The sequence below is a fragment of the Pinus tabuliformis genome, chromosome Q (assembly GCF_031772625.1).
Source record: "Pinus tabuliformis cultivar Carrire ecotype Pingquan chromosome Q, CPIR1, whole genome shotgun sequence".
Classification (NCBI taxonomy): Eukaryota; Viridiplantae; Streptophyta; class Pinopsida; order Pinales; family Pinaceae; genus Pinus; species Pinus tabuliformis.
The window spans coordinates 955,931,379-956,003,467 of NC_142296.1; the positions used below are offsets into that span (position 1 = coordinate 955,931,379).

General features: G+C 40.4%; 1 protein-coding gene across 1 annotated transcript; it reads right to left on the reverse strand.

Annotated features, from left to right (window-relative positions):
• Positions 1-8,188: 8,188 nt before the first annotated feature.
• Positions 8,189-41,105, reverse strand: LOC149222655 (uncharacterized). Its single transcript, XM_089385542.1, has 4 exons — positions 40,615-41,105; positions 9,181-9,270; positions 8,948-9,044; positions 8,189-8,694 (listed from the first exon to the last, which is right to left on the reverse strand). The coding sequence occupies exons 1-4, from the start codon at positions 40,964-40,966 to the stop codon at positions 8,556-8,558; spliced, it is 678 nt and encodes a 225-aa protein (XP_089241668.1). The 5' UTR covers positions 40,967-41,105; the 3' UTR covers positions 8,189-8,555.
• Between the last annotated feature and the right edge of the window lie 30,984 nt (positions 41,106-72,089).

Sequence of the window (72,089 nt, forward strand, 5' to 3'; positions counted from 1 at the left end):
CAGTGGAGGCAGGCAAAGCAGTGGGGGAGATTTGAGCTGTGATTGATCAGATCTGAGTTAGTTTTGTGTGTAACAGGTGGAGATAGTACTGAGTACTTGGGAGGAGTATTGTATTGTGTATTGTTACATGTTCTCTATCATTATAATATACAGATAGTGTGGGGTTTTCAGTTGTATGCTTTCCCCAGGATACATATTGTGTTAATGTGTGCATGCGATTGATGTTTCATTGTTTTTAATGCTGCTAAATTAATGATCAACGTAGAGGAGATTATGTATTGTGCATGTATTCCGCAATAGTGTATAATCGAGATAATCTCTAAGAATAAGTGTCATATTATTCAAAATTTCTACAAAGAGGTGCAGCTGAGGGGCAATGAATACAGAAGCAAAGAAGCAAAGAGGGTAACGGGAGAATCAGCGTAGAAGCCGAGAGAGATGAATGCAAAGCTAGCCCGGGCTCAAGCAAAGGCAGCCAGGAGCTGCGCAGTGCCTCAAAGAGCTAACGTGGGTGACACAGAGGCTCTAAGGGCTGACGCAGTGCCTCCAGAGGCTAACGCAGGGCGAGCTAGGGTGACGTTGGTCAGACGCTAAGCCAAAAAGGACTGACGCAGTCCCTAGAGGTTGACGGTGGGGTTTTTCGTGGGGCAGATTGGAGCTGTCAGAGTGTTTATCCGGGCTTTCAGCCAGAATATCTACTTTCGAGTAGAGAGGTACTACTACCGAGATTATTCTTTGTTGGGTGAGCCAGTTTTGGCACCCAAATTGTATTCAAAAACTGCATAATAATAAAACCCTGAGATAACTGCACCGTTTTTCCCACATTGGGTTTTTCTAGGGACATTGGTCCAAAAACAATGGTGTCACTTGTCTACTTGTTTTGTTTCCTTCAGTTGATGATGTGTAATGTGTTGAGCATGTACTTATATTTATTTTCAGTATTTACATGGTAAATAACTTGTTAATTAATCAGAACAAGTAGGCAGAAATAAATCAGAAAAGTACATGAAGGGTTTCTAATAGTTAGACTTAGAAATTCCAACAGCAACGAGATGATCATGATTGTAGTAACGAGGTGACCCATGTTTAAAATGTCCTAGTGAGTGTTAACGAGGCTATGTGCGAGTCTTGGGTGATCTTGATGGCATAGATATGCTCCTCATAAAGAAGCAACTTAGCCAAAGAAATTCTATACTGTTTCTGAAAAACGATGTGTCTGAAAATAAACCCTACCCTCGTTGCATAAATTTGGGGGAAAAAGAGTAGTAGACATAATTGGGATATGAAAATAAATACATGCAAAATATTTCCTAAAACATGAACATCAATTTTCCCTCTTGAACAACACAACTTTCTTCTCTCCAAAACGCACAAATAATGAGTATAAAGAGTGACCTTTTTCAGGATTTATTGATGAGTTTTTGCACCCTATGATATTTTTTGAATGAATCACAATTTTTCCCAAACTCATTTTGTCATTATCTCAGCTAAAATTCACAAAATTGGCAATAAATCACCATTGATTTTTAGAGCAGAGATATATCTATTTTGGACCTTTGATAACACCTAGAATCCTTAGCTTTCCTAGTTTTTAAGTCCCAATGGATAATCCTGAAAGCTTAAAGTAAACTTTCTTAATCGATCACTAGCAAAGAGAAGTTATTTTTGCTATGGTATTTGGGTTATAGATATCATGTTGTGCCACAATGAACAACTACCATAAATGTAGGTTTTAACCCCGTACAGAAATTACCTGCATACGAATTCTAAAACACAGAAAATAAAAAATCCGAGAGCATACCACATAAAACACATATACACAGAGATTTCCCCTGGATCCCAAAACCGAGACTACCAGCTTGATTTTTCATTATATTCCTTTCAATGTTACAATACATATTTATACACGCTGATTTCTGCATATGCTTCGGCATCTACAACATGTAATCTCTGTTATTATCTTTATAATAGAAATTACGAACTCTATTTCTTCGGAAAAAAAAACATATTTATACACGCTGAAGCATCCAATACCATGGACCGAAAACCATTGCGTCCAAAACCATGGACCGAAAACCGTCACGTCCGAAACCATGTGTGAAAATCATGCACAAAACCATAGGCATGTCCGCCGAACCTAACATAGGGTCCAAAACGAAAAAAAAAAATTGGGGCGCTGTCCCGAACCCCATAGAGTGGGGTTACATGCACCCTTCAAACCCCCTGTGACCCCCCTTGCTACACAATTGGGGCAACAAAGGGGGGGCTTCGCCCCCCTCTTTAACCCCCCGGTTAACTACGTGGGCTAGTCGTGGAAAGAATATAACACAACCCAACATTCTCCCACTTGTTGTTTTCTTTCCACAAGGGGCCACAAGAGAGCTTAGTCATTTATCCAGCCCTGCAACGCCCATTGTTTCTCTACACCAAGAGAACTTCTCAGAGCTCACAAATTTTGTCAATGCATCTACAGTATTCTTCAAAGTGTCCACCTTTACCAGCAACACCTTTTTGTCTTCTATCATATCCCTCACAAAGTGATACTGGACATCAATGTGCTTTGTCTTGTAATGATATGCAGGGTTCTTTGCCAAGAAAATTGCACTTTGGCTGTCACAGTCTATCCTTATAGCTCCCTGTACTAACCCCATACTTGAACACAATCTCTGCAACCAAACTACTTCCTTGCTTGCATGAGTGGTTGCCATGTATTTTGTCTCTGTAGTTGATAATGCCACTACAGATTGTTTCTTACTCATCCAACTGACTGCACCTCCAAATAGGTTAAACACATACCCACTTGTAGATCTTCTCTAATCCAGATCTCCAGCCCAGTCCACATCAACAAAGCCACAAATATCCAACACTCTGTCCAATCTTGGTCTTCCTTGGTAGCACAAACCATAATCACTAGTGCCACACAAATACCTGAAAACCGGCTTCACTGTTGTCCATTGCTCTTTCCCTGGTTTTGACATAAACCTGTTCAATACTCCCACTGCATGTGCAATGTCTGGTCTAGTACAGACCATCGCATACATTAGGCTACCGACTGCACTTGCATATGGAACACGAGACATATCCTCTTCCTCTTCTTGTGTTTTGGGACACTATTCAACAGCCTACAGGAATAGGAACCTTCACCGGTTTACTGTCCTGCATATTAAACCTCTGTAATATTGTCTCGACATACTTCCTCTAGTTTAACCAAAGCTTCCTCTTTGCCTGATCTCTTTTAATTTCCATGCCCAAAATATAGTTTGCAGCGCCAAGATCTTTCATGTCGAATTTGGAGGACAACTGGGTCTTCAAGTCCTGGATAATTTCTTTGTCATTTCCAACCAGCAACATATCATCCACATACAAGACTAGATAAATAACACGGTCACCAATTAATTTAAAATACACACAATGATCTGCTTTGCTTCTGGTGAAGCCAAGTCCCCGTATAAATGTATCAAATTTCTGATACCACATCCTTGGTGACTGTTTTAACCCATACAAAGACTTCTTCAACTTGCATACCAGTTCTTTCTTACCCTTCACTGCAAAGCCTTCAAGTTGTTTCATGTAGATCTCCTCTTCTAGATCCCCGTGAAGAAATGTTGTCTTCACATCCATCTGTTCTACCTCAAAATCAAAAGTAGCAACAACAGATAAAAGTAATCTAATAGAAGTTACCTTGGCAACAGGAGAAAAAATATTACCAAAATCAATTCCCGACACTTGGGAATAACCTTTTGCTACCAACCGAGCTTTGTATTTCTCCACCTTTCCTTCTGCATTTGTCTTCTTCTTGAACACCCATTTACTGCCAATGGGTTTCCTTCCAGCCGGCAACTCCACTATATCCCAAGCCTCATTTTTGTGCAAAGATGTCATTTCATCAACCATGGCCTCTTTCCAGAGTTTTCCATCCTCTGAATCTACTACTTCCTTTACAGTTTGGGATCATCATCAGTAATAGATAAAGCAAAATTTGAACAGAAAGCAGATGGACTATACCTTTCTGGCTACCTTCTTTCTCGAACTGATCTTCTCACACCCGGAGTTTGTGGCTCTTCATCTTTTGATTCCTCCTCTACTGTAGAGTCTGATTCTTCCTCCGTTAGCTCAAAATCTATCTTCTCAGGTTCCTTTGGTTGAAATTCATGTTTAATAACATCTTTCACCTCTCTAAACACCAGATCTCGGCTGTACACAACCTTCCTTGTTACTGGGTTCCAAAGCTTATAACCCTTTAAACCATCTTTATACCCAATAAAGATGCACTTTTCAGCTTTACTATCCAACTTGGTTCATTTCTCCTTTGGAACATGTACATATGCATCACATCCAAATACCCTCAGATGTGAAAGAGAGGGTTTCTTACTGGTCCATACCTCTTGTGGAGTCTTATCCTCCAACACTGATGAAGGTGATCTGTTCACCAGGTAACATGTTGTCTCCACCGCCTCTGCCCAGAATTCTTGTCCTAACCCGGCACCACTGAGCATGCTTCTTGCCCTTTCCATAATGTCTTGTTCATTCTTTCTGCAACTCCATTTTGTTGAAGTGTATATGGAGTAGTCTTTTATCGTGCTATACCACACTTCTTACAGAATTCTTCAAATTCCTTACTACAAAACTCTCCACCATTATCTGTCCTCAGCACCTTTATCTTATTCTCTGTCTAGTTTTCCACCAGAGCCTTAAATTCTTTAAACCTGTCAAAGACTTCAGATTTCTTCTTAAGGAAATATATCCATGTATTCTTTCAGAAGTCATCTATAAATGATACATAGTACACAGACTTACCCAGTGATGGAACCTTCACAGGTCCAAACACATCACTGTGCACAAGCTCTAATATTTGTTTCGCTCTCTTACCATCAAAGGGGAAACTCACACGATTTTGCTTCCCATGTACACAATTTTCACAGAAATCAAAATCCAGAGAGCTATTATTCATACCTTCTACCATACCTTTACCATGAAGTATTCGAAGGCCCTTCTCTCCAATATGTCCAAGCCTTTGATGCCACAACATGGTCTTCTCTCCATAGACCACTAGATTTTCTGCTCCACTTTCAGGAACCACAGAATTGTTGCACCTATCAACAACAGTGCTACCTTGCAGCTTGTACAGAGTTCCAATTCGAACTCCCCGCATCAATACCAGTGCCCCCCCAACCATCTTGCAGGTATCCTTCTCGAACACTGTTTTTACACCTGCATCATCCATCTTGCTTACAAAAATCAGATTTCTAGCTAATGCAGGAATATGCAGAACATCTGGAAGTGTTTTGACCCTTCCACCTTGCAACTTCAACTTTACTTTTCCACAACCAACGATTCTAGCCTTCTTGTCATCCCCTAAGAAGACATCACCACCATCATATTTCTCATACTCGCAGAACCACTCTCTATGGGGAGTGAAGTGAAAGGATGCACCTGAGTCAATCAACCATGCCTCATGATCTACATGTGTACTTGAAGAAGCCAAGTACACATTCCCACATTCATCTGAAGTGGTTTTCACCTCTACAGAAGGAGCATCATCAGATCCCTTTCCTTTGTTAGGAGCGTTAGATTTACAGTCCCTTTTGTAGTGCCCTTCCTTTCCGCATTTTTAGCAAACCACCTTTATAGGTTTTCCTGGAGATTTAGATCTCCCTCTAGATTTAGATCTCCCACTTGATGACTTATTTTTGTTTTTGTTCTGGGACCGTCCTCATACAGACAAGGCATCACCATTCTGGCTCTCCATATTTTTCCGTCTCATCTCCTCCGTTAGCAAGGATAAGACTATTTCATCAAACTGCAAGGCAGTTGCATTGCTACCTATTGCAATAATGAGACTATCCCACGAATCTGGTAGAGAACACAACAAACTAATGCACTTCATCTGAAATTTTGATATCAACAGACGATAACTGACTTACCACAGTATTAAACGCATTTAGATGCTCTGTCACCGAGTCTCCATCTTTCATCCGCAGGTTATACAGCTTTTTCCATAGGAACAGTTTATTCACCAGAGACTTAGATTGGTACAAAGACCCTAACTTGTCCCACAAAGCCTTCGTCGTAGCTTCCCCTGATACATTCAGCAATACTGAATCTGAGACACACAATCGTATTGTGCTCTTTGCCTTCCAATCCAACTTCTTCCATTCTTCATCAGACACTCCCATTGGTTTAGTACCCAGATTTACCGCGATCCACTGATCTTGATCCACCAACAGATCCTCCATCTTGAGTTTCCACAACTCAAAACTCTGACCATTAAATTTCTCAATCTCTATCTTTCCATTGGTCGCCATCTTCTTTCACCACCAGAATCGATCCCGCAGATCTACCACAGGCCCGAGCAAAACCCCTCAGCAACAAAGGCGTCCCTTTGAAGCCAAAACAACTCTGATACCAAATGTAGGTTTTAACCCCATACAGAAATTACCTGCACACGAATTCTAAAACACAGAAAATAAACAATGCGAGAACATAACACATAAAACACATATACACAGATTTTCCCCTGGATCCCAAAACCGGGACTACCAGCGAGATTTTTCATTATATTCCTTTCAATGTTACAATACATATTTATACACGCTGAAGCATCCAATACCATGGACCAAAAACCATCGCGTCCAAAACCATGTGTGAAAATCATGCACAAAACCATAGGTATGTTCGCCGAACCTAACATAGGGTCCAAAACGAAAAAAATTCGGGGCACTGCCCCGAACCCCATAGAGAGGGGTTGCCTACACCCCTCAAACCCCTTGTGACCCTCCACTACGCAATCGGCGCAACGAAGAGGGGGCTCCGCCCCCCTCTAACCCCCCAGTTAACTACGTGGGCTAGTCGTGGAAAGAATATAACACAACCCAACAATAATTGCCCGTGATACAAACCACTCCATTTTCTATGAAGGCCTTATGCCCCAATCAATATCTATCTCATTGAATTGAAAATAGAATGCATTGGGAGATGAAAATTATCTTTATCATCCCCTTTTCATTAAGAAGATTATCAATCCTATTACATTACATGCCATCACCCTTATTAAAAACTGACCCTCTATAAAATCATATATTCCATTAAGCATCACTGCCATTGAATTGGACTGATTTCTCAGGCTTGCACTCTGATCATGTTTTCCAAGGATGAAATAGACAATTGTCAGTTGATTTTCCTTAACCTGAATCTAATCAATTTGTAAGATTCCGTTAATTACTGCATAACACATCATAGTAGTCTTATCTACTTCTTAATACCTATCACATACTAGCTCTTATACCTTACTCTTTGTCTGATGCACTGCTCTATGTCTAATATTTTAGATATTTCTGTTAACTCTTCTATACGTCCCTGATTTAAAAACATAATTTCTGAAATATTGTACCGCTAGAATGGTCTCTTTACAACGATTTCCTATCAAGAGTCCTCAGTTGTCTCTAGACATTAATATTGATGCTCAATTTCTTGTACAGCATGCAACATGTATCCATGCCTCAGAGGTTACATAGCAATATCTGCAATGTACATAACTTTGGCCAGTTGAACAAGTTATGAAAAAAACACTAAACTCAGTTTAAATAAGCTTCCAAAAAAAAACATTAAACTCAGATCATTGCTTCGTAAACATCCTAAATACTGTATTATGATTTCCCCAAACTCTCTATTTATTGGATGGATAAGATAATAACTAATCTTGAATGGATGCTTCTTTTCACATCCACGTCATCAGAAAAGTATGTTCAGCTGATGACAAAATAATTGGATCATTAAGGTATCTTCTCGAAATCTTGAAAAGTGATGAGTTTCCAAATGCTCTGGGCCATCTCTGTATCATTAAGGACTGCTTCCAAGCTCTTATATGCATTAAACTGAATCTCCAGAGGTTACTTGTTTTAGATTGACTTAATTTGCTGCATCCAGAAAGTCGACTGAAAAATCACTTCCCATTTTCCTGTAAGACAAATAGTTTAGACTATACCTAGCCCATCTCCTAGAGGGCAAGTTTTAACTTCAATAAACAATCATTTCACAAGGTACACTGTTAGAACTAAGTTATATTATCCAGACACTGACTCCTAGACTAAAATACATTTTCAAATCATTATAAGCAGTGGATATCTATGACTACATAAAATTTTCTAGGACGAACACCAAATATCCCAAAAATTTCCCAGTGCCCAACTGAGTGTGAATAGTACCCAAGTGAATCACATAACCGAACTGAAGAGTAGGGAGAATTATCCACAAACATTCTCAATGCCTACCATCACTATCTGCCATCATAAGCACTGGAAAATTACATATTTCGATCATCTTTAAACAAGGGGAGTTTATGTGATCTTTGATATCCACACATCATCAGACTTCTAAGGAATTCCACTTGATGCAATTTTACTGGCACTGTTAATTTCACAGCCCATGAAAAGAACTGAACAATCAATCAAGAAAGGTTGTGGCGTGAAAATAGAATAATAATTAGCTGTACTTAAATTTTACTCCCCCCAAAGATGCAAGAGAACGTTTTAAGAACATTGCAAGAGAACCAAATACTAGTTAGGAGCCCTTTTCTTCCTCAGCATTTCCATAAAGGCCTCTCTTTCATCTCTTGACATCCCTATTGTTGAACAGTCACCAACACCCCATTCAGCACCTCGCTCGCAGTACTTGTCCTGAATTTCTTGCTTGTTCCTGGAAAAGAGTTCTCATTATCTACATATGTGACACATTGCCAACTCATGAACGAAAATGCATGAGGTAAGTTTTTACACATTTTTAATGTCATTAGTTCTAACAATACCCCAGTGAGTGTGAAGCAGACAGTGCAGGCTAGAATAGGCATTTATAATAAGAGACTGATATAAAACAAAAACGAAATGATTCCTGAAATTAATTACACGCTTTGAACTAAGCACATTCCTTCGCTGGAAATAAGTTTATTCACCTTTCAGAATTAGCCTTGGAACGTTTTAGTAGCTCTTGAAGCAAGGGAGAGGACTTGAATTTTCCGTCATAAGCCTCATTTTTCTTTTTATTTTCTTCTGCATAACAAAAATCATTGAAAACAAATATGCATAAGAGATTCATAGTCTCCCTCAATTATCAGATTTATAAAAGGGCTTGGAGAAGAAAATTCTGAAGCAATCTTATTGATAGCAAGAGAATGCATAAACCAACCTTGCATCCGTTTGAGGAAATCAAATCCTTGAAATTTGGGAAGAGGAACAGCTTCCAATCCTGAGCTTCCTGATAGCACTCCAGCCTGAACTGCAGAACATAAACATTAGGAAAACTGGCATGTCAAATTTGGCTGAGTAAGACCTGGCACAGGAAATAGAATATAATATTATAAATCTGCAGCCCAGATGTCATCGAGTCCTATATGCCAAGATATCAAATTTACAATAAAAACAAACTACGCAATTTGCTATGCTTGGATTCAAATCCCTGTAACTAAATCCCTGTGGACATAAATCCCTGTAACTAATAGCATATCAAAACAGGTCAATAGCGCAGAAGTTAGAACTTAGAACAAAGTAAAACAATAATTTGATGTAGCCCATATGACTAATGTCTTCACTAGAAGGCTCAAGTCTTTCAAATTTTTCATCTTTTCAGAAAATGCTTCAATACTTTCCAGGCATCTTGCATCATTCATATCCATAGTCCACTACCTGAAAAAGTGAGCATATAATATACATTCACTGAGTACTAGTTAAAATTCTATGTGAAATTCAGAATGCTTTGAGTGATCTGACTCATAGAATCTGATCATATGCCCCGCTGGAAACTAAATTGTCTCTTGATGCAAGAAGGTAAGCACCACAGCTTTTATCACTAGACTACAACCCTTATAGGATTCCATTCAAAAACAGCTACCACCATACACTCATAAACTATGTTACCGGAAACAAGAGACAATGGGTATAGCAGGAGATACTAGAGATTCTCAAGTTTTGCACAAGTAATGGTTTTTAGGGATTTTTTAGTTTTTTGAAATATTAATGATATGTGCACAACACCTGCAAATGAAGAGGAAGACAAAAGAAAAGCAAGTGAGAACAAGTATGCAATTATGGGAGGAGATAGTTGGAACTCTACACATATCTATAGTATATATACTTATTTGTATTAAGAAATATATATAGAGTACAAAACTGTGTGACAGTGATCAAGTTTGACCGTGTTTCCAATAAAATCAAATAAATTAACTGATCAATTCAGACTAAGTCGCCCAAAAGAGAGAGAAAGTACAAATATAACACAAGTTCATTAAACTAAGACTCATCATATATACATAAATAATTAAATTTTAGAAATGATGTCCACTCATGGTGCTTGGTCCAACCAGTTCATTGGTCAGCAGGCTCCAACATTATTCATCGGTTGTTCAATTCCACATATAGAGTGCAGTCCCATGTTGTTCATTAGTCCATAATTCAACGGTTTGTTGGTAGTGTTGCCTCAAAATATAGCAGGTCCCCTCACAAGGCAAGAGCTAGACCAAGTGACAACACTATGAGGTGTTGCCCACTGTCACCACAGCCACTACCTCCTGCTCTTTAGTGGATATTCAAAACAAGGGAGGCTTCCCTATGTCAGGTCACCTAATGGATATGTCAAGTCTAAGGCTTGAAGGTGACAAGGATAGGCTTAGGATAGGTACTCAACTTAACGACAAGGCTCAAACTAGCTTAAAGGAAGCAAAGCGTACCCTTCAAATGCCTAACTAAGGCCCAATGTCACCTGGGGTTTGTGAATAGGCAAGGTTAACAAGCTTTACCTAGGTACACAAGGCCAAGAAAAAGGCTTGAGTAGATGAATACAATCAATTTCAAGAGCAACATGCCTTGAATAAGCCCCAAGTTGAAACCTAGGGCTAGATTAGGGTTTGCCAAGGGCAAAAATTTCCTAGGGTTCATGATGTTGGCCCTAGAATGGAAGAATCAGCAACGGGAAAAGGATGATTCTGAGGCAATGTCTTACCAACCACGTGTTGAATTCTTCCACAAGCCAATGCATGCATCCTAGTTGAATTTTAGCCCTAACCCCAGCCTAGTGGCTTTCCTTAAGAGGTCGAAAATCAGAAAGAGAAAGAAATTTAATTTATGGAATGATTAATGGTGTGATCAACGATGTGGAAAAAGCTAGTGCTTGACCTTCAATGATGAATTCTAGAGGGAGAGTTACTTAGGAGAAGACTAAACCCTAGAATGGAGTAAGGGAATATGAAAAACTCTAGTTTCATACCCTAGCTATCATTTTATGAGGGAGCAAAGTCATTGAAGAGAGTTTAACATGAAGGATCACTCAAGGGATTGTCACACAAAATCTTAAAAGAATAATACATACAATACCATTGCCAAGGTTTCATAGAAAAATTATCAATAAAAACTAACACACTGAAACCCTAACAATATCCATTCCATGCAATAGCCATAAAGATATTCAAATTCATAGGATACTTACAAGAAAAATGTATGAACCAATCCCTTATTGTTCCAAAATGACATCTCCAAAGAAAAAGAATAGCTGCATAAGCAAAAACTCCACAAAAGATCACATCTCCACAAGATATAAGACAAATTTCAGCTAGGCCAAAATCTCTAAGAAGGCCAAATTGATCCACAAGTGATGATTCAAATGAAAATGAGGTGACCTCTATTTATATCAGGTCTACCTCAATTAATTTTAGGTCTACAACAAGTTTGACATAAGATAAACTTGGGTTACATGCCAACCCACTAGCTAAATGACAAAATAACCAGTAAATGCCCACACTGTGAGTTGTAGCCTCTAATAATGCTAACGTCATGCCCTTTTACAACTCCAAATGCCATGCCAAGGTGTGTTGAGGTGTCAAAAGGTGTCAAAGATCCTAGATCATCCAAAACATGAGGGAAGGCCTTAAATCCTCCTCTGGGGTCCCAAGAACAACTAGGATGCCATCATGTGGTCTCCATGGATCTCCAACTATCAAGTAAAGGCTCCTCTCTCTAGCGTTAAAGCTTCTCCCAGTGAAACAAGCCTTCCCTAGTCTCTTAATGGGAGACCATCCTCATATGAGCTCTGAATCAGGTCCTACCCATTAGGTTGTGTCAAGGCCAGCCTAGGGACACACTGGGTCTAGTGGTGTCATCATGAAGAATCCTCTGTGCTAGGTCAAAGTAGACCAATGTCTTGGATCCCGAGGGTGCTCTAGGTCATGTAACATCTACTCATGTTTTCAAGAGGCTCAACACTCTCAACGCTACATTTGCTAAGCCATATATCTCTCTGAAAGGCCTGGGTACCTATGGAGTGGGTGCCCTTAAGGCCTGGGCTGTTGTGGACCACCTAACAAAAACAACATGTACTCAAGTGAAAGCAACCATCCATCAGAGACTAAGATCATGCATGTGTCCAAGTGGACCAAAACTTGAATGCTAAGGGCATGTTAATACTTCAAACAATGATCAACTTCCAATATCTAACTAGACAAAGTTCCATAAAGGTGTTCCCTACCTTGATAGAGGTGGCTAATGGTCAATCTTATCAGGTGCTTCCAACCCTCAAGGGGAAATGACAATTCCAAGGTCAACCCCTCAATCAATAGGTGTTAAATATGTGATAATGGAGGTGAAAGGCTTCATGGCCAAATGCCATGGTCAAAGGGGCTAGTTGATGGGATGTCCACATCCTGAGGGTATGAATGTAAAGGAGGGAGCAATTGTAGAGGCATGAATTATCCTGCTTGGTCCGATTTTTCCACCCCTCTTGTGCGCCTTTTACTTCTTCTTGATAATGCTTTGTATTACCACATATAGCTCAAGGGTTAGAGCTTGCTCTTTATGATGTAGCATTTATATTACCCCTTAAGATGAGATAGTTCATCGCTCATCAGGGTTGGGACATGCAAGGGTTCCTTTCGATGTGAAGGAGCACCATGCGATGAGGAACCAAGTGATGGCCAATGAGGAGGATAGAGCTCATGTTAGGGTTTTGCTCGCGTGCTAATCTTATGTCTCAACCATCTTTTGCATATTGATTTTCTTCTTTTCGTTTTATTGTGGCCATGATATGTTTTTTCATTATTTTAGTTGCATCAACCTCTAGGGAAATAGTTTGATGGCCCTACTCAAGGAATATGAACATATGGGTGCCAAATCCCAAAGAACCAATGACAAGTTAGACCCGAAGAATGGAGGTGAGATATGGGGCATGTAATGTGTCATGGAAAGTGTTAAGTATGGTGTAAGGGACAATGAACACGCTATCTCAATTATGGTCTTCCAAGCAATGCCTCTCCTATAACCCTAAGGCCTTAAGGAGGTCCCACTGGACTAGGGCTAAAGATTAACCCCATAGTAAGGTGAGAGAACAGATTGACAGTCAAGATTCAATCAATCTTTCAGATCACCCCTTTATCCATACTAAACGCCCAAAACAAACAAGTATAAGTACCCGATTGCAAAATGATCAAAGTACCTTTTGAATAGCAGCCCACCTTCATCCAAGTGTTAATGCTGAATGGAAAGAGGTGCATCGTTGATGCAAATGGCGAAGGCACATGGCATATCATCGTCGGATAGTGGTTGTTAGAGGTTGTTGACTTGCTAGCTATTTGTTTAACTATCAAATGTAGGAGAAAAGTTCTCTTATGGGGTTACCAATTTTGGTGGGTAACATCTGGCTCCAACTCGAGGACATGAGCTCACAATAGAGTGCATGATCCATACTTGAATGGGGAGTTCACGAGAACTCCAGCAATTCTTGGGCTTGTAGACCTGTAACCTGCACATCCAAGTCAACTTGTTTGGGAGCAAGTGCATTAGGTGTAGGTTATTACCCATGTTTTATATGATGATAACAATCAATATAGAAAATAAAATCTATCTAAATGAAATCTAATCTGTAATGAAACACAACAATATGAGAATGCAGGATGTTAGAATTCTCACACAATATGCAATGCAACTAACTAATATGCATAGTTAAGTCAGTTACCATCAAAGTAAGGTGACTCCCTATGAAACTAGACTCATCCTCCCCCCCCACTCGTGTCTCGAATCCCATGAATCAAACACAATTCTCTAGGACACGTGTATGATTCTCGTGTCCAGTGTGTTCTAGAACGTGGGATTCTCGTGTCTAGTGTGTCCTAGAGCGTATACTGGAGTACACCCATCTATCATTGTTGAATATTGCAGATACACGGTTTGCCTCTTCATTCATCATGTTGAAGAGGTTGAGGAACATCAAGACCGCTCTTGGGGCCATGGTTATTTCAGAGTTTTGGTCTTTTTGGAGAAAGATCAAGCAGCCTCAAAAAGAGTCAAGGGCACAGTGTTAGATGATGTTTGGTGCGAGAGGTTAGATCTCACTATTAAGATCATGTACCCTATCATTGCTTTGCTGCGATTTACAGATACAGACCAACCCATCCTAAGAGAGGTTTATGAGGGATGGGATTCCATGATTGAGTCTGTGAGGACCATTATTTATAGAGTGAGTGCCCCAAGTATGAGACATCATCAGAGGCCTTCTTCACCGCCATACATGATATTCTTGTCAACAAATGGGAAAATAATTGCACACCTTTGCTTTGTTTGGCTCACTCATTGAACCCAAAATACTACAACCATGAGTGGTTGAATGGTGGACCTTCCCACAAATTCCCTCCTCACATGGATGGTGAAATTTCACAGTGGAGGAAGGATGCATTGAGGCAGATATTTCAAGATAGAGCATCCCTTGATGAGGTGGAGGATGCCTTTGCAGAGTTTTCCAATGGCACTGGATGTGATTAGAGACAGGGGGCTAAGAAGCCCTATTCTTGGTGGGCAACTCATGGGGCAACAATCCCTCCTCTACAACAGTGAGCCATGAGGCTCCTCTCTCAGGTGGCTTCATCCTCTTGTTACGAGAGGAATTGGAGCACATATGGGAACTTGTATAGTGTCAAGAAGAGCAAGCTTGAGCAATCCAGGGCAGAGACATTGGTGTATGTGCACACCAACCTTCATCTCATTTACAGACAGAGGAATGAATGGTTGAAGGGAAAGACAAAGATGTAGGATTCTTTCTTGATGATATGGGTTTGGACAGTAGTGTTGAGTTGGCATTGGCCAACTTGGATCTTAATTACCCAGTGTTAGAGCCTGTCACTTTTGATGATGGTGATACTCTTGCGGGGTCATCCTTTGCACCAACAAATGAAGAGATTACATTGGATATAGAGGAGGAGATGTAGCAGAGGAGAGCAGTGGTGACCATGACAGTGATGTTGCTTTTAATGATGATGATGATTGATGACTCATGAACTACCTACTACCTTGTAGTTGTTTTGTATTTGTTATTTCTATTTTCCATTGGCATTGCTACTACAGTCTACCTATGTAACACGTTTTGATTTTGATGACTTAATGAGAAAGTTGTAGTTTCTTGTCTTTCTCCTATTGGATTATTGATGAATTTGTCACAATTGTATTTGTATGCATAATGTTACATTGTACAACTTACAAATTTTAAATTTACAATGTAGAATCTAGATCTATGTTTGAATTTGTATCAAGAATGAGAATTTGTGTAAGAAATATCTATTTAGTATTAATTTTTAATACATTTATATATATTTTTAATAAAATAATATATAACGTGTCTTGTTCTGGGGGGTCTACGTGCCCATGTCGGACACTTGAATTTTTGTGTCTCGCGTCTCGTGTCCCTGTGTCAGGTGACTTAAGTGGCTCCCCTTTACCAATGAAGGTAAAAGTTCACCATCAAGTTTAGCAATATAGAAATAACTCATACCTACTTTGCCATGGATCCTAACAAGAATGGGGTCCTTATCAATCAAAACAAGATCACCTACTTGGTATTCTTTGTTTGGTCTTTGGACCCATTGCTTCTTTGTAATTGGCTGCCTTTTGTTGGAACTTTTAATGTGACAGACATCTTGGGAAAGGGGAGGCTTACTCAACTTTGGGCCCCTTTGGAATGGTCTTGATTCACACTCTTATGGTTCTTAGTGATCATGGCCTTCTTAATGGATCTAGGAAATGGGAAAGGTGTGATATCTTCCACATGATCAGGAAAACCCACCGGAATTCTTTCTCTTCTTATAGACCTTCAATTAACAAATTCCAAGACCTTTGACCCTTGACCAAGACCCTCCAAGACCAAGTCAAACCTTGCTTTCAGCAATTTCTACAAATTCTAACTTCCAGCAGCTTCTTCTGCAATTTCGACCTACCCAACAACTTCTTCTGCAACTTCAACCTACCCAGCAGCTTCTTCTGCAACTTCGACCTACCCAACAGCTTCTTCTGCAACTTCAACCTACCCAACAACTTCTTCTGCAACTTCGACTTGCCCAGCAGCTTCTTCTATAGAAACCCTAACCCTTGTTTGTGTGAGAAACAATGGTGTATTCCAGGTCATCTCTTCTTCGCTTGGACAGATTCTCTCTCCTAGAGAATTTGGCTTCCAAAATAGCTCTTCTTTATGACCTAACTTCACTACTGTAATTTGGCTTTACTGCAGCAGCATAAACCCTAATTGCATCGCACGTGTGGAGAGAAGTAGCCCGAAAACAACCCCAGAAACTCATTTTTCTCTTCCTCCTTCGTCCTCTTCTTCTTTGCACTCCGTTTCTTTCTTGTGATCAAACTTTAGTGTGAGTGATGTGTGTCTTCGAATTAAAGGCGATGCCTCCTTTATATAGGCTTCTCATTGGGTCGAATTGCTCCTTTAAGGCCGACTTGTTCTTGAGTGTAGGCCGACTAGAATATTGCATCATAACTTGGTCTTGGAGGGCTCTTTGACTTGACTTTGACTCGAATAAATTCTTTTTACAATATGTAACATGCCCAAATGAGTCTTTCATACATGACAATGACTTGTAAGCCCTAGAAGCTCTCAATGGGAGCTTGAACTATAAAATAAATTCCTCTTGAGCATGAAACCCATGCCTCAAGAAAACACTAACAAATTTATTTTTCTCATTACATTAAATATATAAAATCATGATTACATATGTCATTATGAAGACCGAACCTAGTTACATATTTCAACAAATTATGCAAAATGAGATTGTTGATCATTTAGGACAACAAAAGTGGTTCATGTCCTCCATTTTTCTTGTCAAAATACATGTTTTGTAAGATGATTGGATGATCCTCAGCCTCTTCCTCAAAGTTGAAAGCCTTCCAAAATTGCCTCCTTTGAGGCCCAAGCTTTGCCATCTCCAAAAGAGGGACTTGTACATTTACCTTAGCCAAAACATTAGTCATATCAACATCCAAAGCAACATTAGAGTCTTGATGTTGGACACCTAATCCTCTAAGAGTTGGTGTGGAATGTGACCAGTCAAAGGGAGTCCAAGAGACCTTGGAATATGGAATCCAACAGTGACTCCAACGTATTATAAAATGTATATCTTGTGAATAATATATGTATTGGATACTTATCCTTCATATTTGGTCTTCGCCATGGTGATGTCTAACATGGTATCGGAGCCATGATGTGTGGCCTTTGTAAACCAATGCTCTTCTCCTTGTGGATTTTATGCCATTATGAGCATTTGTTAAAATAGAGATTGTTACCTCCGTCAGTTTTTCCATTCCCCTGTTGTGAGAAGACCAGCACCTACGACTGCAAAGAGGAATATTGTCAAACATGTCCCTTTCTACCAATGCAACGCTCTAACGCTCTTTGTACATGTCAGTTTTTCCTATTTGTTGTCTCTCAAAGCTCTGCATGTCCATTATTCTTCGTGTGTTCATTCTTGCCTGGACTTGAGCTTTTTCAATGTGTGCCTGACCTAACGCTCCACTAATTTGGCCTCTATCAGAAATCTATTTTCTCATTATTGGGCACTCTTTGCATCTGTTGGCCCTTGGTGCACTGTCAAATCATAAGAAACAACAGTGTGAGTTCTGTGCATTGAAAACTGGCCGTTTTGTTGAATATGCAGTGATTTTCTCCCTCTGTCCAAAACAATTTAACTTGCTTTAAACTACCGTTTGAAGTTTGGAAGGTGTATTTGTGATGCGTATGGATGGTATTACAATGTATGGTGTGTACTGAAGGGAGCAATGTATGGTGCATTTAGTGTTGATAAGTTGCATATGATGCCTTCATACCTTCGTTGAATGGTGTGTAACCTCTGCAAATCATAGTCGTTTTTGTGTTTGGTTCGAATATATCCAATGTGTCGCAAACGAGATGCCACAAGAAGTTGAATTTGTGTTAAAGTGAAGCATATATGATTGGAGTTCCACGTTTCTGTTTTTCCTGGAAGCTTGAAACAATAGTCTGCTATGCGTTGGAATGAAGCACTTAAACTCGTGATAGCTTCCTGTTGATGCACCAGTCCTTGCTTTTGTTCAATGCGTTGGTTGTTTTTCTGCATTAAGACCTTTGTATACAATATGTTGAAACTAGGCCGATTCATATTTTGAAGACCGTATGACCGTGAACTTCGTTGAACAAGAATGAAATCCGTGCATTAAACTTCGTTGAACTGTTGATGTTACGCTCTGCCGAGAAATGCATGGAGTCTATCCACGGATTTAAGCTCACTGTAGTGATCATGGTTGTTTGCCAAGCTCGCAGTGTATGAAAAGCACCCAACCCTCGAAACAGGCCAAGAACGGAGTTAAAAATAAATAAATAAATCTGCGATCACAGTCTTAGTATTGGAACACTGGAGATCGATTATGTGCAAGTCGTAGATAGATTGCTTTTGCTAATGGCCTCTATGTGTGCTTTCATTGTGCGCAGGGGAAGCGTGGTAACGCTTGTCTGTTAATTTGTTGACTGTTCGGTTTCTTCGTTAGTCCATTGACTAATCAATATCAGGTCTATTGGTAAGAATGTGACCCAGGAAGGATCATCACCACTGCTCAAATCTGCAAAAGCTAGTGTATCCTCCTCGATTTTCTATTCTCTGGAGTTTTGTGGTGTAAGTCATAACCCATTCATATTTCCTCTGCGTTGAAGACTCTGATGTGTTGATACATTGAATAGTGTTGTGTGTGCGTTTTAATGTGGAAGTTGTGGGCTGCATTTGGAGGAGCGAGTCTGTGCATGCTTTGAGCAAACATAGAACTCCATTGAACAGTTAAATTTTGCAGTGCGTTGTATTGGATACCAAAACACCGTGCTATGAAAGCCAGCATTGAGTTCTGGAGCGATTAATTAATGTGTTTTAAAGCATTGGGTTAGAGCATGAAACATATGTCGTATGCATTGTTATGAGTGTGTTGAATTTTGGGATTCTTGAATGCTAGTCGAAACTCTGTTGTGGTTAAGAACTATCGACCCTGTTACTTGAACCTGAGTGAATGCATTTGAATGCATATGACATTGGCAAGTGTATAGTATGACAATGAACGACTTATGGGGTTGCGCGTTGAAAATTTGCAATTGAATGGTTGTTAAATATATGGTTGGTGAATAGTGTTGAATCCTGCATTGATTTTTATGAGCGTGATTGAATAACCATACCATAGTTAGTTATTGTCTCCTCCCCGGTTTGGTGTGGCCAAACTCCTCCCCATCTTGCAGCATCACCTACTCCATACCACAACTCCACTGCCCGGTTCATACCTCCCGCTTGGTTGTATCACTCCCCATACGTTGACTCTGCCTCACCTCCACGTTGTCCATTGCATAATATATAACGTTGGCCATTCCACCCATCTATTTGTTTTGAAGAAGTGAAGTGCAAGATAATTGCATGTATTTTATACAGGAAAGCCTTTTTTGTTGGTGAGATATTGACAATTAATCGAACTTACATGTGAGAAATTGCCTTGCAGTAAAGATTTGCAATTTCCTTGAAGATTCAGTCTCCATAAATGATCTCTTATGCAACTTCGTGAGTCGGTATCAAATTCTTCTTTTGCAACAATTTTTGTTCAGGTACCATAAAGCCTGGTTGAATATTTTGAAATTTTGTACAATTCACCAAAACAAAAAGACGGTTCCAATACCTTCTCTTTGTGCTTTTGGCAGATGCAAAACTGAAATTTAAAATTGGTATATCTTGGAAGGCCTTGCCAATGCACTTGAGACAAATTTATATTGAAAACGGTGATTAGATGTCATTTTCTATCTTTGAGGCCTTTCATTTTTGCTGAGACAATGGCGAAAATTGATAATTTGTTAGAGTTATTAAGCACTCTAATGTTGTCCATTGTTCATATCACAATCCAAATTAGTAAAGACACTCTCTCAAAAATTTGAACTTGTTTGCAAGATGCACAAGAAAAGATAGATTTTTTGCAGCTTGAATCACTGCTACAGCAAGAGGAGCTACAACAGTGTAGTCATGATTCAGAACTTGTTTTTGTTCCAAATAATCCCATTTTTTAGTCCAAAGTTGACTACTAATTAGCAACCAGAAATTGTTCAAATCACTGAGCCTAGTACAAGAGCAAATTTGAATGCAGACGCAGAAATTCAGTATACACTTTCCAAGCCAATCATCAGACCTTGGCAAGAGCTTGTCAACAACAAGCACAGAACAAGTCTTGGATATGATAAGGAGGTTTCCTTTCATATTTCAGACTATTCCAAGCCCATTCAATTTCAAAGTGTTGGGTTTCTTCATGACAGTTCACCTTCAGTTGTTCCAGATTTTACTCCTCTTCCATAGCAGCAACAACAGAATGTTAAATGCCAACATTGTGACTGAGTTGGCCATATGAAAGATCATTGTTTTGATCTTCATCCATGTGAGCATTGTGATAAAACCAATCATTTTTCAAACAGATGCTTCAAAAACAAGCCTCCTGCAAGAACAAAGATTCATCTTGGATGGATCGCTTCTTGGCAATGGGCTTCAACAGCCAAGAAGATATTTCAGTCATACGTCAGAACTTGTTCTAGAGTATTGAATAGTCTTGCGGTTGAATTTTCTCCATCATCTCACCTTGTATCTGATAGGGGGGAATGATGGTCATTTACAAGTTTCAAAGCCACATCAAGCAAGCTTGAGCCACAACCTACCATATCAGATTCAGAGTTGTAGCCAGAGACAGAGATGCCCCTGAGCATGCCTTTGGTTGGTGGTCAGCCTTAAACCATCTATGCGGGGTTGAGATCTCCCTTTTCAAATTGAGCTTCTCCCTCTTCAAAGAATTGGGGACACTTCATCTAGCAGAAGACTTCAGCTTCTTGCTAGTTTTGGAAGAGTTCTAGGGATTGCATTAAGCATTCGAGAGTTGGTGGTCATCCTTAAACCACAGCGAGTGGAGATCTTCCTTTTCAAGTTGAGGTTCTCCATTTTTATGCAGGTTGTAGACCTCCCTTTTCCAGGTTGAAGTTCTCCCTCTTCAAAGCATTAGGAGCACTTCCTCCAGCAGAAGACTTCGGCTTCTTGCTAGATTTGGAAGAGTTCCAGGAACTGCATTAAGCGTTCCAGTGTTGGTGGTCATCCTTAAACCACCACCTTATGCCAACTTTACAGAGAGCACATTCAGCCTAGTGTTGCCATGCATTTTTGAACATTTAGTATTACAGCTCTCTTCTTGGACTCATACATACCCCTTCAGATTAAGGGGGGTAATGTTGGACACCTAATCCTCTAAGGGTTGGTGTGGAATGTGAGCAGTCAAAAGGAGTCCAAGAGACCTTGGAATATGGAATCCAACAGTCACTCCAATGTATTATAAAATGTATATCTTGTGAATAATATATGCATTGATTGCTTATCCTTCATATTTGGTCTTCACCATGGTGATGTCTAACACTTGAGGTTTTGGCTTAGGCCTATTTTGAAATTGTACCTGAGGCTTGTCCTTCTTTTGGGATGTAATACCAGAACTTGAACTAACTTGCTTGGCCTTAGTCAACATTTTTTCTAGAATACTGCAAACCTTTAAACCTTCCATTATTTTTCATAGCCATGATCGACTCAGCTTGATCATTAGTATCATCAATATGGACTTGATCAAGCCCTTGAAGGAAATAAGAGTCACCAATCAAGATATCAAAGGGAGCACCATCATTGACGACATTGAGGTGCTCAAGGGCTTCTTCCTCCACTTGATTGTAAGGACACTTTTCTTGGGTGTGATATTCATCACAAGGATGGCACCAGGGAGACTCTTCATGTCCCACAAAATTGGTTGGGGCAAGAGTGTTTGGAGCATTTTGTTGGGTGTCACAGTCTCCCTTAGGAGCCTTCTTCTTGAGAGGTCTCTCTTTATTAAATTTTGGTTTAAGAGGTAAATTTTGGCGAGATCTCCTTTCTCTTTCTTACATGGCCAATTTGTTCATCATTGCCATCTGTCCTTGCATACAATCATTAGTAACTTTGTCAATTTTGGGGGCAAATGCTTGCAAGGCAAGATCCACCTGGGTGCTAGGTTTAGCTTTAGGTTCAACTCGAGCCCTAGAATAGGTGAACAAATCAATCCTAATAGCATTTAAGTTTTTCTCAACTTCAACAGCTAAGACTTTTGCTTCCACCAAGGACTTAGGACCTTTGTCTTTGAGGGCATATGTCAAATGCCCGAGGAAAGATTGCACATACCTATCAAGGATGGTGTCATCGATTGGTTTATATCGATCAGGGATCTCCTTAAATAGGTTTTCAAATCTTTGAGTAAATTCTTTAACGGTTTCATTCTCAATTTTAATAGCTTGAAGGAATTTCTCAAGAAGGATAACTCCTTCCTTGGTTGTAGCCCATCTCTTGTTGAAGGCTTGGTGAAAGGTATCTCAATCAATGATACTACCTTGAGGTTGTTGATAATAGTGTAACTAGGTTCAGTCTTCATAATGTCAAATCTTGTAATGATGTAATTTTGTATCAAGAAAAAATTTTATTTTTTTGATTGAGACATGGGTTTCATGCTCAAGAAGTTTCTTTGTCTAATTGTGGCTCCCATTGAGAGCCTTAGGTTGAGTTATGTAAAATGAAGACAATCATGTATTGTTACACTTGTAAATGTAATTGTTGTAAGTCAAAAAGTCCTTCTAGATCATCAATGAAATCCTCCAAAATGTACCCACCGAATTGATGCAAAGAAGTCGCTTGAAATAATTTATTTGGACAATTCTAGAAGCTTCCTATTATGTTGGCATAATCAAGGGATCACGTCAGCCTAGAGATGAGGAGACAAGCCTATATAAAAGGCGGCGTTGATATCTCCTCATAACACATTCATTCTCACTCATCTATGAAGAGAAAGCGAAGTGAAGGGGTCGAAGAAGAGGTAGCCACAGTCAATGAGGAAGTTTGTTCCCTCATTCGAGTTCATCATCAAGTTTGTTCTCACGTGCAGCATCCTGATCTGATCTAGGGCATCGTTCTCACGTGCGGCATCCTGATCTAATCTAGGGCATCGTTCTCACGTGCGACATCCTGATCTGATCTAGGGCATCACTTTGTATGAGCATGTTATTGGGTTAGAGGTCCGATCTAGCAGCAGTTTGAAGGAGGAAGTCATTGCCAAGGAGATCGAAGTCATAGAAGGGCTAGAAGAGCCCTAACCCATGGTGATCCTTCATATTTGGTCTTCACCATGGTGATGTCTAACACTTGAAGTTTTGGCTTAGGCCTATTTTGAAGTTGTACCTGAGGCTTGTCCTTCTTTGGGATGTAATACCAGAACTTGAACTTGCTTGCCCTTGGTCAACATTTTTTCTAGAATATTGCAAACCTTTAAACCTTCCATTATTTTTCATAGCCATGATCGACTCAGCTTGATCATTAGTATCATCAATATGGACTTGATCAGGCCCTTGAAGGAAATAAGAGTCACCAATCAAGATATCAAAGGGAGCACCATCATTGACGACATTGAGGTGCTCAAGGGCTTCTTCCTCCTCCACTTGATTGTAAGGACACTTTTCTTGGGTGTGATATTCATCACAAGGATGGCACCAAGGAGACTCTTCATGTCCCACAAAATTGGTTGGGGCAAGAGTGTTTGGAGCATTTTGTTGGATGTCATAGTCTCCCTTAGGAGCCTTCTTCTTAAGAGGTCTCTCTTTATTAAATTCTGGTTTAAGAGGTAAATTTTGGCGAGATCTCCTTTCTCTTTCTTACACGGCCAATTTGTTCATCATTGCCATCTATCCTTGCGTACACTCATTAGTAACTTTGTCAATTTTGGGGGCAAATGCTTGCAAGGCAAGATCCACCTGGGTGCTAGGTTTAGCTTTAGGTTCAACTCGAGCCTAGAATAGGTGAACAAATCAATCCTAATAGCATTTAAGTTTTTCTCAACTTCAACAACTAAGACTTTTGCTTCCACCAAGGATTTAGGACCTTTGTCTTTGAGGGCATATGTCAAATGCCTGAGGAAAGATTGCACATACCTATCAAGGTTGATGTCATCGATTGGTTTATATCGATCAGTGATCTCCTTAAATAGGTTTTCAAATCTTTGAGTAAATTCTTTAACGGTTTCATTCTCAATTTTACTAGCTTGAAGGAATTTCTCAAGAAGGATAACTCCTTCCTTGGTTGTAGCCCATCTCTTGTTGAAGGCTTGGTGAAAGGCATCTCAATCAGTGATACTACCTTGGGGCTGTTGAAAATAGTGTAACTAGGTTCAGTCTTCATAATGTCAAATCTTGTAATGATGTAATTTTGTATCAAGAAAAAATTTAATTTTTTTTGCTTGAGACATGGGTTTCATACTCAAGAAGTTTCTTTGTCTAATTGTGGCTCCCATTGAGAGCCTTAGGTTGAGTTATGTAAAATGAAGACAATCATGTATTGCTACACTTGTAAATGTAATTGTTGTAAGTCAAAAAGTCCTTCTAGATCATCAATGAAATACTCCAAAATGTACCCACCAAATTGATGCAAAGAAGTCGCTTGAAATAATTTATTTGGACAATTCTAGAAGCTTCCTATTATGTCGGCATAATCAAGGGATCACGTCGGCCTAGAGATGAGGAGACAAACCTATATAAAGGCAGCGTTGATACCCCCTCATAACACATTCATTCTCACTCATCCGTGAAGAGAAAGCGAAGTGAAGGGGTCGAAGAACAGGTAGCCGCAATCAATGAGGAAGTTTGTTCCCTCATCCGAGTTCATCATCAAGTTTGTTCTCACGTGCGGCATCCTGATCTGATCTAGGGCATCGTCCTCATGTGCGGCATCTTGATCTGATCTAGGGCATCGTTCTCACATGTGGCATCCTTATCTGATCTAGGGCATCACTTTGTATGAGCATGTTATTGGGTTAGAGGTCCGATCTAGCAGCAGTTTGAAGGAGGAAGTCATTGCCAAGGAGATCGAAGTCATAGAAGGGCTAGAAGAGCCCTAACCCTCCTTGCATGTGTGTCTATGTTCTGAAGTGGATGGGTCTGTTCTCGCTGCCCTAGAACAGTCACTCTTTCGGCATCACGAAATCTCACATCGAGCTCATATCAAAGGGTTATAATGAGTGATTAGTCTACAAGAAGAGCGAGGATAAGAGAAGGCTAGATGAGCCTATCCTAAACCATATTTGCTGACTGTCATACTCTTGTTGCAAACCTACTATGCTGTTCAGAATTGCAGAAGGAAACAACTTGTTTGGGTACATTTTGGAGGTATTGTCATTTTGATGTTGAAGGCATTATTAAGTCAAAGTTTGGGTCTTTGAATTCATCAATAAAGATTCTATAAGAAAGAGTTCAAAGGGTTTTTCCTCTCACGATTTGGAGAGGTTTTTGCCCTAGCATGGTGCCAATATCTTGTGTACTTGTGCATTATTGATCTTCTTGTTTTGATAGCTGGTTGATTATAATAACTCATGTTAACAATAAGAAGTAGAATCTAAGGAATTAATATCACAAGTAGTTATCGTAGTTAAGAGAAATCGAATATTTAAATTGCCCTAAATTTCTCAACATGGTATCAAAGGGTGGTTCTACTAAGGGCATGAAGAAGATCACTTCCCTTACGAAGAAGTTAGCAAGCATTGGATCATTTATGACAAGCTTCATCAGTCAAAAGATCAAGCAAGTATGGGTCAGCGCAAACAAACAAAAAAACGAGAAGTGAACTCGCATTCTCTTTGAAGTTTTCGGATGGATACAAGGACTGAAATCCGCATAAAAGGAAGGAGATCTCGGATGGGTATAGGAGTAGAGATCCGCATTTCAGGAAGGCAATTGTTCAAGATTTCAGATGCAGAGGCATGGAATGGTAAGACGGTCTCGGCATAATTATTATGGTCTCGAAATCCTACAGTTTCAATAGAGAGGATCACGATGATCCCACAGTAGCACATATTTATTATAACCTCTCGGTATACTCACAGTCACAATGAAAAGGATATCAATGCCCACTCTACCTTGGCATTCCAGATAGACATAACATATCTATGATGACTAAGATCTCAGTCATATACACATAGATCTCACAGTGACTACCTTGTCTCAGCGTATAGATGCAGTCACGATCTAAGCATATGTGGAGTTCTCACAAAGACACTGTCTTGGCATATATTATGGATGATGGTAATCATGATCTTGATCATAATTATGTAGGTTAAAGATCAGAACTTTGATGAAGATCTCAGTATAGCTCTCAAAGATGTATATACAGATCTTGAGGCAGAAAGTGTTATGCGAAGCAGCAGTAATGATCTGGATGGAGGTGCAAGGAAGGTACAGACTCTTTGTCTCGGTATATTTATGATTTATGTCTCAGAAAAACTATGATCCCACAGTAACGCATTCGCATCATACTCTATCTCGACATATTGGTAATGAACAAGTCATACCAACTAAATGAAATCATGATCTGGGTCTCAGCATTGATTATGAGAAGATCTCGGTACCGCTGTCATATATATATATAGATATCAAGATCTCAGTGTTATAGTTATGGTTTCGGTAAAAGCGCAAAGATGATCTTAGTAAAAGAACAATAAATTTCTCAGTGAAGATGTGACAATAAAATAGCAGTCATGATCTTGTTCGTTTATGAAGACAAGGTCATGAGCATGATCTCGGCTATGATGAAGGCAAGGTCCTAATCCCTATCTCAGTGTAGCCATCATAAAGATATCATTGTTATGATATCAATGAAGGTACAACAATGATGATCTCGGTGAAGGAGCAACAAGGATGATTGCAGTCATGGTGCAGCAGTGACCTAACTGAAATGCTAGAAGACGTACTCTCTGAAATGCAGTAAAGAAGGTCATCTTCATGAGATCTCAATTGGGAGATCTGAGAAAGATGATAAGAAGAGAATCATCTATTTTCTTAATAAGCAAGATGACAAGTGTCCTTGGGACAAGGAAGCTTCCTCATCTAACAACTTTTGGTACCTGTGCAAGATGGAAAAAGGATAAGTTGTGGACAAAAGTGTTGAAGGTTAAAAGACTAAAGCATGAGAAGGGAAGTTTGGTCCTCAAACAAGATAGTTTAGTATAGCTAAGATTCAGTGCCATGGAAAGATTATGGAAAGAAGCTCATATCGCCAGAAGGATGAAAGAAGATGAAGAAGTAGGGCAAAGGAAAGAGGGAGTAACAGATCTCTACTATGAGTGAGATGGTGTCTCTCACAAAAGGGTCCTATCATAAGTCCTTGCAGATATGACCATGATAATAAGATGCATCGTGACATCATGGATGCATTAAAACAAGAGTTCATGATATCACCATGGGAATCATGAAGGGCATAATCTGTGACAGTTTAACATGAAGGATGTAGCTCATGAGAACCTCATTGGACATTAAGGAAAGGAAGAAGTCATCCAGGACAAAGGAAACATTTTCCAGATAGGGAAATGCAAGATCCGGAAGATTCTTTGATGGAAACCTCAATGGAGGATTCAATGATCTAGAGAGGTAGCAAATGTTTCATCAGGGAATCCAATTTATGATGACATGATGACATGAGAAATGAAGCCGTTCAAGGGATTGAGGATCTTTTCAATCAAAGAAGCTACTGGAAGAAGCAAAGGTAAAATGAGGTATGTATGCTTGTATTTGTATTTAATATTGGAATGTCGTGCCATATTATTACAGGTAACATGGATCAAGCATGATCAAAAGGAAAAGGATCTCCTCCTTTGAAAGAATGCAGAAAGGCATAAGTCACACTAGATGAAATCAACATAATATGTCCTCATATGAAGTATGAGGTGGTTGACTACAATTAAAGAAACTCTGATTGAAAGCTCCTGGGAATGGAAGGTGTGAGGATGGAAAAGATCGTGAAATATGCAACCATGATGAAGGCAATCAACATCCAAAGGATCAGGAAGATTTGACTAGGAAATCTCCCAGAAAGATATGAAGACTCTGATGGAAGTCTGAAAAGATGAAGACCCTTGACAACAAATATCTTTGGGAGATGTGTCAACATGAATGCGGGGTGTTGATACCTACAGGAAGATGTCACTAGAAAAGGCCATAACCAAAAAGGTAATATGTGATTTGTTTTTGGTTTTTGATCTCTTGGAGAAAGTCTAGGTATGAGTGCACGACCAAGGTAAGAAGAGTTGTGAAGGATGTCACAACTATGTACCTTGTGATCTAGAGCTATCACCATTGAAGGAAAAGTGAAGATAGATGGCCCTATCAAGGAAGCCCCAGATGTAAAGCCAAGGAGGATACTTTCCGGAAAAGAAGGAATGACATGATGAAGGAAAGTGATGGATGGTTGAACCCTACATTATGAAGAAATTGATGGCATCGAGGTCTTGGATCATCAGTCAACTAGAAGACCCTATAAAGTACTGATGATAGAGTCCCTGGCTAAAAGGGAGAGTTAGACACGACATTCTTGTCTTCGGTTTGGAAGAAAGAATGGAGGATTGTGTAATCCTCTGGCATCCAACACTCTTTGAGGATGTGGTAGGGCATCCAAGACAAGAGTGGGCAAGAGGACCGATATTCTTGAGGGCTGGGAATCCAAGATGAGAATAGTCCTAGTAGGGCATACTCGGAGAACACCTGGGTGGGTATGACCCTAAGAGAGACAATTATGATGTGTGTCTATCAGTCATTAGTCTCGCCAACATTGTGCTTTGATCTATTTGAGAGATAGTGCTGCTAGTCAAGGCCTTGCTATATGAAAACAATGTTGGTTGAAATGATGCTATAACAGATGGATTGCAAATCCGCTTCTTCTTATGAGAAATTCTTCAGATTGAGAATGACCAAGTACCATGTATGTATGAAATTTTGACAAATTGTCAAGGTCGTCCAGCAAGCAAAACAGTGATTTTTACCCCCAACTTAACCTCAACGTTGCATATAAAAGGAGGAGACCTCATGGCATTATTTCATCTCATCCTCAAATCCTTCTCTCTCCTCTCTTGTTTGGGTATACATAGCTGGAGCAGAATCTCTCACATGTGTCAAAGGAAAAAGTTTGTTTTCTGTTTAGGGCTGCGTTGACCGAGTTTGACTGAAGCTGCAAGAAGGTTATTTGGACAGCGTTTGACTAGCATTGACTCTTCTTGATTGAGGATTGGGTTAGGCTGCCTCTCTTTGGCAAGCCGTAGTTCTGGACAGCCTCTTTGACCCCACTTTGACCTTGCATTGACTAGCGTTGACTATGTTAGGGTTGGCCGCAGGTTTGACTGCAGTTGACCAACATTTGACTAGGATTTTCGCACTGTTTTGGGTTGCTTCTTCTTGTTGTTGTAGGCCAAGTTGACTGGCTTTGACCGAGCTGATTGGAGGTCAAATTTGACCTGTTTGACCAAATTTGACTTTGTTGGTTAGGGTTTGTTGTTGCTATCATAAAATATCAGTTTTGTATATTTGTACTATCTCTCTCTCTCTGTTGAATTATGGAAGATTATAAGAAGAATTGATCAAGGGTTTCCCCACATTGGGGTTTGTCCCTGGCTGGTGCCACATCTTATGTCCTCTTGTCTTGGCTTATCTTCTACTGTTTATGTTTATGTTCTATCTGCATTTTACTATCATGCTGATGTGATAGCTAAACTGGAAATTGATATTGGGCTAATACAAAATTGAAGTAAATTGCTCTTAAGCATAGAACATACCAAAAATTAACATGGAATCAAAGTTGAGGTGAAGACAAAGCCCAAGCAAGAGTGAAAGAGCAATCACCAAAGATAGCTGGAAAGGACAAAAGGTTCAATGGGTTCCTCATCCCACTTCTCGGCGGAAGACAAGCTCTATGAAAAGTCTGACTATCACGGATGGAAGATGTCTCTCGATCTAACATTGGAAGAACAAGAAGTGTTGGATTATGTGAAGGGTAAAATCCCTGAGCCTCCATCAAATGCACCCGCTGCTACAAAGAACAAGTACACCACGGGAGAAGTCAAAGCGAAGAAGATTATCAGAGATTCCATTGACAAGCGTTTGGTGGCCTAGATCTCCGATTTGAACACCTCCAAGGAGATCTACGACAGATTGGTAAGTATGTTCAAGGTTACTGATGCAAATCAAATTTCGTTCCTCAAAAATAAGTTGAAGGATATTAAGAAGGGCAAGGACGAGGATATTCAATCCTACTTCTTAAGGATCACTGGGATTAAGAATGATTTTCTATCGATTGGAGAAGTCATTCCTGACAGAGAACTTACTATCACTACCCTTGGAGGGCTCCCACCCCAGTGGTATACATTTAGAACCACTATTCTCAATAATGATCGAATTCCGAGATTTGAAGAATTGATGTCAAGATGCATTCAAGAAGAGACAAGAATGGTATAGCAAGAAATGCCTTCAAATAGAGGAAACCCCACTGCTTTCTCCGCTCATGCCAAAAGGAGAAATAATGTCGAGTCTAAAGGTCATTTCAATGGAAAGACCAGATCTAAGGGTGGAAGGAAGGGCAAGTGATTTGTTTGTAATAAGTTTGGCCACTATGCAAGGGAGTGTCCAAATAGAAAGGACACATCACATGATGATGATCACAATCACTCTAAGGGAAACTTCAACAACAACAATCAAAGGAATGGCAGGTTCAATGGCAAAGAAAAAAGGGATGTGGGACATCATGGAAATGGTCAACCCTCCAAGAAAGCAAGGAACTCCAGGTATGAAGAATCAAATGTTATTAACAATAAGCAAAAGGAGTATTATCTTATTGCAGCCCTATCCACTACCTCTCCTCCGGACACTTTGGGGAATTGGCTTATTGATAGTGGTGCTTCAAGGCACTTCACCGGATACAAGGAAGCTCTCTCTAATTTGATAGAGAAGGAGACAAACTTGGAGATTATTCTTGGAGACAATGCTACCTATCCCGTAAAGGGTGTCGGGAATGTTACCCTTCAATTGAATCAGGGTAACACGATTCATTTACAAGAAGTTCTATATGTACCTGATCTAAAGAACCTGGTGTCCATTTTGGCAATGGAAGACAAAGGTTGCAAGGTGGCATTCATCAATGGAAAAGTACGTGCTTGGAAAAGGAATTTTAAAGATGCTTTTACTCTTGGGTTTTGGGTTGACACTTTGTATCAAGTTGAAGGAAGTCCATTGGGAGCCATGTCTTGCGACACATCTCTATAATCTGAACTATGGCACTGGAGGTTTGCCCATCTTCATTATAAGGCTCTTCCCGATGTGAGGCAGATAGTAACAGGTATGCCCGAGTTCAAAGTAGAGCATGAAGGTATATGTCCGGGATGTGCCGAGGGAAAACTTACAAGGGGACCATTCCCCTCAAGTAATAGCAAGACCACCGATATATTGTAGTTGATCCACTCTAACATATCTGGTATGATGCCCGTAAACTCTTTGGGAGGATACTTATATTATCTCACTTTTACGGATGATTATTCTCGCAAGACTTGGATCTACTTCTTGAAAAAGAAGGATGAAGTGTTCACCTGGTTCCGTCACTTCAAAGCCATGATCGAAAATCAATCCGAGAAGAGAATCAAGATATTGAGGACTGATAATGGGACCGAGTATGAATCCAATGAATTCCATGACTATTGCAGAGAAGTTGGCATTAAGAGGGAGACCACAACACCATACACTCATGAGCAGAATGGTGTGGCTAAAAGGAAGAATCGTATGATTATGGAAGTTGTTTGTGCCATGCTTCATGATCAAAGGCTTCTGAAGTTTCTATGGGCCGAAGCTGTGAATACCGTTGTATATGTTCAAAACTGATGCCCTCATCAAGCATTGGACTCCAAGACTCCTGAAGAAATGTTCACTGGTAAGAAACCCGATGTCTCTCATTTTAGAATTTTTGGAAGTCTCGTATACTTTCATGTGCCGAAAGAGAAAAGAAGCAAATTGGGTGCATCTGGAAAGAAAGGAATCTTTGTGGGCTATAGCGAAAATTCTAAGGGCTATAGAATTTATGTGGCTGGTCAAAGGGAAGTTGAGATAAGTCATGATGTCACCTTTGACGAAGATATGGCTCTTAGCAAGGTTGACAACCTTCCTATACCAAGGAAGGATAAAGAAGCTGACACCGGAAAGCAGGATGAAAAAGAAGATGAAACGATGTTGGATGTTGATGAACCTATGGATCCTATTGATCCCTCCCCAAGAGCCCTCCTCCTCCAAGAGGAGACCCTCATGGCTTAGGGAGACTCTCGAAGATGCCGAGAGACACATTGCACCAAGGGGGACTTTCTGTGAAAGCAAGCAGCCGACAAGGTATCGGGGATACTTGACCATTATGAGCACTATCATTCAAAATGAGCCTACATCATTCGAAAAAGTCGTGAAGCATCAAGTATGGAAGGATGCTATGAATGAAGAATACAAGTCCATTATGAAGAATGATGTCTGGGATGTGGTCCCTAGACCCCAGGACAAATCGGTTGTCACCTCTAAATGGCTTTACAAAATCAAGCATGGAGCTGATGGGAGTGTAGAAAAGTACAAGGCTTGCTTTGTTGCTCGAGGCTTCTCTCAAAAGGAAGGTGTAGATTACGATGAGATATTTGCACCTGTTGCCTGATACACCACCATCCACTCGATCATAGCCCTTGCTGCTTCACAAAGATGGAACCTACATCAGATGGATGTCAAGACCGCTTTCTTGCATGGTTTGATTAAAGAGGAAGTCTATGTGGAACAACCCGAGGGGTTTGAGATTCATGATCAAGAATCTCATGTATGCAGGTTGAAGAAAGCTCTCTATGGGTTGAAGCAAGCACCCCGGGCTTGGTATGAGAGGATCGATAGCTATTTGATGAAGTTGGGATTCACTAGGAGTGAAGCTGATCTGAACCTTTACTTTAAGGTTGAAGATGATAAACCTCTCATACTGGTGCTTTATGTGGATGACCTCTTTCTGACTGGTGTAGACCCTCTCATTCACAAATGTAAGAGGGAGTTGGCTTCCGGATTTGAGATGAAGGGCTTAGGACTGATGCACTATTTCCTAGGGTTAGAGGTCTGGCAAAAGCCAGGAGAAATTTTCCTATCTCAAGGAAAATATGCTGTGAAGATATTAGAAAGATTTGGGATGGTGGACTGCAAGCATGTGACTACCCCGATGGAGCTTAACTTTAAGAAGTTATGCGGTAGTGCTGCCGGACTTAAATTGGGAAATGCTTCTGAGTATTGTCAACTCATAGGAGCATTGATGTTCTTGGTGAACTCCCGTCCGGATATATGTTTTGCAGTTAACACGTTGAGCCAATATATGGTTGAGCCTCATCACACACATTGGATTGGTGCCAAGAATCTTCTGAGATATCTTCGGGCCACAATCACTCATGGACTGAGATACACTGCCAAAGATGTGAGGCTGCATGGTTATTCTGATGTTGATTCGGCAGCCAGTGTGGTGGATTGCAAGAGCACCTCTAGGTGTTGTTTCTCTTTGGTTCTGCTTCGATATCCTGGATGAACAGGAAGCAACAATGTTTTAGAAAACGGCAGGCTCGGAACCAACTCGGCCGAGTTGGTCTGAGCCAGCCTTGGAAATTGCAACCCGGCCATTGACCGTATCAACCTAGTCGGGTTACGTACAGCGGCTCGATGACATAAAAAACGGCTTTTTTAAAAAAAACTAATATTTGCTGAGTGTGGGGGACTCCAAAGGGGTTTAGTAATTGGTTTGTTGGTCTTTGGGGTCCATTCCCCTCTCCCAAACCCTATTTAATCCACTCAACCCTTCTCATTCTCTCACAACCATCTCATGCTTTTGAGTGAAAGTTTCAGTGAGAGTTTGTGAGGAGTTGTTGAGTTTGTTTTTGGAGCAGCAATGAGGATTCTTGGGCAAGCATTGTAGCTGGAGTGAGGAGCTTCTTGGGCAACCATTTGGAGTAGCATTGAGGAGTTGGTTTCTTGGAGAAAGCTTGAGGAGGCAGTTTGTGCCTGGAGGTATTTTTTTTCACTTGTACAAATTTGTTTTTGCTTATTAAATTTTATGTGCAAATCTAGAAATCCTAAAGAGTGTTTTTTGTGAAAGAAATGAACATTGAATCAATGTTTTTTTTTTCATTTTCAGATTGTTTGCTTTCATTTCCAAGTCAAAAAATGGCACCTAGAGTGAAAGATGCTGCTTGGGCATATGTTGAAATGGTTGAAAGTCAAATGCATTGCAAATTTTGCCATAGGAAAATTAAGGAAGGTCCTAGGGGCATTAATAGGCTGAAACAACACTTGGCGGGGATTAGAGGCCAAATTACTCCATGTACCTCACCAGAAATTGGGGAGATTAGGAAGGAATTGTTAGCCAACTTTGAGAAGTTTAAAAAAGATAAGGCTAGGCAAAAAGAGTTAGAGGCTGAAATTGGGAGGAAGAGGGATATACAAAAAATGATGGCTACCAACCCCCATTTTGATTTTGAGGGTTCTTCCTCTATCCCTTGTACTGATGCATCCAACCCCTTCCGATATGTTCCTCCCTCTTTTGATTCTATTCAAGAAAAGGAAAGGGTAGAATGAAAAAGGGTGATATGAATATCAAAAGTTATTTCACTCCCTCCTCTCCATCAGATGCACATGGTCTCAAGCTAGTAGAAGTCAAATGCAGCCCACTTTAGATGACCATTGGAGGAAAGAATTGAGGGAGATTGCTTGTGATTACATAGCTAGATGGTGGTATGATGCTGATATCCCCTTCAATGCTTCCCATTCACCATATTATGAGCCTATGTTTGATGCCATACATGCTGCTGGAAAAGGCTTCAAAGGCCCTACTATGCATGAGCTAAGCGAGTATCGTTTGCAGAAAGAAATTTCATCTATTAATGAGTATTTGAATGATTTCAAGGACTCATGGGCAAGAACAGGATGTACCATCATGTCAGATGGATGGACTGATCAAAGAAACCGTACCATCATAAACTTTCTTATCTTCTGCCCACGGGGAACCATGTTTTTATAATCAATTGATGCATTTGATAAGGTAAAAGATGGGCAATTGTTGTTTCAGCGATTGGATGAGGTTGTTGAGGAGGTGGGGGTGGCTAATGTTGTTCAAGTCATCACTGATAATGCCTCTAACTATGTTCTTGTTGGTAAACTATTAGAGGAAAAACACAAGACCATCTTTTGGACCCCATGTGCTACACATTGCATAGACCTCATGCTTGAAGATATTGGAAAACTAGATTTGGGTCAAAATCACTGTAAATCATGCCAAAAGCATAACAAAATTTATCTACAATCATTCATGGATTTTGAGCCTCATGAGGAAACACACTAGGGGCAGGGATATTATTAGGCCTACCATCACTAGATTTGCTACTCATTTTTTGACATTGCAATCTATGCTTTCCCAACATAGAAACTTGCAAAAGTTGTTTTCCAGTGATGAATGGAATCAAAGCCAGTGGTCTCACAAACTAGAAGGCAAAGAATTGAAAAAGAAAGTTAATGAAGAAATATTTTGGAGAAAGGCAGCAGAGATTGTGAAGCTTGCTGAGCCACTGGTTAAGGTGTTGCGATTGGTGGATGGGGAAAGACTGGCTATGGACTTCATTTATGAGGCTATGGATCAAGCAAAGGAGCAAATAAAGAGGGCATACAAGGATAAAGTGGCTAAGTATGGGCCCATTTGGGCAATCATTGATGAAAGATGGAACAATCAACTCCATTGCCCTATACATGCAGCTGGGTATTTTTTGAACCCACGGTATCATTATAAAGCTAAGGAGACAGGAGCTTTGAGGGGGGAGGTTAGAGATGGACTGATTGACTGCATTGATTGCATGATCCCATTGGAGTCTGATCTGCTGGAGATACACCTACAGGTCACGACCTTCACCAATGCCTCAGGTACCTTTGGGAAGAACCTAGCAAAGATTACAAGAGAAGCAGATGAGCCAGGTAAACAAAAATTTCAATTTTCAAATTCTTAATAGTTTTTTTAAATTTTGTTAAATCGTTTATAATTTGAAAGTTGGATATAATTGTAATTTTGTTGAGCTAACTCATTACACTCCTATGTTTTTTGCAGCACAATGGTGGGAGGCTTTTGGTAGCCATTGTCCTGAATTGCAGAAGTTTAAAATTCATATTTTGAGTCAAACTTGCAGTGTTACTGGGTGTGAGCACAATTGGTCTGTCTTTGAGAGGATTCACACAAAGAAGAGAAACCGTTTGGATCAAAACGGTTATATGATCTAGTTTAAGTCCAATACAACCTCCGGCTCAGATGCAACCAATTGCTGAACAAAAGACCTGATTCAGATCCCATTGTGTTGGAAGACATTGATCCAACATCAGATTGGGTAGTCGAGAGTCATCCAGCAGAGTTTGATTCTGATGAGGATCTTGATTTGGATTTACGGGGGGGACATCACTCGAACATGATGTTCAGTTGAATGCAGATCCTAATCCACTTGTACCAACCTCAGCCTCACAGCGAGCAAGTCTTCCAGTTGCAGCCTGCAGACGCTTCCTCTGCTCAGCCACGACAGAAGCGCAGCCGCATATCTCGTCTATCTCAGCTTGCATCTGCTGCACATCCTGCTAGTGCTACCACTTTTACAGTTGCAGTTGGAGATGATGATGAGGAGGAGCCATGGGGCCCCCTGTCTGACTCTGATGATGATCCAGAGATTGATCCACATGATCTTGGCTCCTCTGGCAGCAGCTACTAGCTAGTAGTACTGGTCACAGTTTACTTTTGTTGTAGAGGCCATTTCTAGCCTCCTTGGTTATGTGTTTTTGTTTTGAATCTTTGATCATGTATGTATTGGACAGTGCACTGGGTGCCATTTTGATATAATGGATATATTCATGAGCCTACTTTGATCATATGTTGTCTTCCATCTATATTCTAATGCTGTGTGTTTGGAAACATGAATGAAAATCTTTAAAATTATGTTTTTTATAAAAAAAATAAATATTTAATGTATTTTTTACAACAACCAAGTCATTGAAATCGAACCGGCCGAGTCGATACCGAGTCGGAGTCGAAGTCGGAGTCGACCCTCGGCCGAGTTGGTGTCGAAGTTGGAGTTTTAAAACATTGGGAAGCAGAAGTCGGTTGCTTTGAGCACTGCTGAGGCTAAATACATAGCTGTAAGTATGGCCTCCTGTGAAGTTGTCTGGTTGAGGAAGCTCCTCAGTGAGTTGTTTGGACATATGCTGGATACCACCGTGATCCTCTGCGACAACTAGAGTGGGATCCGATTATCAAAGAATCTTGTATTTCATGATTGCTCCAAGCACATCGATATCAGGTACCACTTTATTCAGGATATGTTACAATGAGGAGCAATAACGCTCCATCACATTGGGACTGATGAGCAGGTCACCGACATTCTGACGAAGCCCCTGGGAAAGGTCAAATTCTTGACTTTCCGAGAACGACTAGGAGTCGTGGAGAGACCCTATTATATGGACATTGAGTTGTAGGAGCTCTAGGGGCTTGGGGTACTTCTTGGAGCGATGAGAAACCATAGGGTGAGTGGTTCAGTGTTCCCCTAGTGGTTTGTTGTGTACAGGGTGAGTGGTTCAGCCTGCCCCTGTGATACCCCATGGCAACATGTAGGCAGGATGAGTGGTTCATCCTTCTCCTGCTGAGACATCCTACCGATGTAGTCTGGGACTCGTGGGAAGTACCTCTCATCTAGCCAAAGAGTAGGGAAATGAGAATAGGGACCATAGTACTACCGATGGATGCATCGTGTACTACCGTACTCCCTATGCTAGGATGATATTGATCTGGGATAAATTGGAACTGACCTCGGGTCAGTAAGAGTGGTATGACACACTCTCTTTATTGGAACTGACTTCGAGTCAGTAAGAGTGGTATGAGACACTCTCTTTTATCTGGGATTGACTTCGGATCAGTAGAGAATGGTATGATACATTCTCGATCACTTCTTCTTCTTCATAATTCAGCAGAGCATAGAAGAGCAGAGCAGAGCAGTGTAGAGCAGTGCATTGATGGCAGAGATAGTAATGGCTGACAAATGGATTGGCAGATGGAGTTCTCCCTAGTTGAGAGGGAGTGTTAAAATTGGCAACTAGGGCCAAACTCCATATGGGTCACCTTATTTATGGCAGCTGATATTTTTCTTGGATTCCTCTCTCCAAGAAGTGTAGGATTGATTTAAAGATTATCCAATTCCAACATGTATATATGGAGATATGAATTTATTTATATTCTTGACAATTTGTCAAGGTCGGCCAGCAAGCAAAACAATAATTTTTACCCCCAACTTAACCTCAACGTCGCATATAAAAAGAGGAGACCTCATGGCATTATTTCACCATCTCATCCTCACATCCTTCTCTCTCCTCTCTTGTTTGGGTACGCATAGCTGGAGCAGAATCTCTCGCACGTCTGAAAGGAAGAACTCTGTTTTCTGTTTAGGGTTGCGTTGACCGAGTTTGACCGAAGCTGCAGGAAGGCTATTTGGATAGTGTTTGACCAGTGTTGACTCTTCTTGATTGCGGATTGGGTTAGGCCGCCTCTCCTTGGCAGGCCACAGTTTTGGACAGCCTCTTTGACCCCACTTTGACCCTGCGTTGACCAGCGTTGACTGTGTTAGGGCTGGTCACAAGTTTGACTGCAGTTGACCAACATTTGACTGGGATTTTCGGACTGTTTTGGGCTGCTTCTTCTTGCTGTTGAAGGCCGAGTTGACTGGCCTTTGACCGAGCTGATTGGAGGTCAAATCTGACTTGTTTGACCAGCTTTGACTTTGCTGGTTAGGGTTTGTCGTTGCTGTCATAAAATATTAGTTTTGTATATTTGTACTATCTCTCTCTCTCTGCTGACCTATTGAAGATTATAAGAAGAATTGATCAAGGGTTTCCCCACATTGGGGTTTGTCCCTGGTTGGTGCCACATCTTGTGTCCTCTTGTATGGCTTGTCTTCTACGGTTTATGTTTATGTTCTCTCTGCATTTTACTATCACGCTGATGTGATTGCTAAACTGGAAATTGATATTGGGCTAATAAGAAATTGAAATAAATTGCTCTTAAGCATAGAACATACCAAAAATTAACATCTTTCCTTTGCTGTCATGCAAACTTGCCTTTGCCTTGCATCACAACAATTCAGCTCAACCAAACCAGTCTTCAAATCAGCCTTATACACCACACATGCCAACATCAATGTTTTGCCAAACCATCAAGGTATTTGTTGCTCCTTTGTTCTGCTGTCATCAAGCATGCCAAGAATAACTTATGCAACATCTTGCATCAATATATGTGCCATCAACATCTAGCATTTGTCTCCCCAACAGGTATTACATCTGCTCCTTTGCATACCTTTGTTGATCTTGATCTGCTCCTTTGCATACCTTTGTTGATCTTGTTACTGCTCTTGCCTTGCTGCTCCTTTGTCATCACATATTCGCGGATTCTTTGCCTTGCTGTTGCTCCCTTGCCATCAACCATACCATACATCCTTGCTGCTCCTTGTCTTGCTGCTATTTTGCTGCTCCTTTGCCATCAATGACAATAACGCCATCAATCTCCAACAGCATAGCCTCTAAACAAATTTCAACAGTCCTACACAAGTGCTACTTCCCAAGTTACCAAGTTGCCTTTAGGCTATCCAGTGGTACGCAATTGATCCGGTTGTTTAAGCCATTTAGTAAGTGGATTAAGCTTTTGACTCTGTTCATTATGCAGTTGCTGAAGCTGTTGATTGAGCCAAAGATCCATAGCCATATCCCGTAGCAGCAGTACAAGTCCTCCAAACAAATTTGTGAGTACTTACGAAAAGTAATGAAAGTATTTAAGCTATTTCAAGATATTTGGAATTGCCATTAGCAAAATTGATTAATAAAATGCAGAGAAAAGCTGCAAATGTGTCAAGAGTTTCTTTTATAATATTACATTAGGTCATCTGTCAATGGAAGGAATCTTAGGAAGCTTGGGCAGTGATCAGTACAGAGTAGCTACCAGTAAAGGTAGAAGTTCAATTCACAAAGGGTCACGACTCACTCCACATGTAAAGAGACCATTACATAGCCCATAATGCCACTGGAACTGGTAGATGCAACTAAGGAAACCATGTAGTCTAAAAATTACAGAGTGGGTTCAAGGAAAATGGAATTTATTAAATAAACGTCCATCGGCTGCAGCCACCAGGATACAGTGCTATGAACAAACCAGACACAGATTTACCTAGAATTATAATAACTTTAAAAAAATGAAGGTTTCATTTGGTTGTGAATGGAAAGTGGCATTTAAATAAAGTTTTGTATATGAAGGCTAGTTGTGTAGAATTAACCTACAAATTAATGGATACAACCATGGAATGAATGAATTACCGGGGGTGGAGGTGAGGAGAAATGCCAAGGATGTCGCTGCTGCTATTGCAGAGAGATGTTTGAAACCACCCGATTGGTAGATATCATTCATCTTCCTCCTCCTGCTACTGTTACAGTTGGACAACCACAACCTTCTGAAGCACCTGCTCCTGCTGCTATTGCTATTCTGGAAGGTGGAGCCCATGTCATAAACATGGTCTCCATGTCGACTGCCATCGCACGACCAAACTGACGAACAAGGAGCAGCAGCAGAAGCAGTCGAAGGCGATGTTCTGCTGTTATCGTCCAGTGTCGTAAGAAGGAAACGACGGTGGTTTAAGAATGTAGAAGGGGTAAAAGTTGAGGACGACATTTTACTTGTGAAGATCAGATGATGAAGATGAGGAGGGTCGGAGGAAGGAAGGAACCTCAATGACTGAATCCCTCGTCCCTCCTCCCAACTTCGGTGTAATGTGTGGATAGGTAAGATACTTGGCAGTTGGTTGTCCAATAGATGTTTGTTCACAAATAATGGATAATCTAATCGTACCTGTGGTTACGACAACGCTATCAAAGCTAGAACATCCACCCCTACAAAACATAGTTTCGTGTAAAATTTAATTTAAAGATGTCTATGTATTATTTCTAAAATGTAATTTAAAATTATGTAAAATTCCTTGAAAGTATATTTTTTTCTTATTATAATATAGATTATAAGTAATGATATTAGATATCATTTTTGGGATTCAACTGCGTTAAGTAAGTCATTCAAAGTATGACCATTTCCATGAGAGGTAGTCGTAAAGTGACTAATTTCTCATGATTTTTGAATAGTTCACTTAGCACTCATTGCATCGGGTGATGCTCACAGGGGTGAAGAAGTGGGATTGAAACTAGTGAAATGTGGAGAACGAATCACATAGCATCAATCATCATGAGAAATTAGTCACTTTACGACTACCTCTCATGGAAATGGTCATACTTTGAATGACTTACTTAACGCAGTTGAATCCCAAAAATGATATCTAATATAATGCACTGCGAAAATCCCCCATACTTAAGTAATGATATTGTTTTATGTGATAGCTCTAAAACAATATTAACAACAAAAATAAGTTGATAATTATTTTATTATAAAAAATAAAATAAATTTGAGAAAGAAAGAATAGAAATGATATACTATAATATAGTATATTATTTTTAAGTAAGAATTTTTTGAAATTTTTTATTTTTGTTAAGTAAGAATTTTTTGAATTATTGTTATTATTTTTTTTTTCTCAGTTGTGTGGATTCAAGTTATTTGAGACATGTTGTAACTCACATGTTTGTGGCACTTATCAATTTTTTGTATTAAAGCTATCAAAATTCTTGTTTTATATATATATATATATATATATATAATTACCAATTGTGTTATCTTAAGTGGTTCAGTGGAGTGATTGTTCAAATCCCCACTAGTGACATGATGAGCTATGATGACTTGATAAATATTGTTGTAATGGTTTTCAGCCTTGTGAACTCTTAAGTCATTATACATGTGGAATGACCTAACATCTGTAACTTCACTCTAGCCCTCTAATTGAGAAAGACATTGATTTTGCAACACACCCCCTACTATCCCTAGCCCTTACCAAGGGTAGAAGGAGGCAATTACTCAGTTGACTCGACCTCCAACGTTCTAGTTATGGAAATGGGGTCTAAATTTTTTACCTTTTCAAAATCTTCAAAACTTAAAATGAACAACACAATTGTGATCATCTCGTCAATACTTTTCCAATAGTATAAATTTTGCTTCAATCTGGCTCTTGGATCAAAAGATATAGCCGATTAAAGACTCGGGCAATATCCACATGCAAAGTCATCAATACTCGCCAAGTGACTCCCATGTCGTCCCCACATGGTGCCCGTGTGGCCCTCCAAGTCATCATATTATCCACTACGAACTCATTCATTTCATTTCCATACTCACGAGACATACTCATATACACATATATTATAAGGGTGGACCCTATTCCAGACATGAATGTCATGTGGGCCCCCTATTCCACCTCATCCAAGAAATAAAATCCTAGAAATTTCCTTTGGAATCCCCATTCGAACCGCTGATAAGGAATCCTCTAGGGTTATGTGGAAGTTCCACTTAGTTATGTTGCCACATCAACCTATCGAGAGCGCTCAATCATTCACATGGGTCACAAATGAATGGGCCCACAATGCCACATTGTCTCGAGAATAAAATCTTGGAAGTTTCCCTTCAATCCCCTTTACAAATACTTTGGTATGCCTTCAAGTTAAATCATCAAGCTTATGTGGAGTGCATACACATAAGCTTTACCCCATTGGTTACATACAACACTATACTAAACTCAATCGTACTGGAGGGGCCCCACTCCTGCCATTTCATCCCGAGGATAAAATCTTGGCGAGATTGCACCAAGCTCCACAAGAATTTTCTAGAGTGGATGCGTTGAGGTGACGTCACTGTCTCTCAACGTTGAGGTGACGTCACAGACTCAAATTGCCAAGGTCATCTGACAATAGGGAGCATTCTTACTAATCAACGATGGAGATTCAATGATGGCTACACTGCCAATGGGCCCCAGTGTGCCATGTCGTCCTAGCAGATAATTCCATGTAATATATGTACTTGTCTCCACTTGAAACCTCTCAGGTAATTCCTGCAAGCTACGTGGACAATGTTGATGCTTCCAGGCATCCAACGGCTCAAATATCCTCTCCTTCGCACTTGATCATGGCTCCTGACCCTATGGGCATACAAGGTTCAAGGCAGAGCCTATGGTTTTCAACTCCCACGCGTTTAACGAAATCAAAGCTTTTATAAGTATATATGACCAAGCCTTTGCCCATGGCCTCCATATTCGCAGCACATGCGAACATGTTCGTGGCCCAACTAGTTATCCCTCCTAAGCTTTTACAAAGTCTCGACCTGACTCTTATTCTTGCATGCAAGTGTCTACACAAGTGTGTAAGCACATATATGTATATATGCCATGTGTTTTCCCTTCTAAGCATTTTGCACAGCCTCAGCCCATCTCAACTTGCATCTTGCAAAATTATATAGATATATATATATATATATATATAAACAAGGCTACCCTCTTCAGCTTGCAAGTTATCAAATAAGGTGTGATGGCCAAATTGTTAGTTTCATATCAATCACAACAGAGATGTGTCCTTTCATTTACTCTTAGGCCCAATTGACCTGCATTTTATGTTTATTAATACATTTCTTCACAAATCATAGCCATCTTGCCTGAGCATGTGATTCATAGATTGAGGCCTAATGGCCAAAATGCATACATTCAAGCTTATTTTACTGATGCATTCAAGCTTTTAATTTAGATATGCATTTTACGAGAGATTTATTATCGTTTTTCATACTTGGTCATCCAGACTAATTTGCATGTTTAACAAGAACACAAGAATAAACCCATCCTTGAGATGATTACTCAAGGGTCAACCTCTCACTTCCACACAGGATTAGAGCATCCCTTGTTGATAATCAAGCCATTTATCAGTACATTAAACATAGAATTCACTCCATACATAGTAAATAGATAACTTCAAGCATTTAACTTATAAATGCATGACAAAACTTATAAGAAAAACTACATAACATTCAAGCATTTTAGTTAATAAACCTCATGCACCAACATCCTACAGTCATGTAGCATTTCTCAAAGCTACAAATTGAATTCCACAAATGCAATCTTTAGTTTCACAACTCTCACTATATGCATTCATTGACAATAAAACAAATGACCAAACAAAAGTTGGGACTTCAATTTTCCACCCAACCATAAACCTATATTAGCAAGAATTACTTACAGTAGTCACCCCCGAGCCAGATCCACAATCTAAGGGGAATTTCTTCAATAGTTTTAGTAGGAGGTCATACTCAGCTCAAACAGGGATCACTTATAAAATCAAGTGGTTTCTCAGCTCTTTGGCAAACACCTTGAGTGGTTTCTCAATCAATTCATGGCAAGCATTCATTCCCTTTTTCCTCATAATTTTCTTGAGCCCCTCCAAGCCTCAAATTATCTTCCCAGGGAATTTTCATTCCCTCCACTTTGTAGGTCTTTCCAACACTTCTCATGTGTTTCCCCAAGAGGAAGATCCAACCCTAGCATTGTTATGTAAATTCCCTCTTACATAAAAATATATTCATTCATAATTTAGAGTATCGTTACATTATAAAAATTAGGGGGAAAGTGATCCGAACTTAAACAAGAATGCTACAACTTACATATATAATCATAAACATAGAGATGCAGCAGAAAAACACTTCATTTCATTAATAGAAAAATACTAAACTATTCTTACATATAGAATGGAAATAAGATAGTGCGGGCGATGATAGCTTATCTCTGAGAAGAGATGTAGCGGCTACATGCCTCTGAACTGAGTTACAATGAGGCTCAAGGGCCTTTTTATTATTGAACAATAAGAGAAAACCCTAAACAACCAAAACCCTAACCCGAGGAGATGTAACACCAAGAGTTTATGGGCCCCGTTGGGGTTAGTTGGGCAACCAACTTCCTAGGGTCGTAACTTGGTCATATTATCTTTGTTTGACGTGTATGATACCTCGTTGCAATAGCAATCATTTAAGGAATTTTGCCCAAAAAAGGCATCATTTAGGGCCTCAAAATGGCTCAAGAAGTTCAGGACCCAAAAAACTGCCAAAAATAGTAAATTGTGCTACAGTTAAGGAAACTGAAAATTTGAAAGAAACAATGGTGAGGGTCCTAGTGGAATAGGCAGGTGGCCACCAATATCCACCTGGATCAGTCCTCCCCCCTTAGGAAGCAATGGTCCCCATTGCGTTGAGTTCCTCCATGAGATGAGGAAACTTCTACTGAACTTGGTCCCTGGTGAGCCATTTTCCTTGGTGAAGGAGTTGGCATGCTTTGACAACTCGATATAGTTGTATCCTTTGTTGTCGAGTGTTAATGATATGTGTGTCCATGATCTAATCAGTTGTGGCATGTTTCATGCATTCTTGGTTGAGCTCTGTTGGTGTGAGTTGTTTTGCAATGTCAAATGTGTCCAATAATGGTGGAAAGTATATCGAAGACGATCTACATTAAACACTGGGTATAGACCAAGGAACAGTGGGATGCTAAGCTCGAAGGCAATGTCACTGACGGCCTTGGTGATGGTGTATGGCCCATATCAGAGCAGGCGAAGCTTGCGGTGGGGTCCAGAAAGGCGCTCCTTCTGCAAATGTAGCCAAACTTTGTCACCCACCTGGAACTTGTGTGGCACTCGATGTTGATCATGGTGTTGCTTGTACTTAGCATTAGCTCTGTCCAATATATCATGGACCTATTGGTGGATGTGTTGAATGCACTCAATGAAGTTGTTAGCCCTTTCAGCTTCGAAATGCACGTGAGTCGAATCTACTTGAGTTGCTACAAATGGTATGGCCACATCAATGGGGCATAATAGTTGAAATCCCAACCCTACTTGAAAGGGGTTGTGGCATGTTGAGTTGTGGAGAGCTCTGTTGTAGTTGTGTTGGACATAGGGGAGACTTTCATCCCATGTATGTGGATGCTTTGAGTTGTACATGCGCAGAATGTGTACGATCATCATGTTGACAACCTCTATTTGGCCATCAGTTTGGGGATAGAAAGTCATGGACTTAATAAGTTTTGTATCCAACATCGACCAGAGACTTGACCAAAATGCACTCAAGAATCAGTTGTCTCGATCTAAGATAATGGACTGTGGGATCCCAAAGTGTATCCACACTCTCTCAAAGAAGAGCTTAGCAGTGGTCTCTACTGTGATACTCTTCTTACAAGCCACCATGATGGTCATCTTAGAGAATCTGTCGATGACCACGGAAATGCAATTGTTGTCGTGCTTAGTAGAAGGAAGGCCCGACATATAATACATGGAGATATATTCCCAAGGCCTACTAGGAGTAGGTAGAGGAGTATACAGGCCTTGCTTCTTGATGGTTGGTTTGGCAATGGCGCAGGCGGCACAAGATCTAATGTACTTCCCAATACCCTGACGAAGTTTCGGCCAATAAAAATACTTATGTAATACCGCCACTATTTTCTCTACTCAGAAATTTCCAGTGACCCAACCGTAGTGCACGTCCAAAATCATCTTGGCATGCTCACTTGAAGGAACGCAGATGTGTCCCAAGTGGTATAACAGTGCATCCTGAAGGTGAAAATTTGGAACTTGCTTTCCTTCCAAGAGTGTCTGGTATATGTTGCCAAATTTTGGATCGCTCTTGTAAGATGTGGCCACCCTGATGTCTCATGCCCGCAGGAGTCGAACACAGTGATTAGCGCCATGACCGGTGGTCGACTGAGGCAATCAGTGACATTATTGGTGCAACCCTTCTTATACTTAATGTTCAAATGGAACCGTTGCAGATAGATGAACCATTTCTGACGACGACCATTCTACAACTTCCTTGTGTCTGTATGAACTGTAGAGGCTGGTGGTCTGTGAGGATGACCGTTTCCTTCCCCATAATATAATGCTTCCATTGATGACAGGCCTGCACAATGGAATACATTTCTTTGTCGTAAGTGGGGTACTTTTGGACTGTGTCTGAAAGTGCCTCACTGTGGTAAGCCACTGGATGCCCATGCTGAGTAAGAACCACACCAATAGCATAGTTGGAGGAATCTGTCTCAATCTCAAATGGTTGTTGTAGGCCTGGTAATGTGAGCGCTGATGCAGAACAAAGGCGATTCTTCAACTCAGAGAACACTCGTTGTTAGGTTTCCAACCAAAAGAACTTTGCTTTTGCTCCGCCCTTGGTGACTTTACTTAAAGGCTAAGTGATATGAGAGAACCCCAACATGAACCTACGGTAGAAATTGGAAAGACCCAAAAAGTTGCGGAGCTCTGTTAGAGTGGTTAGGGCTGGCCAATCCCGAATGACTTATATCTTGGATGGGTCCACATGTACACGCTGCTCATCAATGATGTACCCCAGATATTGAACCTGGGTTAGGAAAAAGGTGCATTTATCCAATTTAGCACACAACTTCTGTTGTCGAAGGGTTTGAAGGACCTGTCGAATATGGTGGAGGTTCTCTTCCCAATTATGGTTGAAGATCAAGATGTCATCTAAATACATCGCCATGAATGCATTGGTGAAGGGTTGCAAGATGTCGTCCATCAGTCTCATGAAGGTTGCAAGAGCATTCGTCAATCCGAATTGCATGACCAACCATTCGAAAAGGCCCTCCTTGGATTTGAAGGCAGACTTCCACACATCGGAGGTTTCGCTAGGCACCTGGTGATAACCTGACTTTAAGTCAATCTTGCTGAAATATTTCCCCCCTTGAGCTGGTCCAAAAGGTCATCAATTCGTGGGATTGGGTACCTATTCTGGACAGTGATCTTGTTCAGCGCCTGATAGTCAATAAAAAGCCTCCAGGTCCCATCCTTCTTCTGTACCAATACAATCGAGCTCCCACAGGGTGATGAGCATGGGCTGATGCGCCCTTTCTGCAGTAGTTCCTGAATTTTCCTCTTGATCTCATCGTTCTCCAGAACAGAGCGTCGATAGATCAGTCCATTGGGCAATGACGTACCTAGGGTTAGATCGATGGAGTGCTTGACCTGATAATGCAAAGGTACCCCTGTGGGTGAGGCAAAAATATCCCTGTACTCCTCCACGACCTTGTCCATTTGTTACTAATGTGCAAAGGAGCCTTGCCTGGAAGTCATGGCCACAACCTTCCTCTTACCTTGGGGGCGACATAAGAAAAACAAATTTCTTGGTTTGGGAAATGATCTTACTGCATTGCTTTGTTTTGATCGAAGAGATGGCAGTAGGCGACGCTACCTCTGGTATCCTGTACAACTTATTAGCCAAAGTAATAATCACAGAACGAGGTCTAGACTCATATACAACATGTCGCTTCCACAAGTATGGTTTTCCTAACAATACATCAGAAACTTCAAGAGGAGCAACGTCACACAGTACCTCATCCATGAAGGGCTTGATGTTGTAGGGAAGGCGACACTGTTGGCTGACGCAAAGATCTCGTCCTTGGTGAAGCCACCCGATGGTGTACGATTGTGGATGTGTTGTAGTCTTTAGGCCCAGTCACTTCACGACCTCTGCTAAAATGAGGTTATTTTGGATCTCGCTGTCGAAAATGAACTGCAGTGGAGAATCCTTCATCCACATCTATGAGTGGAAGAGGCGTCCCCCCTCCTCTGGATCTTCAGGCTCAATTTTCTGGATCTTTGTGGTGGCCACAGTGGCACTGGGCTCTGCATCAATGATCTGCTTCCCTTTGTCAGTTCCCTTATCAGGTTCTGATTCAGAGTCAGAACCTGCGTCTGATTCAGAGTCAGAACCTGTGTCTGATTCGGAAGCCTTCAACTCAGCCACCAGTGACTGCTTGGCCCGACACTCATTTGTATTGTGAGTGGAGCTCTTATGGAACTCACACCATTTTCATGTGTCCTTCTTTGTCTTCGTGGTGTTGCTCTTTTCTTGCGGGTTCGACAGTTTATCTTGGGTAGCCCTGCCTTGGCTTGGTGCTTTGTTCTGTGGTTTTGGGGCGCCTTTTCCTTGCTTTGGGTTCACAGATCCAAAGTCCTGCTTCTTCTGTTTAAACTTCTGCTCAATCATTACAACGTACCGATACACCATGCCAAGAGAGGAGATGTCTAGGAACTCCATCTCGTCCTAGATGTACTTGTGTAGACAGTTGTGGTACTTGAGCACCAAACGCTGCTCAATATCCTTGATACCCATCTTCGTGCGAAGGGTATCGAAATTATTTGTGAACTCTGGCACATCTTGGTCCCTTCCCTACCGTAGCATGGTCCACTTTATGTATTTATCTTCATAGCTCCCGACAAGGTAATATTGTTCCTTGATGGCATTTCGGAAAGAATTCCAAGTGGGTGCGGCTGAAAACAATGAGGGTTTACTCTCGTCCTTTTGTTCACAGTAGGTTTCCCAATAGTCCTTGACATGTGGGGTGACTTTGAGAAGTGCAAAAGTAATATTTTCCTGATTGGAAAATTCATGAACTGAAAAATATCCTTCCAACAGATTTAACTATTTATCTACGACATCTGCATCTATCAGGCCTTCAAATATGGGAATATCGAAGTTAACTTGTACCTTAAAAGGAGTAGCGCCTCCAGAGTGGCTTCTGGATGAAGATGCATCGCCTGTGGGTAGCCGTCAAAGGATCTGGGCAAAGTTATCCATCATTGCGTCCCTCTGTCGCTTGAGGGCTTCCTCGAGCAACATTTTGAAAGGATCTCCTACCCCCTCATCTTTCTTTTCTTCCGCCATGGGAGGTCGTCGGGTTTTCCGAGGTTGATCCTACAATGGTTCAACCAGATCAAGCCCTAACTCCTTATACCCTGACCTTGTTAGGGACATGCAAAGAAAAACAAAGAAAGAGAAGACCCCTCTGATACAACTAATCCGAAATTAAACATGAATGCTACAACTTACAGATATAATCATAAACACAGAGATGCAACAAAAGAACACTTCATTTCATGAATAGAAAAATATTGAACTATGATTACAAACAGAATGGAAATAAGATAGTTCGGGCGATGGTAGCTTATCTCTAAGAAGAGATGTGGCGGTTACATGCCTCTGAACTGAGTTACAATGAGGCTCAAGGGAATTTTTATTATTTAACAATAAGAGAAAACCCAAAACAACCAAAACCCTAACCCGAGGAGATGTAACGCCAAGAGTTTATGGGCCTCGTTGGGGTTAGTTGGGCAGCCAACTTCTTGGGGTCGTAACTTGGTCATATTATCTTTGTTTGACGTGTATGATACCTCATTGGAAATATCTCTCCGAGCACTACAGTTGTCGATGTAATTGTCATAGCAATCACTAGAGGAATTTTGCCAAAAAAAACCGTTGTTTAGGTCCTCAAAACGGCTGTGGAAGTTCAAGACTCGAAAAACTGCCAAAAATAGTAAACTTTGTTACAATTAAGGAAACTGAAAAACTGAAAGAAACAATGGTGAGGGTCCAAGTGGAATAGGTGAGTGGCCACAAATATCCACCTCGATCAGAAAGCATACCAAGGGCGTCACAATCTCCACCCCCTTAAAGGGAACATCGTCCTCGATGTTCTAATGCCAACAACTAATTAACAAAGCATACCAAGGGCGTCACAATCTCCACCCCCTTAAAGGGAACATCATCCTCGATGTTCTAATCCCAACAACTAATTAACATACTTTTTTACTAAATCAAAAACTTTTATGGCTCCTTTGCAATTTCTTGGTGCTCTTGTTGCACCTAGTCCAGCTTGATAGCTTCTTCTTTTTTTTCTAGAGTGTTTCCTACCTCCATATCTAGCGTTGTTGTGCTTTGTGCTCCTTGTTCGTTCAGTGAACAGTTCCCAACCCATTGTTTCATGGAACACTCCATTGTGCTTCCGATTCCAATCAACCATTCTCATGACCCTTTAAAAACCAATATCATTTTTCGACATCCCCTTCTCTGCTTCCCAGTCCCTCGGGTGATCTAATCCCCCCTTTCGTGCAGTGACTCACCTTCCAAGTTCAAGCATCCCCTTCTATGCTTCCTAGTCCCTTGAACGATCCATTCCTTGGCAAGGTTTCCTCACACCGGAAGAGTCTCATAATCAAGACAAGTACCTACCTCCACACTTTCATACCAATCATGGCATGCTCCATGGAAATCAATGGACACTATCGATTAGGTGCTCAGAATTATGCTCAAAAATCAAAGTGTCAGAACCTTGTCAAAATCAGCTTCAGATTGAAGAGCTCGTCATTATGAATCCAACGGTGTGAACGACACTCAAATCCGAGTTCATATGCAGAAGTTAAAGCAAGTCAAGGTTTAGGTTTGACTTGCCTACATGGCAGGGTTGGGATGATGTAGCAAGGTCTTCAGCGAATGAGGAGGCGCCAAGTGGCAGCCCGCCATTGGCCCTCACATATCGCATATTGCAACGGTAAGTGGTTTAGTGTTACAAATAGGCCCCTGATAAGTTCAGGGTTGCGATGCGATGAGGTAATCGCAATCAGTGAAGGGGATAACAAACTAGCGTATTGGCCCCGGCCCCAGCAAGGCTTGGGGTCGCAATGTGATGTGATCACATATCGCAATCGCAGGAAAGAAGCAGCACCAAGAATCATCCCCGATGCGGTTGTGTTCCAAATGTGATGAACCCAGACGCAATAATTTTTATGTTGCAATTTAAATATATCGGCAGGTCTGCGAAATCACAATCGTGGTGTTTTGCTGGGTAAACAAGACCTTCCGCCCACCTAAACTCACCGATTGCAATGAGAGAGAGGTTCCAGAAGTCAGAATTTGATATGTTGCAATTCATTATCCCGTCTGGTCTGCAATACCACATCGCAATGTTTGTTGTGTTAAAAGGCCGCATGTTGGGACAGGGTCCCCTAGGGTCGATTTTGGGGTTAAAATCCCAAGTTTTTGTATGTAAAGTGTAAAGTCTCTGCAATTTGTGGTCACGGAGTGCGTAGATGTAAAGTTTCATAAAGGGTTTCTGCCCTTCTTTTATGTAAGTTGTGTCGGCTTTAGAATATCTACCCATGGTCCGCGGACCATGGGATTGTATAAAAAGGAGAGCCTTAGAAGAGTCTAAGGAAGTTAGTTGGAGAGTAAGGATGAATGTAATGGGTCATTAGCGAAAAGAGCGAAGAGTCTTAGAATAGAAGAAAGGCTCTGCAGCTGTGTGCGCAGAGGCCTAGGGTAGAAGTCTGCAGCTGAGTGCGCAAGGTAGTTAGAGTCTATAAGAAGATCTAAAGTACTAATAAAGAAGATTACTCTGGAAATATCTGTGTTTGATCTATTTACTTCTGTTATGAATAAATGTGGTTATGTTATGTTGAATAATGGTTTCATGATTTAATGCTATATTGATGCGCGAATCTATATGTTTTACATTGTTATCTGTATGCAAGTAATAATATCTGTTTACGCGAAGAACATATTAATGCATATTGAAGTTATCAGATACTTAAGCCGATCTGGGTAAATACAGAAGTAAGAGTAATTACAGAAGTGCGTAAGTGGTTGATTCGCCTGGTTAGGGTCCGCAAATGATAGTCGTAGACCTTCGCGAAGGTCTAGAGGCCGATTAAGGGAAGTATATCGATAAGCCCTAAAAGGCTTATCGATCTGCGCGAAGGCAGAGTTAGGGCACAAAACGACATCACTACCATCTCTAGGTGTGGAAACTTGGTTCCAGCATCCCCCCATACTGCTTTGGGTGAGACTTCAGTCCGTGCTCCGCAGATTGATGCCAAAAGGGCCAGTAGTGTAGGGATTTGTTTGGCTAAATTAAAGCTGAACTTGGGTCGGGGCCCACTAAGCCAACACCGCAGCATTGTCGATTACGATTACGATAAGGCCGACATAATATAGCCCACCGAATAGTGAATTTCACGCTACCTTAGCGGATTTTGGAGCGAAAAAAGGGGTTTTTGGTCGGTTTTAGAGCAATTTGTGGAATAATTAGTGGAGGAACTGGGAGAAGTCATAAATTCTTCAGTTCTTATCCAAATTGGATGCAAAAAGAGGCTATATAACCATTTTTTAGTATTCTGAGCTCATTAGGACAAGTTTCAGAGGCATCTGAGAATTGTAAACACACTTTTGATGTAATTTGAGCATGATAGAGAGGCCCTAGCCATTGGAAGCTGGACCAAGGAGACGTAGCCCAGGAGGGGTGAACTCCTTTATCATGTGCTTGTTGCGTGTTGTATTTTGATGTTCATTGTTGTTGTTCAGCATATGTTTTTATGTTAAATTATTCATAACAGTTACATAAGAAACTCTCATGAAAATATGTTAACTAAGCAAAAGTTTTGAATCCTTAAGCACTTGAAAAGCAACTGATAAGCATCTTGGGTTTAATTTTGAATGGGGAATTAACACAACATTACTAATCTTCTCCATTTAAGATCAAGTTGGTATCAGAGCTAAAGGTTTTGATTTGCTTGTGAAAGAAGGATTTAATTGTTTGCAAGTTTATGTCATGCTTACAAGGTTAAAGCTCAAAAGAGGTGAAGGAAAGTTGGTTGAAATCCCTAAAGTTGGGTCAAGTGGAAGAAGAGAAAGGTTGTCGAAGTCTTCTACACCAGTTCAACCTCAAGTTGTAGTTGAGTCTTCAGAGACTATGTCTCATGAAGGAGAACCTATCATAACAGAAGATGAGAAGACCTTCAGAAAGACTTTCTTTGATATGACAGAGATGGTTAAGATCCTCTATGAAGAGAGGAACAATAGATTGCAAGGAGAAATCTCCAAGCCTCCCAATGGAGAAGAAGATAAAGGAAAAGGAGGCAATGGGAATGGAGGAAAACCTCCACCATCTCCACCATATTCTTTATCTTCTTCTTCGAAAGCATCTTCACACTCTTCCACAAATACCACCGTTACTCATACTCATCATCATTCTTCAAAAGGGGTTGGTAAATCACCTTTTCTGAAACTTGATGTTAAATTCGAGTTGACCATGTACAATGGTGAAGTTAATGCAGAGAAACGAGATAACTGGATTCGTCAATTGGAGGTGTATTATAGAATTTAGAACCTTCAAGAGGATGACATCAAAATTCAGTTGGCTTCATTGAGAATGGAGGGTGCAACACGTGTATGGTGGGAAGCAAGGACTCAAGACAGGATCAAAAAACATGGTAAGATCTCTATTTCTTGGTCTGATTTCGTTGTTGTTATAAAAAGAGAGTTCTAGCTCATATGCAGAAATCCATTATGAATTGGCAAAATTTTAGACAGTTGAAAGGTCAAAATTTGCAAGAGTATACTCAAGAGTTTAGGAAAAGAGCTCTTATGCTAGGAGTAGACTTACAGTCAAAGGATACATTGTTGAAATACATAAGAGGGTTGCATAGCTATCTTCGACATACCATTCTTATGTTTAGTCCCACAAATCTTGATGAGGTCTGTGTTCAAGCTACACACCTCGAAGAAAGAGGGAAAAATATATAGGAATAAGGTAAGAAGAAGTCATTTCAGAGTAGAGAAAAAGGGAATAAGTTTAAAGGAAAGTAGAAGAAAAATGCTTCTGTTAAGAAAGAAGGGGAGAAACCCATGTGCAATAATTGTTCCAAGGAGGGACATGATGAAACGCATATATGGAAGCTTCATCCAAAATTACAACTGAAGAAATTTAACAATAAATGGAAACAGAAGACCAATGTTGCTGCACAAGACGACTTGGGTTCAGACTTAGGAGATGAAACAAAAATCGCAACCACCATCACCAAGGGAAAATTCGTGGCAAAAACAAGCAAAGAGGCATCTGTAGCAAGTACCAACGCAACAAAAAACTATCACAACGTTTCAAATGAGGAAAACCGAATTGATTTGTTCCACATCCGACTTATTTCCAAACATATGAAAATCGACACAGTGTTTGACAGCGGATTTCAGTCCAACTTGATTTTTGCGGATTTGGTCAAGAAAATGAATCTGGAAACTATGCCCCATCATAAACCATATCAATTGGGTTGGATAACCAAGGATGCCAATTTGTAGGTCACACGAAAATGTGTTTTTAGATTTGCAATCACCGCCAATTTCATTGATGAAGTTGAATTAGATGTTGTGCCATTGGATATCTCAGGGATTGTATTGGGAAGCCCGTATCTGTATGAAAGGAAAGACGTTTTCCACAGATTTGAGAACAAATATGATTTGTTCAAAAAGGGAGTGGAGTACATTGTGAGAGTCCATCGCAGAAAGCTTAGTCTGTCCTTGGCAAGCGCAAGTGAAATGAAGCGACTAGTCAATTCCAGCAAGAGTCTTGTGTTTCTTATGATCAAGTAGAAGAATGACTCAGAGCAGGAATCCTTTGTAGGTTGTGATGTGAATTTGAAAGCTGAATTGGTTGATGTGGTCAATCAATATGAAAACATGTTTCAAGAACCAAAAGGATTGGCACCAAAAAGGGGAATTCAACATGAAATTCATGAATGACTCATAGCATGAATCCTTTGTAGGTTGTGATGTGAAGTTGAAAGCTGAATTGGTTGATGTGGTCAATCAATATGAAAACATGTTTCAAGAACCAAAAGGATTGCCACCAAAAAGGGGAATTCAACACGAAATTCATCTATAACAAGACTGTCCACTCCCAAATATTGGTATGTATCGAATGTCAATTTTGGAAAGCTTGAAATTAAGAAACAAGTCCAGGAATTGTTATATAAAGGAGTAATTCGTCCCTCTACTTCGCCATGTGGTTCACCAATAGTATTGGTACCCAAGAAAGATGGAACCTGGCGCATGTGTGTAGATTATCGAGATTTAAATAAGATTACAATAAAGAATCAATACCCACTGTCCAGAATAGATGATTTTCTAGATCAGTTGGAAAAAGCAAAGTATTTCACTAAATTATACTTGAGAAGTGGATATCATCAAGTAAGAATAGCCGAGGAGGACATTTGGAAGATCGCTTTTAAAACCAAACAGGGATTGTTTGAGTGGCTGGTTATGCCTTTTGGTCCCTGCAATGCTCTAGCTACATACATGAGAGTTATGAATGATGTTTTAAGATCATTTCTTGATGAATTTGTAATTCTCTATTTAGATGATATTTTTATATTCAAAAAATCATGAGAAGAGCATGTCAAGCATGTTAGGAAAGTGTTGGATGTCTTGAGAAAAGAACAAGTGTTTCTGAAGATATATAGATATAAATTCGGGAAAACTTTCTTAGTGTATTTGGGCCACATAGTTGGAGGAGGTGAGTTGAAGATAAACCCCTCTAAAGTTTCGATCATTGTGAATTGGCCAATACTCAAATCAGTTACAGAAGTAAAGATTTTTTTAGGAGAAATGCAGTAGTGGAGGAAGTTCATTTCCAATTTATCCTCCATAACAGCTCCACTATATGCGTTGACCAAAGTGAAGGTTGTCTTCTAGTGGGGAGGCAAACAACAAAAAGAATTTGATGCTTTGAAACAAAAGATCAGTTCAGCCCAAGTTTTAGCATTGCTGGATTTGAGGCAGCCCTTTGAAATACAGACAGATGCAAGTGACTATGCCATGGGTGCAATTCTTTTACAACATGGTAAGCCCTTTTCATTTCATTCTGAGATTTTTAATGGTGTTGTTATTAATTATCTTATGTATGATAAAGAGATTTATGCATTGGTACAAAGTGTGAAGAAATGGAAGCATTATTTGATGGGAAAAGAATCCATTATGATCATCAGCCTCTGCACTATCTGCAATCTCAAACTAAATTGCAACAGTTAAGGCACTTTCGTTGGATGGGATTTTTACAGCAATTCCACTTGGTAATCAGGTATAAGAAAGGTATATATAATAGAGTTGTTGATATGCTTTCTAGACTGATTGTAAATGTAGCCATTTTACTCAAGAATAATTATGTTTTGCCCGAAAGTTATGTTAGACAATACACACAGGTTGCTGACTTTCAAGAGGTATATTTAAACTTGAGTCAAGGACAGCAAGTTGAGGAATTAGACTACCATGTTCATGGTAATATGTTGTATCATTGGGGGGAAATTTGTGTTCCATAGGGAGAGAGAGTAAATGTCACAAGGGAAGCGCACACTTCTCTTATTGCTGAACATTTCGATGTAAGTAAAACAATGGAAAATCTTCAGAGGTATTTGTATTGGCCTCGTATGCTTGAAAGTGTCTCATGTTTTATGAGAGGTTGCTCATTGTGTGCAGTCATTAAGCCTAGTAATAGGAAACTAGGATTGTATACATCGCTTTCAGTACCTTCATGACCATGGGAAAGTGTTTCTATGGATTTTGTAGGAGGTCTTCCTTTGTTAAGGAAAGGTCATGATTATTTGTATGTAGTTGTGGATAGGTTCAACAAGATGTGCATATTAATGCCTTGTAAAAAGCAAATTACAGTTGAACAAACAACTCAACTTTTCTTTCAAAATGTATGGGTTCACTTTGGATTGCCTACTTCTATTGTAAGTGATCGTGATTCTCGATTTGTTGGGTAATTTTGGTCAAGTTTATAGAACTTGATGGACACAGGACAGTCATTCATTTGCTAACATGATATTGCAGCAAGCATCCTAAGTTGTGGGATGAACAATTGCATTATATTCAACATGATTACAACTGAGAAAAATACTCTTCTACTCTAACTTCTTCTTTTGAGGCATGTCTTGGTTATTTTCCTAAATCGCCTTTGTATTTCATCTTTGAGAAAGATGCAGTTGTAGATGGACATAGCGACATAGATAGGGCAAAGAAATTCATTGAGAAAATTGATGAGCCTAGGTATTGCAACACTAATGCTACAACTCCTAGGGCTACCAGCTTTACTTATCAACCCGAGGTTCGTACAAACTTGGAGGTGGCAATGCTATATGCACAAGTAAAAGTGAAGATACTGCCTGTTGTCACTGCTCATCTTGCAAGAGACCCTAGGGGTTCCAAGCCAGACTTTTGTAGGGTCAAAAGAAGCTTGATTTTGATGGAAGAATAGCAAATATATCCTAAGGGAGAGCTACTTTACTGTAGTATTGAAGAAAACAACATGAAATGCTAAACCATACCATAACCTAACTAACCGTCCAAATAGCTATGCTAAGCAGAAATGCTAAATTAACACTAATCCTAAGGCTGTTATCTAAGTTGCAGAAGTAAAGAGCATCAAACCATCCAAAGGTGCAAGCAAAGAAACTAAGCTAAATCGGTTTTCAAGCGGAAAAAGTAGTCGTAGATCAAAATTAGTGAAAGGAGGAAGTGAGGGAGCAAGAGTGCATAAGAATTAGTCGGGTGAAAGGCAAATGAACGGCGGAGATTGGATCACAGGAGGTTACGTAGATAGATGGGTGAACAGGGTTAACTAACAGGATGAATGGTGGAGATCTTATTGTGAAGGCTTAAGTGAATGGATGGATGAACAAGGGAACAAAGTAGATGAACGATGGAGATCGTGTCACGAGGGATTAGGTGAGTGGATGGACGAATGAGGTTAACAGGAGATGAATGGTTGAGATCTAATCGCGCGGGTGAAGTCAAGAGATGGACGGACGAGGCTAACAGGAGCGATGAACGACTAAGATCTTATCGCGCGGGTGAAGTCAAGAGATGGACGACAGAGATCATATCGTGGGGAAAAGAAACGTGCGGAAATGAGGGAGCGAGTTTCTAAGGCGGTAAGTAGTTTCTCGCGCGCCCTTCAAGCTGTAAGCAGTATTTGGAAATTTCACGTGATTAGCCTTACTGCATGACACATAGCACGAGAAAACCACTTTTCTTGTGTGCTCTCGGGCGGATAACATTCGTGCACTAATCCACATGAGATTGTGCGATAGTCGTTGGATCAGGCGGGGCTGATCAATGGTGGAGATTGGCCAAGCTAGTTGGCGATCAGGTGAAGCGACAGCCGTCGGATCAGGCAAGGCAAATTGACGGTGGGGGTTTAAAGCATCTAAAGTGATCGGGTGACGCGATAGCCATCGGATCAAGTAAGGCAGATCGACGGTGGGGACTTAATGTTCATAAAGTAAGTGGTAGACTCCACTCGAGGCAGTAGTTGGAGAAAATAGTGAATCGGACGGTGATTGTGAAGGTTTGTTGGGGATCGGACGACGAGGAAGCGATGCATGAGGAACGTGCTAGAGGTGATTTCAAATGAAGATGACAGAGAAAACAAGTGCGGGTGAACAAATAACTGCATTAGACAACGAACTCCATAGCCCATGCAAGAACTAGAGACCTGTGTTTTTGGGGCTGCTGAAGGGTCTCTTCCTCAAGTCATGGTCCCAGAGGGAGGAGATGAGGCCGAGACACCTGCGCACAACCTGCTAGTGATCTTTTTCACCTAGCTAACCTGTAAACTGAAAGAAGGCACAAATGGAAGTAAACTACAACACAACCGATCTACTCTATGCTACTGTAATGAAAATGCAGCTACCTAAGCAAATAACCAGAAAAACCATGAATCCTACTTAAGCAACTGAATAGAACCAGAAAGCTATTTAAACAAATAAATAGAACCAGGAAGCTATTTAAGCAAATGAACAATGAAAACTAGGAAACTATGCTAGCATACATGTACAGTAAAGAGGAGCTTTGGCTACTTGGGTCGAGCCCTAACCCAAGAGCTTCAACCCTCGGAGTTAACTCAGAGCTGGCTTAAACAAAACTCATTCTTATTATAAAAACCATGGATTACATAGAAAACTTTCACAGGTCTTTGCAGCTCAAAAATAAAACAGAGCTTTACAATAGAGGTCTGAATCCTACTGAGGTTCTAAACCTCTCTATTTATACATCTGAAGTCTCTAACAACTTCCTTCCCATTAGGGAGGCTTGGCCTCTAACTCAAGAAAAACTAGTTTGTGTCACTTTCACTTGCTTGACTGTCTTTTAGTCTTCAAAGTGATGGTTGTGTGCACTCTGAGCTGATGGTGGAATATTCGAATGGAGGGGTAGTAAATGAGGAGGATTTACCTCCTATAGTTACTCTCCCTTGTCCCATTCGAGTCTTTACCAAGGTCTTTGCCATAGTTCTTTGCTTTTATCCTTTCTACCTGCATTTTTCCTTGCTTTTATCCTTTATTCCTGCATTACATGCACATTAGACCACAAAGCCAAATATCCAACTCTAACTCATTTCATAAACAAAATATAATCAAAAGTATGTAATAAGTTGTGAGAATAGTTGGTTTGACTAAGTTAGGAGGTGAATTAAAGCCAATTAAGGCCCATATAATTGCTCAATGATGAGGCTCATCATCACCCCCCTACTAAAAGTGTTGCTCATCCTCTGAGCAACTTAATCAATACCCATGTCCTTCATGGCTCTGGTAGCCTCTCTGACATCCCATGCTTCTACTGTGGTCTCTTCTTCTTGTTCATAGAAGCCTGCTTTCCTTTTTACTTCCTCCCACTGCCTCTTTTCCTCTTTTTCTTTTCTCCCTTCTAGCATCCCTAGGAGTAGTGGTGGGCTGAGTTTTAGGACTATCCAATTGACCTTCAACCTTTGCATTGATTGCTCATACATAGGTGTCCTGTTGAGTGCTTTTCTCAACCTTTGAGGGGAGTGATATTCTCTGATCTTCAAGCTGTGTGGTAGTGTGTTCCATCTCCTTTAGTAGGCATGTATATTATCATCTTAGCAGCCTAAACATATCCTCAAAATGTGAAATTGCTTGCTCTTGGGCAGAAAGATATCTAAGTGCCAGCTGAGGATCATTTGCAATTAGATTATGGGTGCTGATTAGGGCCATGGGATTTGATTCTTCAGCTATGATAAAAAGAGGTTTATTTTGCTCTCTGGCCAATATTCCCTTGACTTCTCATGGTTCATCGATGATGCCAAAGCCATTAATTGTAGATCTCCTAGCTCTGCATTGGGGTCCCAAATATTCATAGCTATGAGGGCCATGTTATGCAAGTAAAAATCAATCATTTTGGCCCCATCCTTTAGTGCACTTTGATCACAAAGATCAATAAGTTGTTTGCAATCCTGAATTGGCATGGTGCTCCTTTGTGATAGCGTTTTAATATGAAATTGCAACTCTTGTACTATGAGGTAGAGATTATAGGATTTAGCTGGCATCTTACACTGGATGGCCTCCAAGGAGAGGCTGACCATATATGCTAGTTGGTCTTTCTTTTCCTACAGCTGTCCTCTATGTTTTTATTATCTTCTTCCTTTTGTTGTTCTTTCGCATATCCATCAATTTCTTCCTTTGTTTCCTCCTCCTGTTTGAGCATCATCCTCTTAGTATTATTTTAGCATCTTCCTCTGTATTAGTTTCTTCTTCGCCCATCTCATCCCCATCTAGCTCTGTATCTTCTTCTTCTTGTTTTGCCTCCTCCTTACTCACAGATGGATTAACATCATAGGTGAGGGTTTTGATTTCATCCTCTGTTGGTAAGTTTCTGAAGACTGACCATGTTATGGGGATCTTGAGGATTTGGAGGGCATCCTAATGAGGATCCTGATCAACCCATGGTGAACTAACTTCTGGGAATTTCCTTCCTTTACTTTGCTGCTGGAGTCTATGAGTGATTGCATCAAGAAATAGGGTATGCTGAGTCTTTGGTGAACTGGTGTTTCTACCCCAAATATTAATTCTTCAAGCATTCTCAAATGGTTTCCATAACAATACTATATCTATGAACTCTTGCATTCTCTTTTGACTTATTAAAGAATTTCCTTTTTGTCACCTTTTCACTTATAAAACAACTACCTCTTAACCTTTACAACTTTTGATCAAATGATGCATATGAGTGAGTGAGTGGGATACTTATCTGTGGTCTTGATGCCATGTTGTAGTTGTCAAATATCAAAGGTGTTGCTGATGGTCATTCTTTTTCCTCCTCTGCTGTCTGTTGATGGTTTCTTGGCTTTTGGAGGTGTCTGTGACTGGATATCTGATGTTGCTGCTGCTGCTGTGGAGCACCTAGATTACCACTTGGCAATGTTTGGTGTCTACCGTAGAATTTCTTGATCATGTTGATGGCTGGTGCTGTGAGGATGTTGTAATGAATGGACAGAGGGAGTATGAGTGTATGTGGATGCAGGGATGATGGTAATGGTTGAGGTGATTCTGTAGAAAACACAATCTTCACCTGAATTGAAGAAATGAAGTGAAAAACAATGGGTTTGATGGAGGGATGCATGGTAAGGAGTGGAGGAGATGAATATATGTGAGGCATGGTTCCCTTTGGATCTTTTCTTTGCTCCTTGCTTGTCTTTCTCACCCACCTGCAAATAACAATTATGTTTTTTATTTTATTATTATATATTAAAAAAAAAACACCTAGGCTGCCTCAGAGAGGTTTTCACCCTAGATATCTGCCCTGGGCGCCTTAAGGAAGGTTTTCACCCAAGGATCTTTTTTTTGTTCAATTTTTCTCATCCTTGGGCCACCTCACAAGGTTTTCAACCCAAAGATGGGACTCAGGCACCTCATGGAGGTTTTCACCTGAATCCTTATTCTTTTTTGTTTTCCAGTGTCCTGATGAGGGAGGAGCTGGAACTTGCTCCACCATCATCACTGTCTTATTGATATTGTCTATGAACTCTTGTTTTGGTAAAGGCCTCTTATACATTTTCAATCGGTGTCCATTAACTAGCAATGAAATGGCTTCTTCATTAATAGTCTCGATTTTCACCTAACCATTGTCATGGCATCTTTCCACCACATAAGGTCTGAGCCATCTTGTCCTTAGCTTGCCCTTGAAGTATTTAAACCTTGAATCATATAACAATGCCCAATATCCTTCTTGAAATTGCTTCTCCTTGATGTGCTTGTCATGCCAGATCTTCCTCTGAAGCTGAACTATCTTTGTATGTAGGAGGGCCTGCATTTTGAATTCATCTAAGCCATTCAAATGTAACAACCTTTCTTTCTGTGCATGACTGAGATCCAAATCTAGTTGGGTTTCCATCCTCAATGTGTTATATTCAAACTCAATGGACAACAAAGACTTTTTTCCCATAGACCAGCTCATAGTGTGTAAATCCAGTGGTGGTCTTCCATGTTGCATTATAGGCCCAAGTGGCCTCAACTAGTCTCTCTGCCCAATCCTTCCTATTGCCGCTCACTACCTTGGTTATGATGTTCTCCAATGCCCTGTTGGTCACCTCCACTTTCCCGTTAGCTTGTGGATGATAAGGAGTGGAGGTCCTATGCTTGATTTTGTGATGACTGAGCAGTTCTTCAATCATGCTGGAGGTAAAATGGCTGCCTTGGTCTATGACTAGCTCTCTAGGGTACCCAAATTTGTAGAATATATTCTCCATTAGGAGCTCAACCACCTTCTCTTCTGTTGCTGCCTTAATTTCCTTGGTTTCAGCCCACTTAGTCAAATAATCAGTGCACACAATGATGTGTTGTTTTTGCTTTGAAGGAGGGTTGATAGGCTCAATGAAGTCCATGCCCCACTTGTTAAATGGCTCGAAAGTCACTTGAGGTTGTGGGGGAATTTCTTCTCTTAGAGTATGCTTTCCCATCCTCTGGCACCGATCACACTGACTAATATACTTTTTCACATCTTGATGAAGAGTAGGACAATAATAGCCTGCTTGCAACACTTTGAATGTTGTCCTATTTGCTGCAAAGTGACCTCCACAAGGCCCATCATGATAGGTCAAATGGATGTCAAAGACTTCCTCTTCCCTTACACACCTTCTTAAGATTTGATTTGGGCCAAGTTTGAACAGATTTCCCCCAATCCAGGTGAAAGGGGCGCTCTTTCTGACTATCTTGCTCTTTTCTTTGGAGGGCAAGTTTGATGGAAACTGTGCTGATACCAAATAGTTTGCTATATCAGCAAACCATGGGGAGAGAACTGAAATAGCAAACAAATTCTCATCTGGTAATTGGTCATCCACCATTCCTTCTTCACCTGCAGGCAGATTCATCCTAGATAGAAAGTTAGCAACAACATTTTCCTTACCAGGCTTATCAACAATAGTTAGATCAAATTGCTGTAATAAAAGCAACCATCTTATAATTCTAGCATTCACATCTGGTTTGCTCATTAAATATTTGATTGCAGCATGATCAGTATGCACAAATGCTTGATAGCCTGTAATATAATGCCTAAATTTGTTTAATGCATGCACCACAGCTAGGAGTTCCTTTTCGGTCACAGTATAATTCAGCTCAACCTTTAACAGGTTCTTACTGATAAAATAGATAATTTCTCCTCTTCCTAACCTAAGGCTGCTCCTATGGTTTTGTGTGAGGCATCAGCATGAATATGAAAAGGGAGGGCCCAGTTTGGGCCTCGAAGGATTGTTGCAGTGGTTAACTTACCCTTTAGAATGTCTAAGGCCTCTTGACAGCTCTTTGACCATATAAACTTAGAATCTTTGGCCAACAACCCAAACAAAGGAGAGGCCAACTTTCTGAAGTCCTTTATTAACCTTCGGTAGTATCCAGCTAACCATAAGAAACTCCTGACATCTCTCTGCTTTTGTGGAGGTGGGACCCTTTGGATGATTGCTATTTTGTTTGGGTCCATCTCCAGTCCTTGCTGAGATATTGAATGACATAGCACATTTTTCTGGACTAAGAGACAGATTCATTTCAATGCATTTGTGTAATACTTTGCCTAGGTTAGTCAGGGCTTCTTGAAAATCATAGCCATAAGGTGTAAAGTCATCCATATAGATTTACACTGCATCATGTACTAATTCAACAACGATACTTAATACTGCTCTCTGGAAAGTGGCAGGAGAATTGCATAGGCCAAAAGGAAGGACCCTATAGGCAAAAGTACCCCAAGGATAGGTGAATGTGGTCTTATCCTAGTCTTTTGGGTAGATTTGGATTTGGTTGTACCCACTGAATCCATCTAGGAAGGAAAAAAACTTCTTCCCTACTAAGCCATCTAGCACTTGGTCAATGAAGGGTAGGGGAAAATGATCCTTCTTTGTGGCTTTGTTCAACTCCCTATAATCAACACAAATCCTCCACTTACCATTTTTCTTGGGAACTAACACTAAAGGAGAGACCCACTCACTGTCAGAGATAGGGTAAATGAATCTTGCATCTAGCAGTTTTTGCAGTTCCTCTTTGACTATGTCTTTAAGGGTTGGATTCATCCTCCTTTGTGGTTGCCTGACTGGCTTGCAACCTTCTTTGATGTATATGTGGTGAGTACACACTGAGGGGTGTACTCCCTTCATTTCCTTATAACTCCAAGCGAAGGCTTCTAAGTGTTCTCTCAACATGTTGCATAACTTTTCCTCTTCTAAAGCAGAAAGAGATGGGCTAATTTTCAAAGTTCTCTCTTGGCCAAATTCTATGGTTTTGACACGGAGTGGGTTGGAATTAGCCAAGCATAAGTCAATTGGATGATTGCTCTGGGTTTCCCTTACTTCCTCTTCTAATGGTAATGAACTAGGTGTTGGAATTTGGAGGAGGTGATCAATTAAGTCATCCTCATCTTGTTTTCCTCCTTGTATGGTTGCTTCCAAAGCATAAAGTTGGGCAAAATAAACCTCATCTTCTTCGTCCTCCTCTAACCATAAAGGTAAATCATGCTCTAGGGTAGGTTGATCAGGAGGGCATAAGACTAACTGTTTGGACATATGCCCATTCTTGATGGTCATATTCCCAGCTCTGCAGCTAATGTAAGCATCAGTTGTGGCCAACCATGGCCTCCCAAGGATGAGAGGGTAACCAGTAAGCTTACCCTTAGGCTAGAGAACTAGGAAATCTATAGGGTACTCCCAGGAGTCAATAAAGACCATCACATCCTCCACAATTCCCTCAAGGGTGACTGTGGAACGGTCTGCAAGTTGCAGAACTGTTGTGGTCTTCCTCAATGACCCTTGGAGGTTGAACTTGAGCATGGTGTCCTTGGTCATCACATTAATGGCAGCCCCAAGATCAATCAGAGTGTGTGGGACAATGGTGCCATTGATGTGCACATCTACTACAGGGCTTCCAGGGTCCAAATATTTTGGACATATTACCTGCCCCAGCATTAAGTCAGACAACTGCCCATTGACATTAATGGTAGGGGCATCCCTTTTTTTTCTTCCTGGATGCTTGAAGCACTTCTCCTTAATCAATTTATTGTAAATAGGAACATCTTTGGTTGCCTGGAGATGGGGGATCTTTACACATAGATTTTTCAATTCTCCCAGAAGTTCAGTTTCTTCTGGGGTAGGCTGGAGTGGTTGGGCTAATCTCTCAGGAAATGGTGGATTTACTTTAAGGTTGCTTTCCTCTCTTTCTTCCTCAACCTCCCCATGTGGAGAGGGAGGTTGATTATCAGGGAGAATTCTTCCATATCTTAGGTTGATCTCCTGGATTTCTACAGCATAAGCTGGGTATGATGTCTCTCCTCTGTATGTTTTTTGAGCTTGCCTATTGTTTGGGTTCGGATTTGGCTAGGTAGGCATCTGGGGTTGCTTGGGTGGAGCAAAGTGCAGGAGTTGTGGTTGGGTAGGTGGTGGAGGCAATAGGGCTGGAACATTGTTGAATTGGGGCCTCCACCCCTGGTGTGGGGTATTCCACTGATGTTATGGCTGAACATAAGGTTGAAATGACTGCCTGGTTGGCTGGGATTGATACTGAGATGCATAGGACCAAGGAGGGGGTGTAGACTAAGAAGGATGAGCAGGGGGTCCCCAAGAAGGTATAGTTATGGTTTGGTTGTGGTTGTAATATGCATGGGATGAGCCTCGCATACCCTGCTAGTATGGTCTAGGCCAAGGAGGTCTCCTTTGGTTGATGTAGCAAAGCTGCTCAGTGACCCCTTCAACTCCTTGATATACAACTTTGAGTCCAGGTAAAGAAGGGCACTTGTCTGTGCACTGGTTTTCTTCACAGATTAAGCAAATCTTAATACAGTTTAATGGACATTCATTCCTAGGATGCCTCCTGGTGCATCTAGGACAAAATATGGCCAAGGCTCTCTCTGCTTCCTCTTGCTTCCTTTTGATGTACATGGGGTCCAATTGCAAGGCCAAGGAATGCAGCATATCACTTTTGAAATCTTCCAGCATATTTCCAATTTCACCTTTTATGGATAAGTTAGAGGATGATGTACTGGCCATAGGTTGACTACCCCTACCCTTTTTCATGGATGCCCTAGAATAGTTTATGTTAGCGCTCAAATCTGCCTCAGGCTGAGGAAGGCAAAACTCGAGGCAACATCATACCACGCTAAGCCTCGTAGCTAGCCCTACGAGGACAGGAGAGGGCTCTCTCCGGGTCTATCTCGGCAAAAGGTTTTCAAAGGGGCTGAGATGACCAATAAGGAATACTGATCTTAGGCTAGATATTAAGTGCAGAGGTTTAAAGGTGATTTTTTGGGATTTTTGTTGAATCAAAGGAAAAAGAAATTTTGGGTGCGGGGATGAGACACAGTTTCTGTAGAGGTCTACTTGGAGCAAGATAGGAAATTGTTTTGATGCTTTGAAAGTGATGTGGTGAATAGATCAGACAGGTGAGGAGCTAAGGAGAGCAAGCAAGAGCAAGGGTTCTCCTTAAACTGAAGAATACATGGAAAATTAAACAAATTTAAAGGCAGAGCACAACAAATTTATGGATTCTACCTTAACACTTCATTTGTTCAATTGCAGAAGATGAGAGATGGAAAAATGATACACATAACAAACTTACAAGTACCGAAAGAAGCACACCATCAAGACATAAAGCCACAAGAATTCCAAATAGTGTTGCAAATCCCTGGTCTTCCCTTTGCCAAAATGCTGAAGTAAAATGTACAATAAAGTCTCAAAGCCTCTTCCCAAAGAGTCCAACCTGATGCGTAGCGCGCCCTGGAAACAGCCTGATTTGCCCTCAAATTCACAAAATCGCCTTAACCCAATGCTCTTCGCTTTTGGAATGTAGAATGGGTTGCAAATGAGGAGAAATATCTTCATATAGACTCCTTGTTGATTTTTGCTTAACCCAAAACCCATTTTCTTATGTTTGGCTGTTGACACTTTTTGAAAATTAATAGGCTTTGACCTTTTTGATTTCCCCTTTAAAATTGGTTGAAATAATGATTTTCTCTGATAATTTTTGCAGGGATAGCTCTGATATGCTCTGGCAAAGGAGACCAAGGCTTCACTTGAACGATTGAAGAACTGAAAATTTTGACAATTTTTTACAAAAATGAGATGGCGACTTATCTTCAAAACAGAGTTTTGAGGAGAAGTCCTAATTCAGCTGTACAATGATGAAAATTATTGAAGTGAAGATCTATCAAAGACATCCCTCTGGCCTGCTGGTCTTCTAAGACTTTTCAAGGCAAAATTGACTCAACCCTAGACCTAAGACCTAAAAATTTAAAACATGATTGTAAATGACCTTTTGAAGACTTATTTTAATAAACAGGCCTGAACCAGCCGGGCCAAGCATGAGGGGAATGAATGACACAACCCACTCCATCAGAGTTATGGCATGCCTAATGAAATGCAACTGATCAAAACTGATGGGACACCTAATCATGAAATTTAAAAGAGCTTTGATCTCTGATGGAGGGATAACTAGACCGACTCTAACAGTTTCTAAAGATAGTCTTAATATCCTCATAGGGCAATTGGTAGACATCTCCTCCTGCTATCATATGTAAGGTATCCAGAAGATCCTCCCTTACTCCTCTAAGCAGGACCAATTTTAGTGACTCAGGGTCAAGTGTGCACCTGGCCCTTTTGTAACTGAGTTGGAATCTTTCTTCATAGTCTTCTAAGGATTCATCCTGGCCTATGGTCATCCTGAAAATATCTTATTTAGTATCCTTTGACCTACAGTAGTCCCTATATTTTTTGTTAAAGGTTTGTTGCATCTGAGCCCAAGTTGTGATGCTATCTCCAGGTAAACCCATGAACTAGCGCAATGTTGCATCCTTGAGGGTAGATGGGAATAGTTTTAACTTTTGCTCATCATCGGTATAGTAATAGGTTCAACATATAACAAAAAACTCAAATAGGAAGGTGTCAAGGTCCTCTTTGGTCAGGCCATGGAAATGAGGTAGAGCTGAGGGGCTTATATTCATCATATTAATGTCCCCATTGGTTTCCCTGATGGGGAAGGCACCCTCAATTCTCTCTATATTTCCTTTGTCATTTTGGTTTTCAGCCATTGGTTTAGTAGGAATGGGTTTTGTTAACACTCGGTATTTTCTCAAGGTTAAAGAAAGAATCACCAAGGTAACCACAAACCTACTTTTGAGACTAGGATCTAGCTTTCCTAATGCTCAGAGAGGTCTCTCTCTTTAAGATTTAACTTTGTTTTAGTTAAAATGATTTTAGGCTAGTTATGTAAGCTTTATTTGGTTTTTCCCACGGGGTTTTGGATTGACGGTGAATGGGTGTAATGTTAAGGCACTCTTTGTGATAGATCACCGGTTCAAATCCCCGTGGGTGCTTAGGTAGTATTATATAGAAAAAAAAACTTTATTTGGTTTTGATTTGAATTTGGGTGGTGGGATCACTTAGATGAATAGATGAATGTCTATTTTTCCATTGGGCTATGGAGTCAATCAGGCTTTGAAAACAGAACAAAAAAAAATGATAAAGAAAATGTTACATGGCAAGATAGCTGAGCAATATTAGATCTCAAATGTCGGATGGTGAAATGATTTCCAATCGGGATCAAGGAGCAGTTAAGGATTCCCTAAACCAGACAATGAAGAAAGTGAAAGAGCTCAAATGAAACTAGGGAGCAATGAAGAATTTCCTATTCCGGATATCAGAAGAAAACATAGAAATGTATAACAATAAAAGCATAGTGTACTTAAACAATTTCTGCAGTAACATCCCTGTTATAACATTCAAATTTAGAACACATATGAGTTTATGGAATACTTTGAAAAAGAACATAAACAAGATGAAATTTGTACTTCTCTAAGATAGCTCAACACATGAATCCTGTAAAGAAGTTTCTTTATAACTTGTCATGTCTGTCAATTGGAAATTGGTACAATAACCCTTAGGTAGTAGATCAGTCAGCGATAACAATATTCATAAATCCCCCCTTAATACTTCAATTTATGAAGTATTTATACAAAAACTATTACAAAATATCCTAATATGTTTTAGGATTTATTATGGGAAAAGGAAATATCTTCATGCAAGAAGATAGAGACAGCGATTGAACTGCTATTTGCTGTCCCCGTTATTTAGGTTCTGCTCGCTTTTAATCTTTGATCTTTTTCCTTTTAATCTGCTTTGCTGTTTGGTCTTCACACTGGATGTTTTGTTTAGTTTGACCTTTTACTGTAAATCTTACTCACTCTTTCATGCTTCTGTGTTTTTAGTAAAAATGATTTTTACTAAAAGACACATGTAGAATACAAAATGTTTCTTGGAGAGTAGTTTGTAAGAATCTTTTACTGTGCTGATGAAAATGATTTCATCACTGTTTTAACAATTACTGTGTAAATTGTTTCCTTCTGCTCTGCTGTTGTATTAAACTTGATTTTCTTCTTTGTACACAAAAATCCTGCTCAATGAAGCCTTTGAATAAATTTCCTGAGAATCCGGAGCAAACAGGTTTTGTGACTAGTATCAAAACTTGTTTGTCCAATCTCCTGGCCTTCTAATCACCTGCAAAATGAAACAATCATTAATAAAGCATAGGTTTGCGGGGAAGGAAATGAATGGCTTTATTGAACTGAGATGTCTGTGGACAGAGTCCGGAGCGTGTTTGGAAGGTAATCAGGGGTCAAATTCAGTTGCAGATGCTCAGGGTGGCGCAGGAAGGCTTAGGCAGCTTTCACTGTGAAAATGAGTGAAAAGAGTAAAAAATGGGCGTTTTCGGCCTTTTAACGGGTAACGGTCAAATTTGGCATGGAATTCGATAAATGAACAGTGAGTGGTTTTAGTTTTTGGTGGGGAGGCGGTTTTGGGGGCCATCGCACCGCTTTTGGCAGTCGGGCAGTATTTCCCCGAGAGCACACGAGTTCGCTTAGAGCTGCCATGTAGTCGAAAGGGGCCTGAGAAAAACTGCGAATCTCGCGTGCTCTCAGGTGGGTAAAGATCGGAGAGGGGATGAGCGCGATATGGATGTGTGCCATTAGATATGGGGGTGAGTGATCGGAGGGCTATTGCACGATGAATATGGTGGGGTGTTAACCTTGATGTGGGGTCAGGTACAGAAGAGTAGTTTGATATAATGGAGGTGGGGTCAGGATATATATTAATATAGTTTAATATATGCAGGTTTGTATTATATGGGTTTGGGATAAATATATATGCGGGAATTATTTTAATATGGGATACATGTATAAGGGGAATTAAATAATTAGAGTTAAATGTTAATATTAGTATATGAGTGGGATTTAACATATTGCGATGGGTTAATAAAATGCGGGACCCGGGAATAAATACACTAGGGATATAAGTTAAAAATGTGTTGGGGAGGGTTTTTTTTTGAATGGGGCCCGACACATTATTGAAACTTAGGATAAGGGGTTTTAGTGGGTTTACAAGGGAAAAAGGAAATTAACAAGGGGGGATGATTTTTAAAGGGAAATGTCTAGGGAAAAGGGTTGAAATTAATGAAAAAAGGTTAAAATGAGGGGAAAGGGTATTTTTTCAAGGGGATTGGGTTTCACACTAGGGAAAAGGGGTTTTGGGTTGGGAAATGAGTTTTGGTGGGTAATTTGTTAGGGAAATGTATGAAAGGGGTAAGGGTTAAATTAGTAAGTATGTAGTGGGGGTGAAATGAGGGGAAGTTAATCAAATAAGCTTGTAAACATCCTTTTACTCTCATAACTGCTCCTGCACACTGAAACATATGGTTAAGCATGATAAATGTGCTTATGCTTTAACAAACTTGTACTTCTACAACCTTTCTTCTACCTACCCTTTACTTATCCTAACATTTTTTCTTCACTTTATTGGGTGCATTTAAGCTAGCAGACCCTTTCTTTCCTTTTTCTTTTGTCAAACAAAATATCTAATTCTAACCTTATATCTTCCAATGGCTCAGATTAAGTTGTTGAGCACATTTTATTTCTC

Excerpts from the sequence above, each read along its gene's own strand:
- LOC149222655 (XM_089385542.1), bottom strand. The coding sequence starts at position 40,966 with ATGTCGTCCTCAACTTTTACCCCTTCTACATTCTTAAACCACCGTCGT. Across the intron at positions 9,271-40,614 it reads TCTCCTCACCTCCACCCCCG|TTCAGGCTGGAGTGCTATCA; the intron begins GTAATTCATTCA and ends TATGTTCTGCAG. Across the intron at positions 9,045-9,180 it reads TTTCCTCAAACGGATGCAAG|AAGAAAATAAAAAGAAAAAT; the intron begins GTTGGTTTATGC and ends TTTGTTATGCAG.